The sequence below is a fragment of the Gadus morhua genome, chromosome 16, assembly GCF_902167405.1.
Source record: "Gadus morhua chromosome 16, gadMor3.0, whole genome shotgun sequence".
Classification (NCBI taxonomy): Eukaryota; Metazoa; Chordata; class Actinopteri; order Gadiformes; family Gadidae; genus Gadus; species Gadus morhua.
The window spans coordinates 25,990,430-26,054,197 of record NC_044063.1 but is presented as its reverse complement, the minus strand read 5'-3'; the positions used below and the strand labels follow the sequence as shown (position 1 = coordinate 26,054,197).

Genomic DNA, 63,768 nt, shown 5'->3' with positions numbered 1-63,768 from the left:
ATAAACAATAAAAAATGTATGTGAACAAAATGTTTTTCTATCGTTGTATTGATCGCTTGAATGATGTAAAGATCTGGAGATGCTAAGTAAAATCTGTTAAATATATTTGATGACTCCTGTGGCTCAATTGGCAAAATTATTCTTACCCTATTTATAAAACTATCTCATGAAATAGAGTGGGAGAATAAAGTAGGAGCCAAAGCCATTTTAACCCACAACGGGTATATACTTCATTCCTGTCTTTACTTTTCTTAGTATTGTCTCTTACCAAGATGCCCTCCTTTTTTCTCTTTTCCTGTTTCCTTTCCTTTCCACTTCTCTCGTTCCATCCTTCTCCTACCCTCTCTTCCTTTCTATCTCTGTCTTCCTCTGCCTCTCCCCCTTTCCCCCACCCCCAGGCACTCAGTGGCTGCGGGGGCTAGCAGGATTAGCATCTTTCAGCGGCGCGACAGCTGTGTACATCTGGCTGTGCATTGGGGCCTCTTACAACTCAATCCACACGTCGTTTGGCCCCAATGTCTGGGGGTGAGGACCGTGCCACTGCTCGCCTCATTACTGGCCGGGCCACACCTCCATCTGTCTGCTTAATATCTAAATCCCACCGCAGATTAGTAGGGAGCCAGTTGGGAGAAATTTGGAGGGGGGGAGAGGAGGCCTTTTAGAGAGAAATCCGATCCTAGAGGAAGGGCTTTATGTGTGGCTCATCAGGTTTATTAATGAGGCCCTCTCTAGGGTGGTAGGGTGGGGTGGGTGGGCATCAGTTGTGTGGGGCAGGGTGGGGGCATGGGGCGGGGTTTAGCTATAGAATGAGGTTATTTATGTGGTTCTGGGTGCTGTGGTCGTGTGTGTGTGTGTGTGTGTGTGTGTGTGTGTGTGTGTGTGTGTGTGTGTGTGTGTGTGTGTATGTGTGTGTGTGTGTGTGTGTGTGTGTGTGTGTGTGTGGGTGTGTGTGTGTGTGTGTGTGTGTGTGCGTGTGCGTGTGCGTGTGCGTGTGCGTGTGCGTGTGTGTGTGTGTGTGTGTGTGTGTGCGTGTGCGTGTGCGTGTGTGCGTGTGTGTGTGTGTGTGTGTGTGTGGGATTGGGGGAGATAAGACACTGGCTACTTGTCTGTTGCTGTTGGCAAATTAAATTCCTTCACTGACCATTGACAGTTTTTTCCTATGCATTTATATAAGTGTAAATCGATGTAACTTATTAACTTCCTCAAATTCACCACTAAATTAAAATGAGGGAGGGATGGTATCATATACATATAAAAATACTATGCACATATGGTACATCAGATATATAAAAATACTATATATAATGTATCATTCGCTCTTCAATCAATACTAAAACAATATTACATAAATACTGAAATTCGTGTCGACAATTCACTTAAAATGCAAATGCTTCTTTTTTTAAATTGTTTTTCGCAACTACAATGTATTTCCAAGAAAAGCAGTCTGAATGAACCCAATATTGCTTGAATACTCCAGCAACACTAAATTCCGCTGCAAATTCTTGTTTTTTTATAACAATTTATAATTGCTTAGTTTTCTCGTTATCAGAAACTCGTAGAACACCTTGTAAAGAAAGTAATTAACAGACCCACATCTCAAGGATAAACACAATGTGTATCTGTAAGCTTGCCAACACATACATGAGAGGGTCATTTCTGCTTCTTTACAAATGGTCAACACTTTGCCAGCTTGAAATCTGCGTTAATGCAGTTATATTATTTGGTAGCGTACCGCCATCTGGAGGGCAAATCAAGACACAGCCCTTATCCCAACAGGTTATTCATGCAACAGCGTGTGTTTAAAGTATAAAGAGCCTCATCTGATGCAAACCAATCTGCACTTCAAGAAAAGTGGTACTGGGGTTTGGTTCTCCTTTATATGAAACCAAACCCAGCACGTTTAAACAGCATAAAGTATACACCTCCAGTACCATGACATGAAATTGTGTTTATTTCTGTCCTTATCCTTAAACAATAATCTTTTTTATCTATAAATGAAGTTACATTATTTTTGCCCTTTAACTCAACGATTCCTGACTTTGTAATATAGGGTTTATGTTTCGAGAAGCTCCCACTAGCTACATTACATGAATAAATACAGAAAATACACCTCATGTTACACTTCTGTTGGCTTCATAGGACAGTGAACTTTAAATAAATTACTTTGATAGCCAAACAGTTTCCATAATTAAGTCATAACTTCATAGAAAACGGCGAACTATCCGAGCCTTCTCTCGGAGGGACGCTAAAGTGTGTTGCATAGCCACCGTCGTGCATTTTGAAGGCAGCCAGGAGGGACTACTTTTTTGTATTCTTTAGAAAACAGCTATTGTGACTTTCTTGATTTTTTTTTAATGTAGTGTGTCTATGACATTCGTTTTGCCATAATAGTAACCGTTGTATAAAAGCAAGGGCTTTTATTTTCGGCCCTCCGCTCCGCTTGCCGTCGGGCCGAACAACGCCCCTTCACAGTGGTATAATGAGCACATACTACAGCCCGTCGTGAGATAGTTAAAGGTATGAGAATTAGTATAGGCCTATGCTGTTGTATAGATTTAGGAATTAGATGTAAGATTTAGGATTTTGCCTTTAGATTTCGGACTTAGATTTAGAGATACGATTTAGATTCAGATTCAGCATTTCGATTTAAGTATTAGATTTAGATATAAAATGTGAATTTAGATTAAGGATTTAGATTGAACCTATAATTCAAATATTATATACTTGAAAAAGTGACATGGAAATTGCAGTGCATTTTGGAAGGGTGTTTATTTGCTCAATCTGGGAAAACAAAGCAAAGCTTGAGTTAAATGAAGCAGCAAAAGTTTGCAAACGGCACCACATAATGAGCCACTAGGAAAAAACATGCATAACGTGGTTCTGGTAAAGGTAGCAAGGCTGTTTTTTTCTTCCTTTTAGCCTATGCTTTTAGCCATAGATGATAATGTACTTCTTAAATTTGAGTCTCTACGATGAAAATGTATGCATTTCACCCGAGAGTTTGAACTCAATTCCCCCTTCTTGAAACCACATTTCCCAGCATGCCCTAACCTTCACGTTCAGCTCAAATTCACTTCCGGGCTACGTCAATAACAAATATGGCGGCGCTCGGGGCAGCACGGGGCTTCTTCCTAAACTATCCTCGGATTACAAATGTTCACAAAAATAAACACATTTTTAACAAGTGTTGCATTAGGCCGTTTTGTAAAGAGGCATCAGACAATAGTAAGTTCTGTGCCATTGATTAATGAATGACATGGGAAGCTTACACGTTACCCAACGCTGACCTTGTGAAGCTAGCTTGTATTCTCGAAATTGGTTTGAAAAATGACAGCAATTGAGTTAATGATATGCCGTTTTACTGTAGGAAACGTGCACTTTGTTGATGATTATAAGACAATTAGGTTTTTAGCATGGATTGGTGTTACTATGCTTAACGGATCTTTTGTTGTTCCCTGCGTGATTACAGCTTCCACAGAACACCATGCTAAACCCCAGTTCACAGACTCCCCAGTGCAAGACATCCTTACCAAGATCACAGGCCTGGATTTACAAAAAGTCTTCCGGCCTATTAAGCAAGAAGTGAAGCCTCCAGTTTATAAACTAATGACCGATTTACAACTGGAGGAGGTAAAATGCTGTTGCACCACCACACCTCAAATCTAGAACCCACCATCAAGGCTGCTGAGTACTCATTTTGTGTGTATGTCTGTTTTTAGGCGACCTATCTGGCCAAAAAACAAGCACAAAAGCTTTTGAAGATGCCCCCTGTTTTGCCAGAAAGAAAACCCATTGATGATGTTATATCGGTGGACAAAATCTTGGACGGCATGGATACCGCCAAATTAGTATTCACCGACATAACGTTCAACATCCCACACAGAGTAAGGGCATTAATTCATATCTATGTGATTATATCGGTGTGTGTCTCGCTTTCTGACTAAGGCAAATTGTTGAAAGACCCAAGTGCACTCAATTCAGTTTTTTCCCCCTTCATGCTTAATAAAATGTTCCAAATCTAGTCATGGTGCATGCTGTTTTCATCATCATCGTCCCCTTGGTTCTCCACCAGGAACGTTTCATCGTGGTCCGGGAGACTGACGGGGTCCTGAGGAAGGCCACCTGGAAGGAGAGAGACCGGCTCATCCAGGTGTACTTCCCCAAAGAGGGGCGCAAGCACACAGTACCCCTCCTCTTTAAGGAGGAAAACCTCAAGGTAGGGCTAGGCAAAGCGAAGTCTGGTCATCCCCCACAGCTTACTGGAAGCATTTCATGACCCTCAGAATAGTGTCAATTCAATCAATGGTCAGAGACTTTTACTGCAGAGTCTTTGATGACCTGTTAACCATTGATATCATGACATCATCAAGTAATCTCATTATATGACGTTCCCTCCTCCTCCTCTCCTTGGGGGTGTTCAGAGGGTGTTCACCGAGGACCGCCATGAAGATGTCTTGAACTTGTGTCTGGTTCAGTTTGAGCCTGACTCCTCCGAGTACATCAAGGTAGGAGGGATTTCATTTCTTCATGTCAAGTACACATATGCATGACAGGTGGACATGATATCCACATGTATAATAAAGAAAATACATTTAAAATTTTCATTGTTCCCTATCTCTGTGCAGACTCACACAGCTACCTACGAGGATTTGGAGAAGCATGGCAAGTATGATCTTCTGCGCTCCACAAGACACTTTGGTGGTATGGCCTGGTACCTGGTCACCATGCGCAGGGTGGACAGACTAATAGTGGACATGCTGCAGAGAGATCTGTGAGTTGGAATCAGTTTATTAAGCCTATTCAGTTTTTGTGAATTATGCATTTAGGTTACCTGTTAAATAAATATTGGCTTATAAGTCAATACTCCTAGTTCATTTTGAGTAAATTCCACATGAGTTAGAGTTATTACAATATGTTTTAAAGCACTTTAAGTTGGGGGGGGGGGGGGGGGGGGGATATTCTAGAATGTTTCTGGGTTCATCGCTAATGTCTGCATCCTGCCCCTGGGCATGCCAGGGCAAGATGCCTACCTAGAACTAAATTACATCGCTTTGCTAAAGATGTCTCCTAAGTTACTTTAAACTGATATCTAAAGGACCTGGATTCGTCATTCCGGGAAAGTATATTGATTGCCGTAAGTTTTGTTGTATTCTATAATTTAATTCGATGGATTTTAGTCACTTGATTCAGCTTATGGGTCCCTTATGTGTCCTCAGACTAGATGACGCAGTCAGCCTGGTGTCTCTCTTCAACATGGTTCATCCAAACAGTGAGTCTGCCCAGGAGGCCCGCAGCCAGCAGGCCAGTGGCACAGATCTTCTCAAGGTGAGCACAACCTTCATCAGAAATGACAACATTTCCTGGGGTGTTATATCCTGACTACTTTGTTAATAAACTCATTGTACTGAATTACATGATGTTTCAACACCGCCTTGAAAACCTTGACCAAGTCTAAAAAAAACTAGTTCGCTCTATGAAATATTGGGTTGACACTCCCATGAAATGAAAACATAATCACATTTGCTCAAAAACAGTGTTTTTATTGATACATTTGTTTACTGCTGGCTTCTTATTGCTACTGTTCTTAATGTGAGAAAAGCTACGTAAAAATACAGTTGGAAGAAGAAAAAACTATTATGTAGAATCCCGGCTTGAATGCAGGTTCTTAAGTGATGGGGGAACCTTGGAACTTTTTATCCAGGAATTGCAAAATTACTTTTGAGTTCACAAGTAGCGAGGAGAACATGATCCATGGTCTCTGCAGAGGATGGGTCAAAGAGATGCTGTCCCAGGTTCTCCCTGGGACGACGTAGAGGGCTCTACTCTAACGTGGGAACCCCGGGGCCAGACCCGGGACACGTCACGTCCTATTAGACCTGACAACTTGACTTGGCTATGAAGAAAGATCCACAGTGAAGGCATGCGTACACACGCTCCATTACCACCGTGACCTCTCTGGAGTCACGGTCCATTCTTTCCTTAACTCCAATGGGCTTTTATGGCACACAAGTGTTTTTGAAGCACATCTGCACCGCCAGCATGACTAAATGGTTGAACTGTGATCCATCCCCTCCGTACTGCAGTGGCCCTGACCTTTCGACTCCTCCTTCTTTCCAGATTTTTGCTCAGAAGGAGTCCCAGAGGTCGGGCTACATCGAGTTGGCCCTCCAGGCCCACGGACAGAACCAAGAAAGCTCAGCAGTTTCCCTGGAGCATGTTTGAAGGATACACCCCCTCCCTTGTCAATAACTGTAACCACACACACAGGCCCGTCCTTGGTAGTGCCAGACTCGCCTTGCGTTTGATTGGGACACTCCTAATCTAAAGAGAGCCAACGTAGTTGGATGTCCAGTATGTGTCTTTTTCTTTATTTTATTAAAACATAACAGCTAAACTCATCCATGGAAAGAATCTTGCTGATGTACATAACAATAAAAAAACATGTATTTATACATGGGTGTATCAGTTGTTTTTGTCTAATAACTTCACATGGATATTTTCTATGTTTGCAGACATTTATTGTCATTTTCACATTCAACTTCAAATGAAGGCACTTGTGATAATTAAAGTGTATAGCAGTGAGAGGAAGAAACAAAATGCAGCATCATGTAATTTATTACAAAGTAATTATTACAAAGTAATATGGTGGACTCTTTAGTCAAGGTGACAGTAGAAAACCTAGCATGCAGCTCGTTGGTGATTAAGCTGAGAGGTGGATTTATTCCACTCGTCAATCTGAAATGTACAAAATATTACACCCTAGGGAATACAACTTTGGTCAACAAAGAAACAATTCAAACATCCCATCCCTACCCTGAATAACAAACTGGTTCTCTCCAAATGATTCGTAATTAGTGTTGAAGACCCAGACCGGCCCCCATGTCGTTGAAGCTATGAAGGTTTATTTAAACTGGACAAGAAAATTAACAAGAAGCTAATTTGGTCGATGAGACTGGAATGACATTGAAACATTTTATGTTCAACCAAGCTTAACATAGAATCCCCTTTTTTGGTCTAACACACCGCCCCCCCACACACATACATTACACAGCATACTGCTATTCATTCAGGAAGTCGTCATCCAAGTTGAGGTCTTCGTTCTCCATGTCATCCAGGTCAAAGTTGTCCAAATCCAGATCCTCCATGCCCTGTAAAGTAGTAAAGTCATTAAAATCTGATCCAAATGACATGCAGGTAGGCACAGAGATTAATCGATCTATTCCATAATTTGATGAAAAAATGAAGCCATGTAATAATATAGTAAAACAATATTTGTCTAAGAATATAATCAACAGGTTGAGAAGTTCTTGGATTGCCACAGAAAAAATTTAACTGGTAAAGTATACTGGAGCTTAACAGAAGTTAAACCATAAAGGTCATAAGCTTCCACCAGTGTTAACTCTGCTTTTGCACTGATGGGGAAATGGACCATGACTCTGGCTGCTAGAGAGTTTAACTGGTGTTCACCTCGTCACTCATCTCCATTTCCTGGTCCTCAGCTTCTTCTGAAACCTCCTCCTTCACGAGCTCCGTCTCAGCGGGGGCTGCTGCTGGACAAGTTGTGGCTTCTGCTTTCACCAGCGGGTCTGCAAGAACTGCATCTAGGGCAGCATCTGGCTGCTTTGATACTGAAGACTCCAACGACTCCTGGAGGATTTGTTCTGGAACAGGCACATCCAACTCCGGATCGCAGGATCCGCCTAAATCTACAAGTTCCTCCACTTCAGCCGATGGCGGGGCTGAATCAAAACTGAGGAGATCTGATTCGGGTGCTTCCTCTTTTGCAGGCGCTGTGTCTCTTGCTACGGCCGCGGTTGCCGGGACTTCGGTTGCTATGAAGTCCATTGAGAGTTTCTCAGAGGAATCCTCTGAGGTCTCGACTACGGTTTCAATGGTTTCCGTTGCTACCACCGTCTCGGAGGTGACGATGGTTTCTGAGGTATGAGAAACTAGCACAGCTGTCTCAGACTCCAACGCTGTTGTTGTGGCTTCTAAAGCATGTGATTCCTCAGCTACCAGAGACATCTCCTGCATGCCCGTCTCAACTGAGGGCAAGGCATGTTCCACTGTTGTGGACTGAACTATCTCGACAAGCTCTTCTGTTACTTCTGGGGTGGGCTCTGCCACTGGTACAACAATGTCGACCAAAGGCTCCTCCCCCTGTACCTCCTCCGCCATCTCAGCTGCTGCCATGGGCCGATCATCTACGCACTCCATTAATTCCTGAAAATAAGAAACAAATGGACTTGATCATATTCAGTTCAAGTGTATGGCCGTCGATGACCGTCTACATTTTCAAGGATACATTTATTCTATTCGATCTAGGGTTTGTTTAGTGAGCAAGCTGGAGAGATCCTCGATGAGAGAGGGCAGTATTTACCTCTGGTGCAGCAGCCGCTCCTGATGGCACATACCCTGCAGACTCCTCCAGAACAGCGCGGTCCTCATTGGGCTGTATGTACCAAGATAAAGTCAGACTTAGTTTGAGCAAATAGCATAAAGCACAAGTCGGAATTATGTACATTGGAAAACAACAGTTAAATCTAATACACAGGTTCAATCATCTCTATGACATGTCAATTAAAAAAAATATATGAATGTAAAAAACCGGCCGACTACAATTCATTCATCCATCATAAATAGGATTATCACATGCAATACCGTATCGCAATTACAGATACGGTACCAAAACTCTTTTTGATAAGCATCTTTGAAGTAACAAGATTTCTTTGGGGAGGCAGAGATTTGGGTGCTGCAGATGGTCTCCTAACTGACCATGATGAGCGGGTAGTCGGCTGCAGGCCTGGCTCCGACGTGGGTCTCTTCCAGGAACTGCTCGGCCAGCAGGGCCTGCTGGAGGCCCGGGAACAGGTTGCTGTACTGGGTGGGGTCGGCCAGCGCGTCTGCCGCCTTCTGGTTCACCTTGGCCAGACTCTCCTTCCACAGCTTCACAACCCTGGCGTACCGCACACGGCCAAGCACGCATACCGTCAGACACCGACCGAGTCACTCAGAAGGCGACTCAAAAGGACACGAGTCAGAGAAAGTAAATCACAGCAGGCTGCCATTTATATCCAACATTATTACTGACTCGCCAAGTGTGAACAGACGAAAGCTGATCAAGTCAAACAGAACCCTCAGGCCTCAAATGGTTTGCTGCTCCCTCACACAACTCAGAAAAGAAGCGCACCTTGGTACGTGGCTAGGCAAATATGTTCTGGCCAGGAAGGCAGCCTCTGGCAGGCGCTTGGTTTTGACGAGGAGATCCAGGCATTTCTCCAATCTGAGTCAAAGACACACAACACAATGATATAGAGAGAAAGCCCGACGCGAACATGGGAGATATTATAGACATTTATCATACATTTTGGATTGTTTGTGTTCCTATTCGAATACTGACTTCCCCTGCAGGAAAAAGGTGAGGAAAGCCACGTTGGTCAGGCCCTTCTCCTCTGCTCCCTTGGCCAGCTTGCCAACCATGTCCGAGTTTCCAGAGGCGGTGGCCAGCAGCAGCAGCCCCCCGAAGTCTTGGGCGTGGTGGAGGCACTCCTGGGCCAAGCCAAACTGGGACTTGGCAGTCGCCAGCTCCGCCAACTGTTTCCACTTCTGCTCCGACTGCAGCGCCACCGCCCAGGACCAGAGAGGAGAGACGGCGGTCAGACAAAAGACAGGACTCACAGAAGAACCAGAGGATTCAGCCTGCATTCAGATATAAGAGATAGTGTAACACTGTGCTTGTAAAACACACACATATGATGCCATCTTGTGTATCATCTTAAAATGAATCTCTCCTAAATGTCTACACCTGTTGTAGATTTGTATTCAGGTCGGGTTCCTTTTATTATATATAGATAATAAAAGAAAACTGAAAACACCAGCGAACATTTCCGGAGAAAATGTATCAATGACCATTTCGTTTTTGAGCGTTTCAATTTTACTGTTCTACTACTGCACCACTAGAGTGCAGACCTTTCCAAGGCTGTGTGTAGTATCTCTAAGGCATGATAAAGCAGTTAATAAATTCATGAATTAATAGATTCATGGGGTTTTGATATGCAAATTGCCTTGGATGAGAAAGGATTCATTACATCCCATTGTACACACAAGGACTTAAGTGTGAGTGTGTGTGTGTGTGTGTGTGTGTGTGTGTGTGTGTGTGTGTGTGTGTGTGTGTGTGTGTGTGTGTGTGTGTGTGTGTGTGTGTGTGTGTGTGTGTGTGTGTGTGTGTGTGTGTGTGTGTGTGTGTTTCCCCCCCTTGGGTTTGTCCTGACCTCTGCCTCTGTGGCCAGTTGGTGAGCTATCGTCATCTCTCCCAGCTGCAGGGCCAGCTCGAACCTGTGTTCCGGATCAGTGGATACCGCCAAGGCCTGCTGCCTGAAGCCCTGCACGCCGCAGCGTCAAGAACAACACATCCTGTCAACACTCAACCTCTCATTTACATGTCTCCACTCTTAAATACATTCCGTTCTGTTAGAAACGGTAACGGTAGAAACCACACCAATTCCCCAAAATATGTGGATTGATGGTGATCAATCAATTAATTGTCTCAAACCTTTGGTGTGGTAATCACATTACTTTGGGTCAAAGATGTTGCCACCTAAATGCGAATCAATATTTTGTATGCCTATATCATGACATTTCCTGGCGAGGACAGCTATATGAATAAACAGGCACGGTGCCACTTATATGCCTTAAAAGAGATGCACATAACCATAAATAACAGCCACACATAACCCTCAACCTACTTTAAAAGCTACTATATTGTAATCTACAAGCTTCTGTATGTTTAATACAATCAAGAAACACAGTGAGTTTCCAGAATAACATCCGCACATGAAATTCTTATGCTCAGAGACGGCGACCCCAGCATCGGCAGCCTGTAAGCAACGGGAGAGGCGATCAACCTGAGGGTCACGGACCTGTTTCTCCAGGAAGTGGGCCACCCTGATCCTCTGCTCCTTGGGGATAGCGGGCAGCACCCGGTCAGCCATGCTGAAGTCCCTCCTCATCACAGCCGTCTGGTACTCCAGCACGGACACCAGCAGCGAGTAGCTGATCACCGTCAGGTCCTTGTCCCCCAGATACAGACGGTTGTCCTTGGGGATGTAGCCCAGCAGGTACATCATCCTGTGGCACAATGGTTCAATGATGAACATCTCCCAGCAACATTATTAACACTGGGTTAAATCAGGAAAGTAAAGACAAAATAAATGGGATGAAGTCAAGCAGAAGGACATACCATGACATCACATATTTACATTGCTAATAATAACAACAAAAAAAAAAGAAAAGTTTCATTTATGTGTTGATGATTTAGTGTGGTTATATAAGCACACACCATTTTTGAGAGGAGGTTGGGAAAGATAGGACAGCGAATGAAGTAGTAAAGACATCTTGTCACATCAAGTTTTTTTACAGCCCGGTGTTGGCCCTGATGCCCAGCCCCATCGCTAGGTATTCAGAAGTCCTTTACGCTACCACAGAAGCGACCAGAGGTTTGTATATACGCCTGTGGTTAATACCTGTCCAGGTGAGCGACCGTGACGATCTCCCCGCCCACGTAGTAGTTGAGCCGGTTGACAGAGTTGGTGTAGATGAAGCAGTCTCCCACCCAGGTCCCCGTCTTCACCACCTCCTGGATCTCCCCCAGCACCTACAGCCACAAGTACAGAGACAGAGTCAGAGAGTGGCGGGTGGATGGGAGAGGAGGTTGGAGAAAACGGCCGAGGACAGCAGCAGAAGGAAAATAGAGGTGAAAAGGAGGTAAGCTAAGGGGTTCACAGCCAAGATGTGATTTAACATCTTCTTGAAGAGCAACAAAGGGTAATCATAAGTTGACTATCGATTTCATTTGGACAGTTTTACCATCCATACATCAGTGCCATCAATGTTTAAGATATAGGCTATTCACCTCATGCTGACTATGTCTTTCTAGGAAATAGGCACTTCCTGAATGTGAAATGTGCTGAACACGCAGAATCCCAACCCGGGGTTTGTAGCGTAGCATTTATGGAAAATGTCCAAAAAAAATGCATTTTCTTGCCATTGCAACAGCTTGATGGGTTACACTAAATAATCTGGCCCATAGCTTCTTGCACAGATGCTCACTAAAACCTGAACTATGTACATTTCCCTATTAAAAGCCTTAGTGGTTTTAGCTATATTGGTTCAGATGAGCTACAAGCGTCTGAGGATAATAGCTGTTAATAGCAGTTAGAAAGTGCAGGTTTATGTTCAGAATTGCATAAACCATGCAAACGTTTTCACAAAAAACGCAATGCCAAGTCAGCTGCTGTTGGAGAACACAGCGGCTCCTCAGTGGGCCGTCCCACCTCGAAGGCGTCCTCCACGCCGTCCTCGGTCAGCCCCTGCCTGGACTCCAGGGCGGCCGACGCCTTCTCGGCCAGATAGCGCAGCACGAAGAACGACTCTTCGGTGGCGATGCACAGCAGCTCCCCGCTGTCGGACCACACGATCTGCAGGGACAGACCGGGAGCAAGCAGAGTAACCATCACACCACCGCAGTGCGCCAGAGGTCTGTGACACCGTACTAGAGCAGTGTGGATACTGTGAATGTTTAAACTTGGGTAGAGTATGTTGGTCTTTAAAAAAAAAAAAAAGTGATTTCTCTTACAGTTCAGTACAAGGTTAAACATTTGCCTTTTGGGCTCCGGAATACTACTAGTAATAACCAATATGTACAGTAATAATAATGAGAGTAGGAATGCATTGACGGACGTGTTTGGGTTGGATCTCGATGCGATGGACGAGTTCAGCGCTGTCCCAGTCAAAGAAGGCAAGGCCGCTGACGGACCTCACCCCCAGCAAGAACCCTCCATAGATACCTGCAGAGGACCACACACTCGGATGAGCAGGAGAAACACATAGGCACATGGACTGCACCAGACAATGCAGCAAACAGGCTCATGAAGGATTGATAAAAAAAAAAATTCAGCTCACCCTCAGCCCCGAAATCTGGTTTGAAGTTCTTCTTCTCCTTAAAGTTTTTGAAGATTCTGATGAGATTGTTGCTTTCTCTTATAGCATACCTGTAAAAGATAGATACAAGAACACATTTTACACAGTCTGGAAGTTACATGGAATTCAACATGGGTAGCACTTTATAATAAGAGAACATTAACAAAACATAGTTATAATTAAGCAATAGATCACGCCAGGCTGTGGTATGTGCTCATTATACCACTGTTAAGGGGCGTTGTCCGGCCCCAACGCGCAGCGGAGGGCCGGCGACCCCCTTCACAATGGTATAATGAGCACATGCCACTGACTGAAGTGATCTATTGCTTTTATACAATGGTTACTGTTATGGCGAAACGAAAGTCATAGACACACTACATTTAAAAAGAAACCAAGAAAGTCAAAATAGCCGTTTTTATTAAAGAATACAAAAAAGTAGTCCCTCCTGGCTGCCGCTATGCATCGACGGTCGCTATGCAACACACTTTAGCGTCCCTCCTAGAGAAGGCTCCGATAGAGCGGTTCGCCGGCAATTTATCCTATGGAGCAGTTCACTCGCCGTGTGCCTAAGCTTTCGTTAGTCTCTCCATCGCCTTGCTCACTCCCGGAGTAACAACATTTACACGCTCTCCATCATCCAACATATGTTTTACTTTGTAACTGTTTCTACTTCCAGGTGCGGAGTGATATGCAAACTTTCACAAAATGATCGGGCGTCATAGCAGTTGTGTATACGCTAATTATACAACAGTTGGGAACCAATCAGATCGCTGGATTTAGGTCCCCCATTGTATAAGCAATATTATATAGCCTTAGCATTTAGGGTAAAGGTTAGTGTTTAGAGTTAGTAAACCTTCGTCCCATTAAACCATTAGTAAAGACATCATTAGTAAATGTTAGAACAAAGGTTACTGTTAATTAAGTCTTAGTTATTACGGAATTAAGTATCCTGAATGTAAAGTGTAACCGTTAGATATGCATCTATGTCTGTGTGTGACGTGTGTGCGCGTGTGTGTGAGACATGGAAGACTTACTCAGAAGAGTCATGGGCCCAGACAAACTCGTGGGCGGGGCCAAAGCTCTTGTTCCTCAGGGCCATGGCGGTGTAGATGATGTACTCTCCGTCTCCACACACCACTACGAACCTGGTGGACAACAAGGAGCGGGTTTTCGGAACACCTACATTTAATTAAATGATTCAGAAATAGAACAAAAGCTTTTTATAATCAACTCGATTAAAGTTACATTTAGGCATAGTCTGCGGATGACCGAGAATCAGGATCAGGATTTTCTGCACTACATGCATTTTTGAATTTCCCATTACGTATTGTAATTACTGATCCCAAGCCCTATTGACGACAGCAATTATGAACCAGATTCATTGTTTTCACAGTGCAGACACATCTGCATCTGTGCACACATCTGTGCACACACAAACTTACCGATTTCATGCACCTTGCATTCACCTACCCACCCCCATCCATCTCTTAAGCCTATTTAAAAAACTATAAACAGAGTTGACACATATACACATATGGTATATGTTTATATATATGAAGCTATGATGTATCTATCAGTCACTCAATTCTCACTGATCCACCATATCCAAATTGATCCATCATCCGGTCTGCTCACCTCCCGTTGGGGCTGTGCTGGAGCATCTGGGGGTAGATCTCGCAGCTGCCCATGTCTTTGACTGCCAGCGACAGCCTTTCCCCATCACTGACCTCCGCATCTCCCATGGCCTTCAGGTTGGCCTGCTGCACCTCAGAGTGCCGTGCCCACATGATCTTGCCGCTGGCGTCCATGGAGATGGCCGGCTCCTCGCGGCCCATCTGACAGGGGTGGTGGGAGGGTGAGGAAAGGGGAGAGTGGAGGAATCAGGGGGGAAGAGAGAGCAGGTATGAATAACTAAAATGTAGGATTACTACATTTGTTCAAGCGACGCTGTGCTTGTGTGTTCACAGCCTTTCAAAAAGGGGCAAGCGTCGTATCTTGGCAACGGTGGATGCACAGCGTGCACAATACCTTGATGATGATGCTGCCTTCATCGTAGCCCAGAGCCACGCTGTTGGAGCCCCGCTGGCCCGTCACACACCAGGACCGCTCCATGCCGTAGTTCAGCGTGTTCTCCAGTCGGTAGGTGCTGGAGTGCCAGACCCGGACGGTGCCTTCATGGCAAAGGAAAGAAAGACATCCAATTAATATTCCATCATCTGTGCGCCCTGCAGATCACTGTGGAACACAGACACGCACCGTCCTCCGAGCCTGTCAGGATGATTGGCAGATCAGGGTGGAAGTGGACGCAGGTCACGTTCTGAGCATGGCCCTCCAAGGTTTGGACGCACGTCTTGTTCTGAAGGATGAAGAAAAACGTCACTAATTTGACGTTTTACTATTACACCAGCAAACTGATACGATAGAAGAAGTAGGACATGTCAATGCTTATGACTCCTGACTTTAATCTAACTGGGGGTTCATGCCATCTTTTTACATTTAAAGTACCAATCAATGCAGCTTAATCCAAACAAAATAGAGCGGCACATTTTTGCCGTTTACCTGATAGTCCCAGATCTTGACCAGCCGGTCGTCGGCCCCTGAGATGAGGTAGGGCTTGTCCCCTCCACTGTAGTAGTCAATACAGTTGACCCCTTTCTCGTGGCCCTCCAGGGTGAAGTTAGGAGCTTTGGACCCTAACTGCCACACCTAGAAAGACAGTGCATAGTGGATTATAATGCTGTTGAGCAAATTATTATTTTAAATAGTTTATTAAGTAAAAAATGCAATGCAATTGATTTTTATAGCTTGGTAAAATTGCTAATATTTAGTTGTTTTCCCCGTTTCTTATTGTCAAATAAAGAAAGTATAACATCTTTATGTCATAATTATGAGATAAAACAAATTAGTGATAGATTCAACATTAAGGAAAATAAAAACAACTGCAGCTTTGCTTGGTAATAGTAAGGCTTTGTGTTGACTACAAGGTATTCTCATAGGGTGTTCTTTGTGTGCATGTACTGTACCTTAATGGTCCTGTCCAGGGAGCCGCTGGCAAACTGGTTGTTGTCTTTGGGGTTGAAGACGACCTGCATGACGTAGTGGGTGTGTCCCTCAAACACCTGACTACACGTCCACTTCCTGTCCCAATCCCACAGCTTGATCGTCATGTCGTCTGAAAGGAACACACACACAAGAAACACACACAGACACACACACACACACACATCATTTGATGATCCCCCTACATGCGTTCACATGCATAGCTTTGGACAACGACCCAATGAAAATGTTCCCAGTGAAAATGCATGCTCATATTTATGCTCCCGATACCTCGCAAATATGAGCATGCGTCATGGTGCGTGCGTGCATGGCTTTTGCATACCACTGCTGGAGAGGATGTAGGGCTGTGTGGGGTGCACAGCGATGCAGCGGATGTAGTCGGCGTGGGCCTCGAACATGTGAGCCCTGGCCAGCGTGTTGTAGTTAAACACACGGATCTGCATGTCATCCTGGGAGGCGGGAGAGACAGGGATTAGGCCAAGATTGTGTTTCCCTCAACTATTTAATTGAAGAGGTCTCATTGTTGTCACCGGACACGCATATTAAGAGGTCAAGATACTAGGGGTTTAACGGTACACTCTTGTCACGGTTCGGTTCATACCTCGGTTCAGACATCACGGTTCTACCACCTCAGGCTGTACCAGCTAGTGTCATACAGTCGCTCCCCTGACCTAGCTGCAACAGCCTGAACTGTGTCATCTAAGATGTGAACAGTAAACAATAAGTACCCAACATCATCTCAAGACTCCATCCGTAACTTGTAAAAAAAATCAGTTTGCAAACTGAAATGTCTTATCTATGAAATTGCACTGAAGTACACAGAATTACAGACACTACAAGCCCGTCCCCCAATGTGTTTTCCACAAACGTGCCGTTCTTTCAGCGGGTCAAGGTGGAGGGTGGGGGTGTGGCCCTGAGCAGCTTGCGGCCACGGTACCATGCGCCCGTGTTTACAGTGGATGCATCGCAATGGCGAGGCGCACACAGCTTTTGGCCGTGTTCTGTAAATATTCTAGAACACTCTGTGTGCTCCAGCCGGCTTCCTGGAGCTCTATATCTAAGTAATATCATATTATACATGGATATCTATATCATATAATATATATTATTACGGGAAAAAGCTGTGTGCGCTTCCAGACGATATTAGGAATCTCAAACGACTGCGTCAGGTTCTCCGACGTCTCTGGTTCTTCCACTGCCACAACAATCTGAAGTAGACTGAACCACGGCATAGTGGAGAAAGGGATTGTTGCCCACGAATATTGACCGCGATTGACTCCCGCCGGAGCCCCGCAGCGGGCAGCGCCGAGGCGTTGGTGCCTCGGAAGCGGGCAGCCGGCAGCGGGCTCCGGCGGGAGACAATCGTGGACAGCCACCCCTTTCTCCTCCATGTTGCGGTTCATATACTTCAGGGAGTCAAAGCCAAAGTTCCTTTCCCCCAATTCCTTCTCAACCATGGCTGAGATAACCCCCACTAGGAGTCTCGTTGTGGAAATACCAGAGACAGAGAACCCGGCGTGTTATGCGCCATAACACGCTCGGCTACCTAGGCGCCAATCAGGGCTGCAGTTTAGTCGTCCCTGAAGAACTTGCATATCTAACATTAGTTCCGCAATACATTAATTAATTTGTACGCCAGTTTTATTTAATTGTATACCGTGTATTCTCTGTGTAAATCCATGCACCAAACCGGGACGTCCGTAACGATTCGGTTCAATACGAATACATGTATCATTACACTCTACTACTAGAACTGATCTAGAGAGATAAGGATGACTTACTGCTCCCACGACCACCCAGTGTTTCCTGGCAACAAACTTGGCCACTCTGACAGGCAGGTCGCACACCTCAAAGGTTTTCACCAGGGTCTACACGTGAACACAGAGAGACAGACACACACACACAAACACACAGAGAGTATTTATACATTATATGGATTGCAAACTAACAAAGCGTGGGAGAGTGAATGCTCAAGCAATTCATTAAGCCCAGTGCGGAACGATTGGCAGATTGAAACTGCGAATGAGTTGAGCGACTGGCTATTGGGGGTGAAGTGCTGAGCTTGATTAATTGTCCCTCTGTAGGGCTTTTAAGCGGATAGTCACCTGGTTCTCGTGATTCCACACCACCACGCTACCACTGTACAGACTGGCCACCATCCATGGCTCGGTGGGATGCAGGTCTACGCTCTTCACGCGGTCAGAACGAGCTGTCAGCTTTCTCTTGATGTCCAAGCGCAGAGGCTGTCGGAGAATCAGTGAGGGAGTGATTTAGAGGAATGCAGAGATTCACACAGTTCAACAATGTGTCAGAAAGTATTACTGAAATACTTTGACAATCTTTATCGCCAACAAAACTATTTTTTTTCTGTTGCAACATTAAATATAGCAAAACAACTATCAGAAATGTCTGGTGCTACTCCTAAAATGGTTGTTTCTATGCTTCATAATTAGGGTATTTATTTTCTACAACTACAACAGTGGACCATTTGATTTATGTTAATAAATGATATACATCCACCTTCCCCAGCAATGTAAGGTGCAACTTTTTAAGGTTTGGTTTCGATACCTCAGTCATAGGTAGGGTTATTGGATTGCAACGAGTGTTCATTACATTTCTCAGGTTCCGGGGTATGGTATGGGGGCGTGTCTGTATGGTATGGGGGCGTGTCTGTTTATACTCCTCATACCACATTATACATGACTGAGCGACTCAAGGAACTTAGTGTCCTCAACATATTATTAGTTGTCATACTGTCGCCGTGTTACATGTTTAAGGTGATCATGAAGCGAAATAATAAAATGTAGGTTTATAATGGTGATCATTCATGAATTACTTTATCGAGCCGTCACTTTTTGGAAATGATTCTCGGATGTCGGGAATGTTGACGGACATCCAGTCCAATATGTCCTATCACTTTGTAGCTGTGACGACCTTTCTTTATTTTGTTTTATATTTAGTAAAAGCATACATTAATCTCTTTCGCTCAATCATCCAGGTAAACTACAGAACTATTTTCGCTGCCCGACCAGAAGTCCGGTAATTGTGCACAGGCCTACATGAATTAACGTGCATAAAAAAAATAGTTTGATAGCTAGTTCTCTTCCAAAAAAACATATTATTGGGTTAAACATACCATGTTTCTACTTTAATCGAGCAGTGTGTGCTGATAATGCCCGGCTAGTCGTCGCCTCCGCCGGTCTGTGGAGATGAGTGGATTGTAGTTTGGCGACGTGGATCCCGATAGGCTTCCTGTGAGAGCGCTCCAACTTCCGGTCGAGCATGAGAACAGACTGTACCATAGCGCTAGCCTCTGTAGAGCTAGCCTAACATAGCCTAGCCTAGCATGCTCACTGCTAGGACACGGAAACACACATTTTACAAACTAAAAAGTACGACACGCCAGGAGGAAGGAAGCGGGCACTTTTAGAGAAGGTGTTCAAATCGGACAAGCGGTTCAGTTGTACGACCCTCATTTACATCCACATATCTTTTATTGTGAAGCCAAACGTTAAGCATGGGCGAATGGGAAGGATTTTCCAAATAAAAGCCCTCATCAATGTTTAGCGCTGGGTTGTTTGTTTTTCCGAAAAGGTTAGACTGGTATTTTGACAATTAAAATAAACATTGATTACTGAAGGCTAAATTGGATACATGACGTTTAGTGATAATATATTACTCCTGCTGGATATGTGGAAGTCAGTTGAAGAATACAAATAATAGCAAATTCCATGTGTGGAAAGTATTTTGGGTACTTTTTTCGTCCCCTACATTATACACTACATATTTCATGCATTTTAGTTTGCTTCATTCAACATACAACTGCAGAAATGGAGCTACAATTGTTTTTCACATGACAAACACTACCATATTTGTTTTGTTGCAATTCGTCTCTCGAAGGACTGCTGGATCCTAAATAAGTAAAAAAAGAAAAAAGGATTTAGTGGCATCAAGCGGTGAGGTTGCAGACTGCAACCAACTAAACTGGGATTACACAATAACTAATACCAGTTTAAGAATGTTTTATTACATTTCTGCAGAGTTAATTCCACTAGATTCCACTATACTCTGCAAAATATACCTTTAATTAGTAAAGAGGATTTTTGGCCAAATTATTTTGGAAAGTGTTTTTGCTAAAACAAGATTTGCGTAAATCCACGATTATGTAAAGGTACCTTTATTTTTGATATGGTATAGTATAATTATAATAACTTGACTAATACGATAGATTGGGTACTTTACATTTGGCAGAACAACCCAAACTGGATCAACACATTTTATCTTATAACCAAGACTATTATAATAATAATAATAATAATAAATGAAATTTATATAGCGCTTAATATGGTACTCTAAGACGCTTATTATCCAATGAGGATATGATGAATATGTCTAGGCATTTAAACTTTTCATGTATATGTTATTTCATGCATCAACTTTAATGCATATTAAGTAAAACCACCAAATACAGTTTAATACTTTTATTTAGTACTTTTATTACAATTTAATCAAAAGGGTTGTTATCAAACAATGACCATGGCTTCAGCACCAACAGAATTCCCTAATTCGTTAATCTGGGACATTTGGCCATACATCATCGTACCTTGCTTATCAATGTCCTTTCTTTGAACATTCTCTAACCTTTTGTCAGACACTGTCATCCATGTGTCATCCACATATATTTTTATTAAAAGAAGATAACATTATGGACCCTTCACGCCATGGGGGTAATCTGTCCCTGAACAAACCAAATTGATGCTTTGTCTATCTGAACCAAGCTGGAATCTCTCCCAGTGATACTGCCTTTGTGTAACCTTGGTTCCCAGGCCTGAGTACATACTGTTTGCACAGAACCGGATGAAGAGTCACGTCAGAAGACTGTATTTTTCAACACTTATCACATTCATATGGCATATAAGGCAAGACGTTGATTATAATCCTTCTAAGGGTATAGTTACATTTTCCCACAATACTTGGATTTTTTTTTTTCCGGGCCCAAGCACAAGTTATTAATATTTTTGAGTTCAGTTTTAGGGGCACAAATTGTTTCTTTACCGAAATCTACAGTTTGTTGTTGAATCAGAGTCAACATCAGTGTGTCAAAACATTTATTACAGCTATTTAAATAAAGGTTGCAACATTTAGCAAGGTCATCAAGCTGGATCTGCTGTCATCTCACTCAGTGCATATGCTCAATTGGATTGTAATAGGATTTTTGCGTTCTGCGCATGCTTGTGATTTTTTCCGGGGGCGTGAGCTGAAAGTAGGAGACGATAGTCTTGTTGTTGACGCCGTTGTAAATGCTGATTTATTTAAAAAGGTGCGAAGAAAATGGAGGAAGCCGGGGTTGTGCAAATGTATATACCCCCCCCCCCCCCCCCCCCCCCCCCCCCCCAATGTATTCGGTGCAGGTGGAAGTACACACTACGCTTTGATTTCCCCCGGTCACCTAAGGCGGAAATGAAAGTACATGGTTGTACAAGGTTGTAAAGTAGTAACTTCGGGCTGAATCTCTCAAAATTGGTCAAAATAAATGTTTTTTATTTTAATGTTTCTGGAATTGGTATCCATTATTATAAATGTTATTTTCTTCTCTTCTCTTCTTCTGCTTTACTACGTCTTTCATGCTTCTTCGTGTAGAGTCTGTAAACTTCATCTGTGGCCTGTTGCTTCAAATTTGGCCTCCAAATTCTGACCAACCTTTCCTTTTGTAAAGGTTGGTCAGGAGTATCCTATGCTAAAGGTGGGTTAAAGGTTGCATCGAGGCACCTTTCCTGAACATTTTTTTAATTCGAAGAACCTTTTCCCGAAACTGACAGCTGTCTACCGAAAACATCTTTCTCAATTGTCCCTGAGTTTGTTGTTAAAGGTGACGTAAAGAGGTCAGCTGTGGCTCTATTACATCTAGTTGAAATGTAGCCCCACTTATCCTACCAGGGTATGACATGCTTCGGCCAACAAATCGATTTTCTCACCATCATGTATACTCGGCCAATTGCAGTTGTCCGATAGAGGAGCATGGTCGAACTTTGGCTTTAATCGGATTAAGCTTTGCATGTAAATGTACTGAGTGACCAAAAAAAAGGTGAGCTATTTCCTCTGACAGCTATACTTTGAGACTGCGTGAATGTTAAATGATGCCAACTTGCAAATGAGATTTAACACAAATGGATTCCGGAAGGAAATGGCTGGTACGTTCTCCTTTACCTTCGATATAAGAAGGACAATTCTTTATTATAACAACAAAAATAACAATACAATTTAGAGTGCTCTTTACTTTAACCACAACATTCGAGCACTAATGTTTAGTTGATGTAATTGTTGTAGAACCACTTTACAAGTATGATTTATCAGCTGAAAAAGCTCATGCATATGATATCTCCAAATGAATAGATATAAATACACAATGAATGATTTGTTTCTTCATCCCTTTGTGAGCATTCAACCCAAAGGCTCACATCCACAATAGGGTTGTAATTGATCAATCTGGTCTACGCAGCTCTCAGTGGAACCTTCGGAGGCCGCCCAGCTTCATTAGGCTGTGGAAACAATACATTGATAAATATTCATCAATAATGTAGAACTTCTAATTGTCAAACTATGTCTTTAATCAGATTAAGCTGTGCATGTAAACGTACTGATATGTTTCTTCTTAAACACTTGTTTGCAGACTTTATCCAGAACATGGATTTCCTGAATGGGAAAGAAAGAACATCAAGCATCTAAAGTTGTTTTCCAAAAGTCTCATAATCGATGTTCACTCCTGCATCAAATAATGTTTTAAATTGACCAAACCAGAGAGTCAGTTTCGGCCAATAGTATCCGTCTGCGTCCTGCAAGACGGAGGCGTGACTTGTAGTAGGAGGCGTGACTTGTAGTAGGAGGCGTGTCTTGTACTTTTCTAAATCGCGGAAGTAGGAGGCGTGTCTAGAACTTTTCTAAATCGCGGAAGAGATCTGTATGCAGTGGTGCGCAGGTACATAAATGACCGCTACTTGGACCTCAAATATTAAGCCTTATATAAAAAAAATGCTCCCGACCCGCTCATTTAAAAATATGCTCTTGATTAGCTTAATCATAGCCTTACTGGCTTACGTGAAAGTGACATCCCTGAGACAAATGCATTTGCTTTCCTTACGGTTCTGGCGCTGTGTCAAGCGGCGGCCAGCGACATTTGCTCTCTCTTTTCCGCACTTTTAGCCATTTTTATTCTTTATTTTTATCGCTATTTTTTTTTTAAAAAAACATTCATTCTTGTTAATCCACTTATTTTTACTTACCGACATGATCTTAACTTCATACTTCAAGGAAGAGCTCGCATAATGTGTGAACCTTGATTTACAATACTTTTCTTACCGCGAAAAGAGAAAGATCTCGCGTGGACCGCAATTTAGAAAAGTACAAGACATACCTCCTCCTACTACAAGTTACGCCTCCTACAAGTAATGCCTACTACAAGTTACGCCTCCATCTTGCAAGACGCAGACAGACCCTACTCGTTTCGGCAGCCCCTCCTAAATAGGAAGGGGGCAAATTTGAATATTACCTCCCACTTCCCCTCCCCCCTCCAATCAGAGCATAGCATTATATAATAATATTATTATTATTATTATTATTATTATTATTATTGTATTATATTATATTATATAGATATAGGGTTAGGGTTAGGGTTAGCGATCATTGGTCAATGGGCAGCAGCTCATTTGCATTAAAGCTACAGACACCAGAAACAGCAGGGGAATAGCAGGAGGCAAGATTTTTTTTTCCTAAAAGCTATTTCCAGCAAACAACTTCAAAATCATGTTTTCTGGAACTCATGGGCCCAATCCCAAAGTGAGCCCTGAGGACTTAGGACTAAGGACTCACAAACTTAATTGATCTCAGGTGCTAAGTGAGTGAGTGTGTGAGGCCACATGGGCTCAGATAGGTATATATAGGATTGGGACAGCACTTCACTAGAACACATGTTACCTTGACAACGTTTAAGACAAAGATGTTGCCGGTTTGGGAATTCTCCTTTTGAAGTTTTTTATTTTATTTTGTAATTGCAATGAAAACAATCGGCTACAGCAATTTATTGATATTAGAAAATATAATTTTTACTTTTGAATACTTCAGTATAAAGGATGAATTGAATAATTTTGGTGATTATTGGCCTACACATACTAAGTCAGAACGGGCTACATTTGGCTGAATTATAAAAGGTATAAGTAGTAATATGAAGAGCCGTTTGGGAGCCAAAAGAGCAGGCTCTTGTTGGTGAGCTGATCCAAATGATCCAGCTCACTAAAAAAAGGCAGAAATTCCTATCTGGTCACGCATTGACAGTAGCGTCGTCTTGTTGTTTACCTTCCTAATTTCCGGATTTACCTATGGTCTCCGCGGTAAACGTCACAACGCTTTGAACTGTGGGCAATTCCCTTAGGTGAGGTCTGCACTGATGCGGACTCACGGAAAGGGCTCGGTAAGTGTGGACTCAAACCCTCACGCCCTTTGGAATTCAACATTGGGACAGCCCTAAAGCCTTAATAATTTCACAAGAACGCGCATCAAAGTCTTTGAGTCCGTGAGTCCGGACATTGGGATTGGGCCATATACTATGTTTACTTGTTGGGAAAACCATAATATGTCTCCTTTAATGATGTTTCTGTTTTTTTTATTATGTCATTGTGATTTAACATGTTTAAAGGGCCAACAACTGGCAGTCATTACAGGAAACTTCAGAAACTGATCTGAAATATATCTGTCTCTTTTTTCTGTCTTTCTCTATCTCTCACCAGGTGTAGCATATCGCCCTCGATCCAGTGTTTCCATCCACGGTTTTCCTTCTCTCCCTTCTGGACACATACCAGCTTGTCTCCATCCCAGCTCACCAGCGTCTGTACACAGACATGCACACACATGCACACACACACACACACACACACACACACACACACACACACACACACACACACACACACACACACACACAAACACACACACACACACACACACACACACACACACACACACACACACACACACACGCACACGCACACGCACACACACACACACACACACACGCACACACACACACACACACACACACACGCACACAAACACACGCAAATTCACACACACAAACGCATACACACGCATGCACGCACAGGGACATGCACACACGCACACGAGCACACACACAGAAACACACCCACACATTAAATCATTTTGGTGGTTAATAGCATCAGCCTTATAATTAGGTCTCGTTAAAACAAATGTTAAAATGTTTCGTGTGAAATAGGCCAAGTCATAAAGTTATTTAATCACGGTAATTAAGAACCTCACTTTGAATTAAAAGCCTCCTCAGTTAAGCCCCTACCACCACCCCACTATCTCCCTACCTGAATTTATGGTCACTTCTAATCAAATGTGATTCTAGACAATGCACACACTTCCGTTTATGGCATGACCTCTGATACACAGGCCACAGAGGGTGTTTGGATAAACCCTTTTTGGAGACCGTAGACGTGGTTGTAAACTTAATCACTGCCACGTTGTAAAACCTCAGTCTACACAGATGTTTTCTGTGCATTGCATACTGCATTGTATTGTCATTCTATGCATATAACCACAATTTGATGTTCTTCAGCAATCCTACACTTTACATTTTATAGTATTTAATAATTGTATTCCCATTGTCCATATTCCCTACCATCCTTAATTTCATTGTACAGAATGACCCTGTGTGATACTACGCATCTGATTAGTAAAACTCTTTGACTTGGACTTTGGACCTCAATTTTTATACGTAGGCATCATCCAATTGATGTTCTGTTTGCTTAGGTGATAAGATCTTATCAAATACATAAAACCTCAATATCAAGATCTGTAAAAGAGGGGACTCATTTAAACGCAGTGAATAGGTTAGTTCCCGTTGTGTACGGATGGTTTGCCTGGCTGTGTGTGGATAGGGGGCGCTACCTTGACCGTGCGGTTATCCAGGCCCTTGGTGTACTCGTCAAACTCCACCCCCACGGTGAAGTTCACCTCGTAGTTCCTGAAGGTGCTCTGGGTCATGGTCTCAAACACGTCTCCTTTCTGGACAATGATCTTGGTCTGCGTCAGGTGCGCAGCGATCTTCCTGGTGGCGAAGTCGATGTCTGACCAAAAAAACAACAAGCAACTCCCTTAAAAACAGACTTTAAAGTCATAATGTGTTTGTGTGTGTGAGTGTGCGTGCCATGGAGCTGTTTAAGCTGTGCTGTATCCACAACAGTGCTTTGCTGGTTTTGCCGACTGCCATGGATGACCCCGACTCAAACTAACACCCAGCACAGACGGCCCTATATTATTATTCCCCTCATGCGTTCCATTTGACAGATTAATTTACGCTTTAAAAATGACCTTGCTTCAAGTCAGAGCAGGCTCCAACTCCCTGCTTCGCCGCGTGAGAGCTGACAAAGAGAATCATATGCCCAGCCAATTTTGATATTCATTCCCCCATTTGCCCTAAAGTGAGAAAAAATCTATTTCCTTCCATGGCTCTTACGGACGAGGCCCTTTATTTATCCCGCCAAAATGATATTTTTGCACCATTTCCATAAAGACGCCATTCCCCCATTTCCACCTTGATGGAATTTATATGCGGTTGCCGAGGGTAGAGGCCCTTCAATATACAGTATTTCTTGTTTTCCTTTTTTGGGATGTGTGGGGGCATACTAAGGTGCTTTCATGAATTGCAGATAACGCCTGTGAATAATGAAAGAGCTTCCTGGTCTCTGATCAGTGACAGGCCCGAGGGGGAGAGCCCATGCCCCAGCCTCCGTTATTGCCTGATACCGGGTCAGAATCCGTCTTCCCTCTCCCCACAGATTGGAAGGATAGAATTGCAGAATAGAGGGAATCAATATTTATTTGCGGTGGTAATATGCGGCAGGCCGCTCAGAGCCGAGGTTAACCTAGCCTGACTGTTCCTCATTGAGCAGGCGATGCCGTTTAATCTCTCTCTCTCTTTCTCTCACTCTCTCTTTCTCCCCTCCAATGTTGAGTAAATGACATCTCTTTTTCTATCTCCCTCTTTCACACGCATGTCTTCACAGCACCCCTCTGGCGGTGTGCTAACCATACAGCCTCAGTTTTACATTAGCTTGCTTACACCAGCACTCCTATTCTCATGACTGTTGACCGCAAACCCAGACCTCTTCAGTATTTGGTATCTTTCTCCGTCCCTCCTCCTCTTTCATCTGGCCTATGTCCCTGCCATTGTCCATTAGAAAGGGATTTGGGGAAAGAAGGAGCTTACCCATTGCCTTCATGACGTCTTCAAATTTGTCATTGCTCACCATCTCCCAGGTTCCATTGTAGTCTGCAGGCATTCTGGCGTCTGTGTGGTGCGTTACTGGACTACGGAAAGGAGTTTCACACACTGAGAAAAATCCGGCCAAGGGTCCTACCCTTTATATGCTCGCTCTGTGTGTGGTTATGTGTGTGTGTGTTTGAGCATAGTACAAAGGGCTGGGTTTTCCTGATAACTCACTCAGAAGAAAACTGTTAATGGGCGTCTGTGTGTGCAGTTTAGCTGTGCGCATGTATGATTATTAGTTATGCAAGAAGAAGAGCCCCTGTATGACTATTGCATGCCAGAGTATTGTGTGTGTGTGCGTGCGTGCGTTTGTGTGTGTGTGTGTGTATCTGCACTTGTACACCCTTTCTATTTTCTTCCATTTGGGCATCTGCCATTCAATGTGCACTTAAGAATTCCAACATTCTCTCAACCATCTGTGTCTCATTAATAATCGTTGTGCACGAGCATGGAGCTCTCCCTTCCTAAGGCCAGCCGTCCCTGTTTGACCCCGGCACGGAACATTGTAGACCCGTTTGTGTTGAAGTAGTTAAATTGTACAGTACAGCTGTTAGAATGTGGGTGTGCAATAACAATATTATTATCTCTTCTGAGCCCAAGGACAATGATCACCAGCCTTAAACTCAGTGCCTCTGCTTTCAAAATGACAAATACACAGATAAATACATAGGCGCACCTGCCAAGACCCACATGAACACACCACCACACAGGATTACCTAACCAAACACATACCTGGATACCACAAACTCTAGCTCAAAGTTGGGTTGTTTAATTGAAGATATATAGATTCATTGTTGTCTTGTGACAATTTGTTAAAATAACATTAATTTCTCTTCATTGGTGGTCTTGCCATTGATTAGTGTTGGCTGGGGGGCTGACAATACCATTCGTTATAATTACCTCCGATAATGTTTTGATGAATAATCATGTTGTCAATATTATATTATATATATATAGATACATAATATACATAGGCCTAGATATATATATTGTTGCTGTCAAGCGATTAAATTATTTAATTGTGATTAATCACATTAATGTCATAGTTAACTCACGATTACACATTTTTTTCTATTCTAAATATCCCTTGATTTCGTGATGCTAGCCTTTTAATGAGATCAGAGAGTGTTGAGAAGGACAGTAAGAAGAGAGACCCGCAGTGAATTCAACCCGGTCCACTTGACATCGGGTAGGTGCATGACAGTGGTAGGCCTACCGTCAAACTTCAATAGCCCAGGCTTTTATTTGTGACAATCACTGAACTTTCGAACGAAACTCTTGCTCAGCAACGATGGGAAATACTATAACATTTATTATTTAACTAGTATGAATATTCCTACCGTGCGTAGGCCTATACACATTACCAGGCTAGCGAATAAAGCCTACACACACACACACACACACACACACACACACACACACACACACACACACACACACACACACACACACACACACACACACACACACACACACACACACACACACACACACACACACACACTCACACACACACACACACGTGGCGGAGTGGTAATCGGGAGAGTCGGGAGAATTCGGGGCTGTCGGGCTGATTACTGCGGGATAACAATATTGTGTTTATAAAAGTTCCTTGCAGCGCCGTCCGGCAGCCTGAGATGTGCGCCCGCAACCTCTCACTCACTCAACAGACGCAACACTCACAAACTTTCAACAGTTTTGAACATTGAACTCTCTGCAGGCTCGAACAGAGTGACACAAACACACACACACTTTGAAGGAGTTTTTCACCCGCTCCGTATCCTTGCTTGCCCCTACAAGTTCGTGCGGAGTGCTTGTTGTTTTGTTTCTGGTGTAGATCCGGTGTGGTGTTGTAGTTTTTCTAACGTGACTAGTTGTTGCTAGACAGCAGGTGAAAAAACTACAACGTTAGCCAAGCCAAAAGAGCGTTAATCGTGAGATAAAAAAATTAACACCGTTAAAATTGATTTGCTTTAACGCCGTTAATAACGCGTTAAACTGACAGCACTAATATATATATATATATGCCATATTATAAATATGGCAAATGCCCATCAAAAGTAAGCAGCACTGAATCAAATGTTTATGCATTTACTTAGTTTGTATGGCAAGCATCCAAGCGATAAGTATTAATTTCATAATGATTTGGAAAAACCCTTTTTGGTTCCTGCACCTCTGAAACTGTAATCTGCAATTGATTGGAGAATATACTTGAGATGACTTTTAGCTACCTGTAATAATATTTTATCAAAAAACAACTATATATCTTATCAAATAAAAAAAAAGTCTTATGTGTTCGTTGTCTCGTCCCTTCTCATTGTACAAAATCCACATCCAAATATAGAGTTAATAAATCAATGTTGCAACTGCAGAGTACAAAAGGACGGCACTCATGTGATTATCATCACAGATATGTCCACACATGCTAGACTTTATCAGATGCCTACTATGTACCTCAGTGTCATTGATTGAACTTTGAGCTTTGTCAAGATTGCAAAGATGAAGGCACTCTCTGAGGATAGCTTATATTGCTTTCAACGTTCTATTAAATACATAGGCTAAAACTTATATTGGCCCAGGAATAGATATGGATCTTTTGAAGAGCAATATCATAACTGATTTGGTTATTTTTAATGTCATGGCTTTACTCAAAATGTAAGCCCAGCTGTTTTGACTCACTGATATTTATTAGATATTCTACACTAGATACTTATAGATTGATGATTATTTTCTTAGAAAAGTGTGGTAGCCAGTCCACTGAGGTTTTTCTCTTTGACCTCTACCCAAAAAACAATGCCCAGACCCACAGGGCAAAGCTCTTTGAATGTACAGTACCAACACAAACCAATGTGTTGGTACATTACAAAATGTACAGCGAGATGTACAGTTCCTATTTTCACCACACAGGGGCAGTGTTGTACCATTAAAAAGTTGTTTCTCACTGTGCCCTTTCACTTTGTGCAAAACAAAATAACACACATTATGCTGTGATCAAAGCAGAGGTGACACACAGCCATCTGCTGATGTAAGACCATATTTGCTCCAGGTGTTTTTGTTCAGTATAGATTCATGGTGCTGTTAACTGAAGTTACAGAAGCAAGATAAATATATCCAGCCCCCTTCAAATATCCTGTGACATTTACACAAAAGAAAAGTCCCTGACTTGTGCATGTGTGAGCGGATGGCTAGTTTACATATGCAAATTAGGCTTGGGTTAGACTTAATAATACATGACACGATATAATTCCCGAGTCTGCCTCCTACACGGCAAATGGTGTTTCCTTTGCCTTCTAACCTTGAGCGTGTATCGACAAAAGTACGGAGAAGAAAGAAAGAGATGAAGAAAGAGCGAGGTCGGGCGGTTTAGAGACTGACTGTGTTTAAAATTTTCTATAGTTGATATATAAATATATAAAGTATAGTGACTGAAGGCGGGAAGGTTGCTGTTCTGGTGCAGCTGTGGCAACAGCTCAGTCACAGAACACCTCATAAAGAACCGGCCCTTAACCCACGGCGACACAGCGGTAACTAGGTCTGGCATGTTGTCGATCGGACGCTGCTTCTGCTACGTAGATACTGATGCAATGTTTCTTCCAGAAGTTTCATGCTATTACTAAGATGGTGCTCTGCAGTAGCTACTCAGCGACTACTATTTACAGAATGCATTGAGTTACCTGACACATACATTCATCACATTAAAATGTACTGCATACCGTTACAAATTCCTAGTCAGTAAGTGAGCAGAGAGCTGCAATGTTTACAGTAGAAGCGACTGTTTTTTGAAGTGGTTGGAGAATGTATTCTCCTGTGCGGTGAGTATGTTTTTTATTATTGCTCTTTATACACAGAAAAGGAATTCTCTTTAACTTTATCTAAATCTATTGCTTCTGCCTGTTGGGAAGAAGAAGAAGAATAATAGGAAGGAGGGGAGAATTGGGTATTTTCTGTTTATTTGTATTCTAGGCCTAAATTCATGTGTTTTATGCAGGCTGCCTAACGTTTGCACATACTGCATGCTCAATCATTTTTATACCATATATGAGAGGAAGTGACTGGGTGGGTCCTTCCTTTTACATGGCTTTCATCAGTGTACCTTCATGGACCCTTGCTATCTACTGCTACTGAGTTTACCGTATTACTTTGTTCACGGAGACTAGAATGCAAATGGCAGGTCTTTCTGTATATTATTGTTTATGCTTCAATTTGCTGGTTGATAATCTCTGCCCAGCTGCGGATGTTTCGAATGAGTTCTGCAGTCACATGTTTTCCTCATGCCTGCACCTTGTGTTCAAACCATTCAACCCTTTAACAAGATTATGTTTTGCACCCGCACAATGCTCTCATCTGCCCCTTCCTCTTCCTCTCCACTCGAGCTATCGAACGTTCACCTTATCTGCGTAATTGCGGGAGACAAATGCTTGTGCAAAAGAAGCTTGTTGTGGTGGTCAACAAAGAGTGAATTAGCAATGTGTTTTCCCTGTCTTCCTATTGCCTCAGTGCCAGTAAAGGTGTCTTGCTGCGCTCGCTTTGAAGTCCCCGGGATAATTGAAAGGGCCTCGGTGTTCACGCACAATTGAATAGTCTTGCTTTCATCCTTGAACGCGAGATACGTGTTTTTTTGACGCTAAAACATGCACAAGCACGTAGGAGAGGTCCATGCACAAATTACGTGACTTGTTCACGCTCTTTTACATGGGATTATAATTCTCTGCAGAAAGGGGCTTTGCAATTGGCAGTCAATTTGAATTTGTGTGTTCCATACAGCCACGATGATAGGCTGTCCATCACAAAGCAAACAAAGAAAGCTGAATGGGTTGGTAGTTTGCAATCTTTTAGGTTATGGGTTGGTAGTTTGCAATCTTTTAGGTTAAAAGTAACTATTCAGTTACTTTTCAATGCTTGTTACAAAACATCTATACACTTAAAGTACTGCATCCAGGATTCAATCGACACTTGGAATCATACTGTCTAAAAATTTGGTAACATTTTGTGAGAGGACGTGATGTCAAAACTAATTTTTGGTAAAGTAGATAATTTAGTTTGGTTTTGTATAAGTAGCATTACAAATATAATCAATCTCGCTTTTGTGTAGTTGCAATTCGTTATTGTTTTTTTGTCATCAAGCCACACACTAGCAACAGCTTGCTGAGTTGCTGGTGTTGTCCCTGGTCCATGTTTAGCCTCACTCCCCCTACTGCACCTTCCACCATGCTCCCACACCCAAAAAAGCCCAAGTGCATTCTGTGAGTCCAGAAAAGTGACCACTCTTCCTGCTTAACATTTTCTTCATAATTTCCATGTCCCGCTCCACCCTGCCTCAGGAAGTTGTTACGGCGGGGGGAAAAAAAGACCTAACAAGAGAAGTTGACGATGTTAAATATTTTATGTTTTCCCTCTTGGAAATTCCGTGCAACCGGATTGAGATCTTCTTTTCTCTTCTTCAGCAGGAAAACATTAGCCAGTGTGGAACTGACTGGTGCATCCCGGAATGTTGTGCTCATCTCTCTTCCTTTTTTTCCTGGTCCTCTCCACTCTGTTCAGAAATAGGCATGTATTCTAATGCATAATACATAAAGGCCCTGCTTTGGAGCAAGGCCGGGAAGGCTTTTCCTGGGGGAGGGTTGAGATTTGCACTCCAGGGTTGGGAACCAACATTGCGGGGCCGGCAGGTGTGTGTGTGGGAGGGAGGGCTCATTGGAAGCACACGGTGGTGTGGGACACTGCAAGGTGGTCACTTGTACCCACAAGTGAAATCTTGCTTGTGCTTGCTGATTAGTGGCGCAAATACGCCTGAGTTTGGGTATTAACCTCATTAATTAAACCTTAACACTGCATGCATGCTTTTCATCTGCTCCACCTCCTCCTCTTCCTCCTCCTCCTCCTCTCCAAGGACCAACGGCACCAGATAATTCTGAACGAAGCCCTGAATGACCTTTGGCTCCTTAAGGCTGCCCTACATACACGTTATTAATTACCTGCGTGTCTTGAAAACAAAACCCCCAAAAATAACCAGCCTGTTTTGCAATTTGCCTATTTCACCAGTCCTCAGTGCATCACTGTTCCATGTGTGAAACAGTGTTGTGTACCTTTCAAGAGGAAATAGACATTTTGGGGCAGGCCAGTGTTATTGTGAAAGAGAAACAGAGAGAGAGAGAGAGAGCGAGAGAAAGAGACACCAACACAGATTGGGAGAGCGGGGGAAAGGGAGCAGTTGTTGAAACAGACTCTCATGTCCAGGCTCAGCGATCGCCAGCAGGAGCCGAGCCGAAGCATCTGGGCCGAGCCCGGGGTCCTTTCAGCACTCGCCACCAGCCCCTCTAAGGCAGGAAGTAAGCAAGGACTTCCTGCTGTTCAGAAAGTTGCAGGGAGGGGAGAGGGGGGGTGTTAGTGTCCGTTTTGCCCTTCTTTCTTAGATGCCCCTTTTTGGACCAAATACATAAATGTAAATCTTTCATCAAAGGCAAAGGCAGATATTCAAATTTGTAAACGAGCGCAGCATCGGGTGCCTGGGGTGCAGTCGTGATTTGCTCCCTACATCTGAGGTACGCGTGTGGTTTCATGTCTTGGCAGGGAGGTAAAGGATGCCCTCTTTTGATTCCCCCAGACAAAGCCCCCCAAAGTGTCTCTGTGCGTGCCTGCTTTCGGGGGTTTCGTGTGAATCCCAATCATGAATGCGTCTCTTTAGAGTAAGGTCAGGGAGAGGAGGATGGATTTCTTACTGCAGGCTCATGGCAGAAACGCCTTAGATGGCACTGCAATTACAACCATGATGCAGGGAAAAACCTGCCGTCTGAAAAAATCTTTTACGTATACACGGTATAGAACGTAACCAACCGTGTAACATTTACTTCTGAATCTGCCCCAACGAGCTCTTCCAGGCTAAAACCGGATGTTAAAAGACAATGGAATACAACGGGTAATGTTTCGCCCGTGTTTTCTCTTATTCACCGGGGGTGGTGATGGGATGTTTGGGGTGGATGGCTGAGCCTATCAGCAATTTAGATGGGTAGAAAATGAGCAGTGGGCTGGAAAGGCCCATTTCCCCTCCCTAGTCCAAACCCCTCGTAAGACAATCCTCCTTATTGCCGGCGTCGTCGCGGCCATCAACTCATCACAGCTGCTTGTATATGCGGCGCGGTGCGCGTCTCGAAGGACCTGCCATGTTGTACTCGATAAGCAGCGCTATCCTCTCCTGTGCGACATAGGGAGGAGGGAGCTAATGGGGACCATCTTCGTGTACTGGAATGAGGGCATGGCTTCATCTCCTCCATTGCACGGGGCAGACTGCTCCCGTGGAGCGCACACAAAGCAGCGGTGATCGCTGGTCATCATGAGGTCAATGGCGAGCAGTCGCGTGTTAATGATTATTGACCGTAACGGTGTGTGTGTGTGTGTGTAGGTGGATCCATGGGGATGCGGTGTGCGGCGTTCATTGTTCATGCGTTAATTCCCACTCAAACCGGGGCTTATGGCGTTAGCAGGTGTGCAGTAGAGTCGTTTCGGTCAAGATAATTGAATGTGTAAGTCATTTATTTGTTCTTTTTTTCCTTTTGCATTAAGAGAATATTCCCCCCCAAAAAATTTTACAAAAGTGTGTGTTGAAACACTCGACTCTGCTGCTATTTCCAGTTTTTCTGTGCTCCATGTTTCCACTGAATCTCTGAGGCTCGTTATGGACCCTGTTGAATAATTAATCCTGATTCTATTTAAGATCGGGACAAGGACAAATTAAATGGGGACATGCTGGACAATATGCCCCCCCCCCCCCGCGCTGCTACACCATATTTTCCCTTCCCACCCTGATCGTATCACTCTTTCTCGGGACTAGTGCATTCCGTTATTCACCCCTTTCTCTCCTCATCGTATCTGTCTTTTTTTGGGTCTAGTGCAGTCCGTTATTCACCCCTTTCTCTCCTCATCGTATCACTCTTTATCGTGTCTAGTGCAGTCTGTTATTCACCCCTTTCTATCCTCATCGTATCACTCTTTATCGTGTCTAGTGCAGTCTGTTATTCACCCCTTTCTCTCCTGATCGTATCACTCATTAACGGGAATCGTATAGTCCGTTATTAACCCTTTTCTCTCCACCCCTCTCACCAAATCCAATGGCGATATGTCCTTACTTTTAGTTCTCAGTGCTATTTTAGGAAGAGGAATTCTTGCTGCAATCCGGGTGGAGTTTGGGTTGGGTAAAGGTTGTCTAGAAAAGAGGTGTTATCCCGTACGGATGCAGCCTCTTGTGGCCAGCGCAGCAGGCATTGATTTCATTTCTCTTGCTCCTGAATGTTCCTCTCATCTCATAACTGAATATATTATTGATGCATTACAACACAGGATCAAATGGTACAAATATTAGCCATAGCTGCGTTATGTGTATCTTTTTGCAGGTGTTTATTTGATTTGCACGTCTTTTGCAGGTAGGGATGCCTTCCATTACCTAGCCATATGCACAAATCCAGTCCATTACTGGAATAACGTAAATGCATGCAAGGGAGGGGACTTAGCACATCATCTAGGCCTATTATTTGGATTTTGATCCAATCATGTTTCACCTTGGTTCAAGGCAGGTATTAAACGGCTTTTATTCGGAGGATGTATTGTTTTTCATTTGCCCGTTTAATGTCATCGTATACCACATTGTATCTGAGCGTGGACTTACAGGCGCAATCCTATAAACTGCAATCTAAGAGCCGAACTCGACGCTTGGCGCAGTTCTCAGCAACGTTTAATCAATTGTGGGCGGCATCACACACCTAGTCAAGCATGAGATGGTATTACTGCTCTCTGACTGTTTATAAGGCATGACCCCAATTCTTTTATAGACCAATAACCGTAAAGCAATTCATTGTGCATAGCCATTATATAGCTTGTTTCCTTGCATAAGTCTACAGAGCTCGCTTGCTGAAAAAACCTTGAGCATCATTGGTTATTTGCAAGTGCAAGACATTGCAAAGTCTGATAAAAACAAATCTACACATAATCTCTGACTGCGGGTAGCAGAGCCCTTATACACCTCTCCCAGCTGACGCCCAGATTGTATCTCTCGCCACAGCGCGAGAGATATAATGATCGAGAAGATGAGTTTAATGAGTGACGTGCAATCTTCTCCTCTGGTCCCTATTTTAGCACCATTCGTCGTCACTGCCGCACCACACCGCTCTTATCATCAAGACGTAGAGATAGAGCCTGGCGAAGCAGATGATGTCTAGCAGTACTGCTCCCCAAGGTGGATTCTCTGTGCAGCACACAGAAGATCCATACCAAGCCTGCTCGGCCTCTCTCTGTTCAGGCTCTGCTGGTTCCGGCGCCTAATGAAGATGTCCCTTGGGAGAGAAGACCCCCACACCTCTCCGTCACAGGCCCTGCAGTTAGGATGTCAGAGGGGAACTGTCCTCTGCACGTACAAATGCATGTCGGGAATAGGCGAGACTGGTTCCATTCAATTAGGGCCCTCAGTCAGACAACGGGCTCCACTATTCTGTGTTCGGAGAGATGGGTGCATGTATGTGCGTGCGGTGTGGCTGTGTGCCTGTGTGGGTTTTTCCCGCCTCTTTCTTTGCTACCATTTGATCAGGCCCTCTATAGATGGAGCTCTCTGTGCCTCTGTGAACCATGTCAGCTTTCACTACCTGCTCTACCTGCTCCGCTGTCAGAGTGATTAGCACAACCGCTGCTAGGGACTACACTACCCAGCGGCCTTGGCTCCCCAGTGACTCGACCTGATTGGCTCCCGACTCATGGGAGCGAAAAAGAAAACCATGGGAACAATCTCTCTCTCTGCCTGCAGTCGATGATGCTCCCTAAATTCTCCACGACAAACAGCTGAAAGATTTAAATGAAAGATGTTATCCCTCAACAAAACAAGAGAGAAAGACAGAGTGAGAGAGAGAGAGCGAGAGCGAGAGAGAGAGAGAGAGAGAGAAAGAGAGAGAGAGAGAGAGAGAGAGAGAGATCTGGATGTGATTTCTCTTGGACCTTCGTACCTTGTATCTTGTATCATGACGTGTCAACTGTTTTTCCGAGTTTACCAGCCTGCCGGTGCCTACCAGATAACATCTATATGTGATAACCTTGAAGAACCGAGCATTGGTCTGATTTAACAGGCGATAGGCGATAGATAAAGAATGCCAACTGAGAAGCCAAATCAAGCTGCCTTTTGTTCAGCTTTCTGAATGTGTCTTTGGACCCGTCCCTAAAGTGCTTTATTTATAGGTATGTAGGCATGCAGACCAAGGCTGCAAAATGGCTCTTAACAGCCCCGCTGCCACCGCCGTCGGGACCCCTTCCTCCATTTGGGTTTTGTTTACCTATGAATATTTAGGGCTCTGCAAATGTCGTGAACAAACAGCCGCATATGGTCAGACCTGTATAGATCGCTGTTGGGGCGGGGGAGGGGGGCAATTTTTGCCCGTTAATGAAAGTACTGTAATGAAATCAGAAGGACGGCACAAAAAAAAGGAGGAAGGAACGAGAGAGTGAGGGGAGAGAGCAGTAAGGGCGTCGAGCCGGGCAAGGGAGGGAAGGAATTAAGGGCGCGGGGGAGAGGGAGTTGTTGATAGCGCAAGGCCAGGGGTGCATCAGAGACGGTGGCCGGGCGGCACATGTATAATTGACAACCTAAGCCTCAGCTCTGCGGGGTTTAGGACATTCTCGCTCCGTAATCCACTTTTCCCGGGTGACGTGGGAGTCAGGCGGAGGGGAAGGGAGGGGCGGGGAGGGGAGTTGAGGAGGCTGGCTGCCATGAATAGAAACAGCAGAGATGAGCATATGTCTGGCAATCTGCGAATCTGAAGAGCAGCTCTGACACTGCAGACTCAACACATTTCTCTCTCTCTCTCTCTCTCTCTTGCTCTCTCTCTCTCTTTCTCTGGCTATCTGTCTCTCTCTCTCTTTCTCTTTCTAGCTATACGTCCCTCGACCCTCTCTTGCCCTCAATATCGCTCTATCTCTCTCCCAATGGTCCACTTTGGCTGCTGAGCACATCCTTCCAACATTGGTGTAAGCAGTGGTGGTGTGGGCCGCAGAGAGACACACAGCTTGATAACTGCATTTGTGTCAGCGTTGCGGGCGAAAGAATGGGTGTTGATGTGATTGACAACGACGAAGGAAGAGAAAGAAAGATGGGGAGGAATTAGTCAGAGTTGAAAAGCGTCTGTGGGGGATCGGTTCAGCTGATTTACCGTGGGATGTGCTTTCTCCACTGGATGCCTGAGAGAGAGATTATGTACTTAGAGGTGTGTGTGTGTGTGTGTGTGTGTGTGTGTGTGTGTGTGTGTGTGTGTGTGTGTGTGTGTGTGTGTGTGTGTGTGTGTGTGCGTGTGTGTGTGTTTGCGTGTCTGTGTGTGTGTGCGTGTGTGTGTATGTGCTTGTGGGATATTTGTAGGCCTATGTGTCAACTTTATAAGGCAATAACTCAATAGGTCCTTTTTCTTTGCTTTTCTACCTGGCAGGAATAGAGTTTGCTCAAAGGTCAATTTTGGTTTTGTTTCACTTGGCAGGAAAATAGTCTGCTCAAAGCCAGTCAAGTCAAGATCCTATTGTTTCTGCTGGTTATCACAGTTGGACGTTGTAAAACGCCCCTGCATGCTCAAGTCAGCATTGACAGTTTAATTCTGAATATGCTGATGAGTCATCTAATGCCCTGCTCATCAGCGTATTGCAAAACAACGACTTTAAGGAAATGTAATAACGTAATATCATGTTATTATATATTTTTATACTTTGGTGTACTGTAAAATACTACTACTTTGATCTTGGAACCAAAAATGTCGCCTCATGAGAACATCCTGATCTGGCCTGTTTCTCTTGGCAGATTAGTCTGGTCTTGAGCCTCTCATGAAAATGCCAAAAGGGTAGGACCAATCAGCTTAAAGGGGAGGGAGTTATGGTTCATGGACACCAAGGAGTCACACAGTGTGCAGCATTTCCATACAAGGCCCAGGCGCCAAGAAAGTATTCCAATCAGAAACATTTTATCAGAAAAACACCAAAAAGCGATGTTAAAAGAGGAAAATAACCTTTTCCACGGCGGGCTTTGCTCAGAGGAGAAGATGACTTCGACTTCTGAGGAACATCAGCATGAATCAAGAGATCAAAAGCGTCACGTAGCACTTTATTCAGATTGGCTGGAGCTTCATTACTAGGCATATCATTTTTATTCCAGTAAATAGAGTACATCTCAACAACGGCATGGCGTCGATTACGCCGGGGACGCCGGGGACGCGTCCCCACCAGATTTCGTCATGAATCATTTTGTACCCACCACTTAAAAAAAAAAATATATATATATAGTATATATATATATATATATCGAGTTTAATTATTATGGATTATTACACGGGTCTTCTCAATGCCGTGGAACGTTCCTTTCACTTGCATGGGCTCTTCACAACTTCGTTTGCTTGTGATAGCTAGACATAAATTGACCGCTGTCAAGGAAAACAAAGGATCTTTTGCCTATAATGACGTCTTTGGTATCACTCCTCAAGAGGTCCGGTAACTTTTCAACCCCAGCGTCTTCGGTTGCAAAGCGACGTCAACGTCTTTGGCGGACTATTTCTCTGCTGATCAACACTACGAATGATGGTAACAAATAAATTGTAACAAGCGACACCATGTGAAGTAATTTTTTCGTTTTGGCAAGTAGCCGTGTAATAAGCGGGATAATATATAGAACGTCGCCGGTCGAATTTAAGCCCCTTCAGTGGGAAGCAATGGGAGCTATATGTTGCCCGGGTCCTATGTTCCCCGGGTCCTATGTTCCCCTCTTTGTATGAGACTGGGGAACATAGGACCCTTTTTTAAAAAAAGGGTCTTTATTGGGGTCTATATTATATTGGTATATACTATCATATAAAGTGCTCCGGGAGTCGCAAACGGTAACAATCACTTTCTCCTCCATGCTGCAGTTCACCCCGGACTGCACTGCACTGAGTTGGCCGGTTGAACGCTGATTGGCTGTTACGTTACACATGTCACTCAGTGGCCAGGCTGTTGAACGCCGATTGGCTGTCATCACGCGAATGTCGCGTCAAAGTTTAAATATCTTTAAAGATTGATAGATTGCGGGGAACATAGGACCCTTTTCCCAGAAAAGGGTTCTATGTTCCCCGCTTTTCCCCAAAAGGCTCCTATGCTCCCCGGTATGTATGGCTACAGGGGAACATAGGACCCTTTTTGGGAAAAACGGGGATCATAGAACCCGGGGAACATAGGGATGACCCCGAAGCAATTACCCTCGCTGCGCGTCGGTGTCCGGTTCGCCCTGTCGGGGCTTATTTTCCCGATAATGACCGGCATTCTATACATTATCCCTTACTTATTACACGGCTCTTCTCAATGCTGTAGACTACATTCTTATTCGGTTGCTAAGCGGCGTCAACGACTTTGGCGAATTATTTCTCTGCTGATCAACGCTACGAATGATAACAAATACATTGGAAAAAGACACACTGTGTGAAGTTATTTTTTCGATTTGGCAAGTAGCCATTACTAATAATACCAATACTCTTTGGCTGGGATTATGAGGCATCAGGCAATCAAGTCATTTTAGCCTGAATACATAGGTAAGAAGCACCAGAGCAGGTTGCTAGTACCATGGACAGTATTAGAACGATAACCTGTTGAACTAAATGGATTTGTGGTAGGCTACACCACGGGATGCATCTGCAGACCACTGCCACATAAATAAAGGTAAGACCCGATATTTATAAAAAAAAAATTGTTTGGTTCCGGTTTCCGACCGACCCTGTCAATTTATGTGCGACCCAAATTATTTTATAATTTAATTATAAAATTATAATTTTTTTTTTTTTTTTTTTATGTAATTACGTTTTGGTACAGCACCTCTATAATTACGTTTTGGTACAGCACCTCTTCATTCTGTACAAGGATGAGCGAATTTTCTCGTTTTTAAATGAAAACAACCTACCTATCATTCGCTGCCGCTGGAAAAAATAAAATAAAAAATAAAATAAATTCCCTACCTACCCATGACCTCAACTGACAACCAACAGGAACCAAACTTTTTTTTTTTTCAGGCCTTGCTTAAGATTTGCTCGTGCTGTGGCGAGGTCTTTTGTGTTTTTTGCACTCAAGTGGTCGGCTGTTTTAACTTGCAATTGATAGTCGGTGGAGTCAGTCTCTTGTTGACACAAAGTGACTTTTGGTCATTCTTGAATTCTGGAATAATTGAGGGGGGGAGTTCCTGAGTTTTGGTCAGAATGCCTGATGTAGGCTAGTTTTGATGGAATGCGTGTTGTGAATTGAGAACAGCCAGCTCCTGATGTGATACAGCGTTCAGCTGTGCAACAAATATTTCTTTCTTTTTCAATCTTGACGATTTTTGTAGTGCTGTGTGTAGCCACACCTTGGCCCTTCTGAACTTAAACACGCAGTTAAATTCCTTTCCTAGCTCCTCTTGTTTATGTTGTTTTCTTAGCCATATCATGTCACGTTGTCAACATTGGATACATGGAGCAGAACATAGTGGGTAATATGTCCGATGCTTTTTGAAAACGTTTTCTTCATAAAACGTGCCAGACAGATTTTGTATACATTTTATTCCTTAGTAATTAGCTACATGGTTATGCCGTCTTTCAGAAACTTTCATTACCGGCACTAAAGAGAGAAAAAGGAGTGCATCCTCATTGTACGCAGCACTTCTAAAAATGCACTTCCGAATGCGCCTCTGACCCAGCACATTTCAAACCAAACTGACGCCAATGGGCATGGGCTATAATGCGTAACCTTGGTACCAAAAGAAAGATAACACCTGTGAGATTGGTCTGCAGGTGAAATAATCAATGTGGATGCTCCTTGGTTAGAGTGATTAAAGCTAGAACACAGTGGAAGATGGCATTTCCTGCCTTAGTCATGTTTTAGAGTGAAAACCACCTGCTCCAGTATCAGTCGGTAGCAACTATAGGGCTATCATGATATCATAGCAACTGTAAAGACAGAGATCGCATTTAGATTAAAAAATAGCATTGCATCGTTGAGGACGATCTCTAGTGGCGTGGAGGTAAAATGCGCAAATCACACGTGTTCGATTTGTAAACACACCGGGCGGCACTTGCCTGATTACGGCACGTGTATGGCGACACATTCGTGCCATAATTCACTAATGTGATAAAAGATGCATTCGGGCGTATTATATTATTCCACACGCGTAGATATAACCTGCGAGCGCGCAAATGATCTCTGCGCGCGCGCAAATTACCTCTGCGCGCGCAAAACAGCCTCTCGCGCGCGCAAATTACCTCAGCGCGCGCAAAACAGCCTCTCGCGAAAGATGTTTTTACGCTCGCTCAAATTTAATTTTGGCACTATGGGGGAGGGAATCAAGGCAGGGCGGGCTTTCCTATAATTGGCCGTTTCTGAAGCGCGATATTTGATTGACAGCCCTCCTCAGCCCTCCTCTCATTCAATTCTGAATTGTTCAGTAAATGGCTGAAACGATAGTTATGTATTGTAACTCCAGATTCTATGAGTATAGGCGCAGCCTTTTAAGTGTCGGCCTCATTGTCCTTTAAATAGCTGAAGAAAAGCTGTTTATTGGGAGCAGAACGTCCGCCGGCGCCCGACTATATCTGCGAAATGCGGACGTCGTTGAGGCACGCCGCACGCGGACTTAATTGAGGCCCACGCTGTTGGTGGTCGGGGATTACACATTTTTCAGTGCTACGGCTCACGCCTAGGGATAACCCAATAGCAATAGCCTTAAAAGGCTGTGCCTATATACTCATAGAATCTAGAGTTACAATACGTAACTATCGTTTCAGCCATTTACTGTACAATTCAGAATTGAATGAGAGGAAGGCTGAGGAGGGCTGTCAATCAAATATCGCGCTTCAGAAACGGCCAATCATAGGAAAGCCCGCCCTGCCTTGGTTCCCTCCCCCATAGTGCCAAAATAAAATTCGAGCGAGCGTAAAAACATCTTTCGCGAGAGGCTGTTACGCGCGAGAGGCTGTTTTGCGCGCGCTGAGGTAATTTGCGCACGCGAGAGGCTGTTTTGCGCGCACAGAGGTCATTTGCGCGCGCGCAGAGATCATTTGTGCACTCGCAGTTAATATCTACGCGTGTGGAATAATATAATACGCCCGAATGCATCTTTTATCACATTAGTGAATTATGGCACTAATGTGTCGCCATACACGTGAGGTGAGTGAGCACGGGTGAGGCTATAAAGGTCCGCGATTTCCGGCCGGGCTATTAAGGGTTTGTGCATTGGAGGACACAAGAGCACGCATTGGTATGTAATTTATATTTTGAACTAAGGTGTAGTTTGCACAATGCGTATGTTTCTGGCAGTTTTTCCCGTTTGTCATGTCTTCCATGTGACAGCGCATGGGACGGCGCAGACGTCCTTAGTGACGTCTTGGGCACGTTTGGTGGAGGCGCACATGGTGAAAATGTTTGTGGAAGACCATTGTTATTTTACAACACAGTGATATTAGCTATCATAGTGATATTGTAATTAGATATATTTGTTTATGATATTTAACCGATTTACTTGGATTTGTTTATGATATCTAACAGATATTTGGATTTGATTTAAATGTTTGATCAGGCATTTTGATTTATTTGAGAACTAACTTGATTTAATTTGTCTTTATCAATAGGTTTTCAACCTAATCCGAATCCGAATCACACAACGGAATGTTTGTTGTTCATGTTCTAAACGATTCATGTTCAATAAAATCAAGGAGAAGGATTTGAGCTGTCCTGTGTCCTCTGTCTAACAGTGCCATTTCAAGTTGGGCAAGCACAAATGAAAACATCACCCAGATAACTTGAGAGCAACCAATATGCTAGACGTGATAGTCTCATTTCACGTTAAACAGATGAGACTCCCTGTCCCTATCTGTCTTTAACACACACACACACACACACACACACACACACACACACACACACACACACACACACACACACACACACACACACAAAAGCAAATTTTTTTGCAAAAAAAAAGAGAATAAAAGAGTGAAGCTGCTAATGCGATGTCCCCTGTGCATGCCTCTGTGTGTCTAACTTCTTCATGGCCTTATCCGCCAGCCGTGGCACCCCTGGGAGTGCATGTGAAAGATAGAGCAACAAGGAGCATGGCCGGGGATATTAACTAGAATCCTCTGTGCCTTTCCCCCGCCTGCTCTAATTCAATTGTCTTCCCTGGTCTCCGTCTATCCATCTCTATCTTCAGCCACCTTACCCCCATTCCTAAATCCCTCCGTCCACCCCCTGCTGCCCTCAAACCCCAGCCACCCACCCAACTGTTGGGAATCACTTTTCTCCTCTCTCTGCTCTCCTCCTTTCGTGTCATCTCAGCCGCCTCTGTCCCCCTTGCTCCCTTTAATCACCTACTCCCTCCTCCTACAACCCCGCTCCTCCTCCTCTTCATCCAACCCCGCTCCTCTTCCCCACCCTCCTCCTCAAACACCGCTCCTCTTCATCCTCCTCCTCCTCCTCCTCCTCCAACACACTCCTCTTCCTCCTCCTCCTCCTCCTCCTCCTCCTCCAACACACTCCTCTTCCTCCTCCGCCACCACTCCTTTTCCTCCTCCAACACCGCTCCTCTTCATCCTCCTCCTCCTCCTCCTCCTCCTCCAACATCGCTCCTCTTCCTCCTCCTCCTCTTCCTCCTCCTGCTCCAACACTTCGTTGAAGTTCTGGATATTTCCTGCTGTTTGTCCTTGTCTGCCTTCGCTCCTGCTCCCTCTCTAACCCCCCCTCCCCTTACTCTATCTTTCTCTCTCACTCTCATTCTCTCTCTCCCTCTGTCTCCCACTCCCAGTCTCTTTGTCTTTCTCTCTCTCTCCTACAGTCCCCATCGCTATCTCCTGCATGGTTTCTTTTGTGCTTTTCTCTGGAATCAGACATATGTCAATCCTACCCATGTGGCTTGCTATCCATTGCCTCCCGTCTTATTGTGCTCTCTCTCTCTCTCTCTCTCTCTCTCTCTCTCTCTCTCTCTCTCTCTCTCTCTCTCTCTCTCTCTCTCTCTCTCTCTCTCTCTCTCTCTCTCCATACCTTTCTGCTCAAAAAGTCTCAGTGTTTATCGCTTGTCCCCAGGGATTCAACAAAGCTAAACACTTTGGTGCAAATGCATCGGACAGTGCCTCGCTCATAATTATACGCTGTGTGTGTAGACAAACCATAGCTTTCTGCATGGGTTCCTCTGTCTGTTGTTCGTCCTAATTCTGTCTTGGTTTCCAGCTTTATGCATGTTTCGGTGGGTTTCCTACCAGAGTGACTGGCTGTGTATAAACATACTAATTATTTCACTGATAGCAATATGAACCACCCACTGATAGAAAATCCACGAGGCAGCAGTTAAGTGTGATTGTGTGTGCATGCACACACACACAGGAACATACATACACATGTTACGTATTTTAAGCACATAAGCTGCCCCCACATGGCCACTAGGAAGCAGGATTGAACACACAAGCTGCATTACCCTCACATAGCCACTAGGAAGCAGAATCGAACACATAAGCTGCAATAACTACAGCCACAAATGGCAGCACCTTTACTGTGTGTTCACACCAAATGCGAAATTTGTCGCCCGTTCGCGTTGTCGCCGAAGTTTTGTCACGCCACACATAATCTGTCGCTGTGCAAGTTTTGTCGAATTTGTCGCGCCGCAACAAGATAACCACCATTGCATGTCTTTACCTTTTGTGGAAGAGGGAGAGACGTCGGAGGGACCGACGCAGTATATTCATTATATTGTAATGACCACGGAAGAGGCAGTGAATGAAGTATTGAATAGACAGATTTATTAGATAGGCCTACCTAATAAACCGTTGGAACACACAAGACCGGAAACATAGCAACGCCGTAAACAAACCCCGAGAAGCCCAATCCCTACGAGAGCTCCCCGTGCTACTGCCATCCGGAGGCGCACAGAGCTTTTTGCCGTGATATTATATATACAAATATTATATTATATACTATTATATTACATAAAGAGCTCCGGGAGTCGCAAACGGCAACATTCACTTTCTCCTCCATGCTGCAGTTCACCCCGGACTGCACTGCACTGAGTTTGATGGTTGAACGCTGATTGGCTGTTACGTTACACATGTGACTCAGTGGCCACGCTGTTGAACGTTGATTGGCTGTCATCACTCGAATTTCGCGTCAAAGTTTAAATATTTCTACTCAAATACGCGTCTATACGTTCACTTTGTATGGGATCCTGTCACCCCGTCGCGTTTGGTGTGAACGCACAGTTAGACAGGTGAAGAGGGTGGAGCCAATACGTCACACAGGCCACGCCTACTTCACATAGGCCACGCCTACTTCACATAGGCCACGCCCATTTGACCCTAACCAGCGCGGGAGTGAGATTGGAGGGCAGAGACACAGTGGTGGATTTAATGATTCGTTTCCGTGACCCAGTTTGCCTGAGTCAGTTCGCCAAGAGGAGTCGTTCGCGAATCGTTCGTTCGTTCAGTCGAGTTTCCAGTAGCACTGAGTCTGACTGACTCAGCTGAGAACCCACCAACACAAGCAACCTCCACCTCCTTGCTGGCATTGCCCCTGATATTAGACGGAAAGTTACCAGCCGAGTCGAGAAAACAAAATCTGCAATCGATGAACGCCATCTCCTCCATGGATGCCACCCTCCGGCCCAACGGCTAAAGTCAAGAAGAAGCTTTCTCAGCCATGTCCAGCCCCTAACAAAGTCTCGGGAAGAAACCAGAATCCAACTCTGGATGGAAAAACTTGAGAATGACCCAACTCCAACTGGCATGGGAATACCCCCCACTGAAAAACTACCCCCTGGTAAAGAAGCATCATGGACCCAATGGAAAACAATAAACCGCCTCAGAACAAGAACAGGACGATCCAAAGATGCTCTGGTCAGATGGGGCTACAAGACTGGCCCAACCACCTGTGAATGTGGAGAAGCAGACCACACAATGGAGCACTGCCTTGTCTGCACTCTACTACCCAACCCCTGCAGTCCAAAAGACCTTGCAGTTTTCAACAACAATGCAAAGGACTGTGTAATGTAATGGGAAACTGTCATATAAACGCTTCAGTGAAACGAAAAGAAGAAGCTGAGAACCGTGCAATGGCTTGCATTCCAGGATGTGATTTACCGCTATCGGAAACCAGGCTGAACGAACAAACGATTCGCGAACGACTCCTCCCAGTTCAGTCCAGTTTCCGGTAGCACTGAGTCTGACTGACTCAGCTGAGGGAGTATATACTTATACTCCAGGGATTATTAATGTTGTTTTTGATGGTGTGTTTTTCTGGAACGAGTATTCGAATATTCGCTCGGAAAAACCAACGAGTATTCAAAGCCTGAAAAAGGGCATTCGGGCCGGCCCTAGACACAATGTTGGATTTGCTAGTTTCACACATTTATTAACACCCATCAAACCCTCCCACCCCCACCAGTTGGTTGGTCTGAGTTGAAATCTGTCCGAACTCTAACTTCCAGTCGAGTCTTGATGCGTCGGACCGTCAAGCTGCTCTGGCAGCTCTGATAAACTTACAGGAGTCTTGGCACGAAATGTACAGGATATATATAGTATTACTGAACAGAGAAGCATCTCTAATTATGTCTTGGTTTTCCTGGCGCAGATAAGAGTAGAAGGAAGATTCTACGCATGCGCTTAGACATGGCGGTGTTGTGTGATAGTGTATCCCAGCACCACCTAGCCGCCTGGCTGCACACCCAATCATGGCGTGCATTCCATGATACACCATTCGATTCACCAGAAACTCGACTGAACTGGGAGGCGTCGTTCGCAAATCGTTTGTTCGTTCAGCCTGGTTTCCGGTAGCAGTAAATCGCATCATGGAATGCACGCCATTGCACGGTTCTCAGCTGAGTCAGTCAGTGGGAACACAGGACAGAACTCACCACAAACTAAAATGATCCGACAAGGAACAAAGGAAAGACAAGGGTTTAAATACCAAACACACACACACAGGGCAAGCAACGAGAAACAGCTGAGACATTAGGGAGGGAGCAGTAATCACACAGGAGGGAAACCTGACATGGGGAGAAACAAGACCGATACCAAAGTAAACCAGGTAACACACCAAAACAAGACAAGGAAACAGACAGTCCATGACAGTATCCCCCCCTCAAGGGTCGACTACCAAGCAACCCACGACATGCAAAAAAAAGTCAAATCCAAATAGGGTGGGTGGAGGGGAGCCAGGAGGGACCAAAAATTTTTTTATGGAGGCCTGCAATCCTGGAGGCCTGCAACGGCGAAGACCCACAGGTGGCCGGCATCGGCGAAGACGAAGGCGAGGTAGAGGGCGGGCCCCTTCTGGAAGCTCTGGAAGGTTTGGAAGGCGGAACCCCTCGGGAAGGCAAGGTAGAGGGTGGGCCCCTTCTGGAAGATTTAGAAGGCGGCACCCCTCTGGAAGTCAAGGTAGGGTTCAGGAACCGGACAGGGCTCAGGACCGGAGTCAGCTCAGGGGCTGGAGAGAAATGTTGAACCGGATGGCACTCGACACTCAACACCCCCACTCTGATAGTCCATAAGGCACCCTCCAACTCGGGCCTTGAAGCGACAGCGCTGCACGTACACCCCAACACAGCCTCCAACAAAAAAAACGTCTGCTGGGTCCAATGATGGTCGGATCATTCTGTCACGGTTAGCGGGTGGCAGGCAGGCAGGTAGGACCCAAACGCAGACAGTTTGAGTAAAAGGATAATTTATTAACTCAAAAAGGCAAGGAACACGGGTGAAGCGGGTAACACAGGGAACACAGGTAACACACAGGACAGAACTCACCACAAACTAAAATGATCCGACAAGCAACAAATGAAAGACAAGGGCTTCAATACCAAACACACACAGGGCAAGCAACGAGTAACAGCTGAGACACATTAGGGAGGGAGCAGTAATCACACAGGAGGGAAACCTGACATGGGGAGAAACAAGACAGATACCAAAGTAAAACAGGTAACACACCAAAACAAGACAAGGAAACAGATCATGACAGTCAAACTCAGTGGAGTAAATGCTACCGGAAACTCGTTTGTGCGTTCAGTCGTGTTTCCGGTGAATCGAATGGTGAACGAGACGAACGAGATAAACAAACCGGTTCGGTTCGTTCGTCCTAAAGACTCGTTCATTCGAACCGGTTTGCGAACGAACGAGCCAACACTACGACATAGGCGGACCCGCAGAGAGGCTCGGGCCTAAGCCCCGGGGCTCGAAGTAGCTCTTCGATATTTCTCTCCACACTTGTTTGATACAATTCCCTCCCTTTTGCTTCATAGTTACCATACCGAAATACTTTAACAAATAAAGTGAGAAAAGCGATCCGGATTGGACTACTTTCTTCAAAAAACGCGACACACACATGCACACACACACAAACACACACACACACACACACACACACACACACACACACACACACACACACACACACACACACACACACACACACACATACGCACACATGGTTTACAAGTGCTGCTTAGCAATGAGCAGCAAGTCAACACAATCTTTGTGTTGAAGAGCAACCAGGTACTCAAAAAGAGTGGCAAAATAGATAACTTTTCACATTTTCGAGGAGAATAGGCTCTCTTAATATAAAATATTGTATTTATCATCCCCCCCTCCCCTCCAGGACATTTTTTAACTATTTTTGCAATGACTTTGATTGACTGGAATTGCTAGTTTCTAAAAGACGCATTCGCCGTCACAAAGCCCTTACTCCCAAAGCACAGCATTTATAACTTTGTACAGAAAGGAATGAATTGTGTTTTTTTACCTCCCTTCGAACCAGGTTTTTGTGATTGGCAGAGAGTGGTTGTTTGTGTGACTATTTGGTCCCATGACACTTTAAGTGTTTTTTTAATGGATGAAGATTAGGTGATGAACAGAATTCCAATGGGACCTGTCATTTATTATTTTAAAGCCGACACTTTGTATGGGATCAGTGTGTCAATACGACGGGCTGGATTTGCTCTTAATCCTTTCAACCTTTGAATGTAAAAGGTGACTCTCCAAACTTTATTCGTTATTAAACTCTTACAAAATTTGTAATACAAATGGTGCAGGTCAAACATGATTAAACTTATTTAGCAATTTATACCAGCATTGACTGCTACTAAGGTTCTAAGTGGTGTGCAGTTTCTGGAAAACTGTCCAATCACGGGGTAAGTGCAGGTTTCACCATTGATATGAAAGAACAGTTCTCTCCTGCAATTAAAAACTACGGGGCACTTGTGAAAATGTTTGCTCTCAGATTCTGCTCTACATATAACACAAGTTATTTCTCAGAAGCAAAATAATGTAGGAATGACTTTCCAGGATTATAGGTTAAAACACTACTAAAGTAGCATCAGGCTCAACGCTCTCCCAGAATTCCATGGGGTACGTAATTAAAACAGGCCCAGTACCCGTGGTAGAGTCATAGCTGCTGTGGGTATTCGATGATTTCTCTTCTCCTAAAGCATGGCTCGGTCAATTTCCCCTGTTTGTGAAGTATTTCACAAGTACCGCGCCTGTTTGTTTTGCCTGGCGGCAAGTGTTTGGCTGTACCTCGTTCTCCTCTGTTAAATCTGTTCCTTCTTTACGTTGACAGCTTTATTACAGCGGCCCCACTCATTTGCATAGGTAATCAGCACATATTTCCACCGCCTGCTCAAATCGAAGATGGCAGCCACTAATTGGATGAAAAAACAGGAACAAAGGAAAAAAAGTGTGATGCCGTTTTTCCGGGGCTTTTATTTTGTGTGTGAGATTCACACCAGTGTTTCGGTTAAATTAACTTCTTGCGTTTTATATATTTATAAGTTCCAGACGATATAAAGGCAGGTTAATTGCCTCGGCTCTGCTGGCTAATGGCGATGCCGTAGCCTAGAAGAGTGTCTGAAGTATACCATTATGCAGAAACTCAAAAATCTGCAAGGTTCATGACGTTAGCGGCTCGGGAGAGTTATCGACATGTGGAGCAATTCTTAGAAGATTATACACAGAGTTTGGGCCATCACGTGACTGGGGACGAGAACAGAGGGAGTCGATGCATTGTGAAGTCTACATGGTTGCCGCTGTGCTGCATTTAGCATATACCAGCGTCACACATGCACTCACACAGAACCACCAGACAGTAGGAAGAGCTTTCTCAACTCAAACCAGCAGCTGTAGCTAGCAAGAGCGCGTGCCATCTCGCTCATGCACACACACCATCACACCCACGCAAGCTCACATTTTGCCCTGTGGGGGCTACACAAGTGTGGCATTGGAGCTCCTGCCGGTGAGGAAATGGACATTTTAATGAAGTCGGCCCAGCAGTGGACGGCGGTGTCCCTCTTTGCCATGGCGAGAGAATAGCACTTTACCCCATGCTGCCCAACAATGGACCAGTGATTTCATTAGAGATGGATGGGGAGAAAATGGATGTTCAGGAACGGCCCAGCCACCTGGCTGCGCTCTCACTCTCCATTACCTCGTGGCCCCCACTCCCCCGGCCCCACCTCATGGCCCCTCGCTCACACTGTGACCAGTGTGTGGAAGTGAATGCCAAATCAGTCCACTGACCTCGCTGTATTGTTGTAGCCGCGGCTAAATCACCCTCCTTCCGAGCTATGGAAATCTCTCTCTTTCTCGCCCTCTCGCTTGCTTTCTCTCCACCTCTATTTTGTACCTTCACTCTCTCTTCCTCCAGATCTAAAGGTCAGTCAGTGTTGGGATTTTTCTCTCTGCATAATTTACTTTTTTGGTCTATTATTGCTACTATTGCTGCTGTTATTCCAGTACATGCAGGGCGGTGTATTTACACATGATTTTAATAGCATTATTATTATTATTAATTGCATTATTAAGAAAGAAACATTTGTATTGGATGATGGATGTTATTGATACACACACACACACACACACACACACACACACACACACACACACACACACACACACACACACACACACACACACACACACACAGACAAACACACAGACACACACACACACACACTAACACACACACACACACACACACACACACACACACACACACACACACACACACACACACACACACACACACACACACACACACACACACACACACACAGTAACAGATTGACAGGCAGTAAGTAAGTAAGGGGATTAATTTGGATTACACAGTACAAACGTTGGAGCATGTGAGGGACCGGCAGAGGTTTCTCTTTGTTTGCAGCAAACAAACATCTAGACCACAACAAACACGCCATGATCGAAGAAGCACCTCACCACATTTTTTTCCCCCCCGTCCACTACTGTCTGTCCTTCTTTCTCCCAGACAAGCATTCTAAAGCAAGGTAGTAGCTGTGGGAAAGATAATGTGAGCGCTCAAGATTTCAACATATGTGTGGAAACTGTATAAGAAAATAGCAAAATAACTCCTAGGGCCCTATTTTAACGGTCTGAAATGCAAGTGAGAAGCGCCAAACGCAAGTAGCTTTGTGGGCGGTTCTATGGCGATGTTGCTATTTTACCGGCGGATAAATGACTCTTGCGCCCGACGCAAATCTAAAAAGGGTTGGTCTGAAGTATAGCCTAATTACCCGTTGGTGTGGTTTGGGTGTAACGTGCAATACACCAATGACAGTGCCATCTCCAATCCCCTTTAAGATCCATGAGCGCATTCATCTGACAAGTTGATATTTTGACGGCGCATTTGCAGTCTCCGATGAGACTGCAAATGCGCATGACCACATGAATTTCAAACTTCAAATGGCTCAGTTTATGGCCAAATAATATGGCCTAATTCACACAGTAAATAGCGTTTTCTTCCACAACTTCAGAAATACTTCAGAGTCCTCAAATAAATTTTGGCAAAGAAAACTTAACACACAAATGATATGCGGTAACTGTGGTTCTATTCAATGATATACGCAATACATTAACAAACATTGTTGCTTACCAGTATTGTATGCATTAACATTATCGACTTGTGTTCCTAATATCCATGTGTCCCCCCGTTAATATACATTGCCATGGACTGTATTATGCGTCAGGTGTTTAGTTTGCGTGTGTTTAAAAAGATGGACACGCACACGCGCGCCCGCATTCATTAATTATTTTGCACATACATACACACACGCATTCATTCATTCTTTTTAACACTCACTCTCGGTAGAAAAATGTTATCTCACGATCAAATACTCATCAATCCTAAAAGTAAAGGGCTTGTACACGATGTCTGTAACAACAAAATATGTGTTTGATCTACGGTGTAATGGCCGTTTCTGTTTTTTGTTAAGCTCACTTCGACCCGTGATTTGTATACGCCTACCTAGGCACAGGCGCAGGTGATTTTAGGTCACGCCCACCGCTCTAGCATAGTTGGAAAGTAATGTCGGGCGGCGTGGCATGGTTTGGGCAAGATAAAAAGATTTTACCACACACCTAATACAAGCATTTTGGATTATGGAAATAGAAAACATTTGTTAGAACTTCATGCAAAGAAGACCATTGGAATAAACAGAACTCTATTTTGGAAACTTGTGTTTGTGCGTAAACTTGAAGCCGAATCCACGTCACCCACGGCCTTTAGTTTGGAACATTGGAAAATGGAAAAAAGGCCGTTACATTAAGTAAAATCTTTCTTTCGTTTGGACATCGAACTTGGAAGATATCGAATTGAATTGGATTATCTGTTGGAACGTTTCTGTTGGATTACTGGAATTTGGAAGCCGAAACGAGAAGACGTGAGTAACAGCTGACTGACTAACAGCTGACTCTGAAGCAACCCGCAACGTCGGGGTGGACCCGCTTGAGCTGCAGTTTAAAGACTTAAAAGAAGACAAAGCAAAGACTCTTTAGTTTGAAAACATTCTTTGGATTTTTGCGGAAACAAACCTAGTTGGAACATTATGCAGCAGGAGCAGGAAGATTTGGGAAAGGAAAGGGAAGTTTTAAGTTTAATTAAGAAGCGAAGTGGAAAACTCGGCGCTCTCACACGAAAGCGGAATGAAATTCACACTTTGATCGATAATGGAGAGAATACCACCGTCATTGAAGAACACATGAAAGTTTACAATCGTTTCCTGGAGGAGTTTATGGACGTACAAGTGGCTGTGCAAAGCTTATTGAACGAGGACGAGAGAGAATCTGACCACACCGACTGGTATGAACCCAAATTGATAAGCTGCAGAGAATTTATTGATGACATAGAAACGTGGCTAAAACAAGACGCCTCGCAGGATGCCGCTAATAATGTAAGCGCCGTGGAAAATGTGTCTCACGCTGCATCTCGTAAAAGCTATGACGTAGAGCCCCACGATAGCGTCTCACAGACCGCAAAACCCGCACGCCCCAGTAGCAAAGCAGCTGCGAGCAAGTCCTCTAGTTCATCCTCTGCCAGTAGAAAAAGTAAAACCCTTTCAGAGATGGCAATTCAGGCCGAGCTGGAGCGCGTAACCCTGCTAAAGCAGGCTGACGCGTTACAAGAAAAACACGCGCTTGAACTTGAAGAAGCCCAATTAAACGCAGTAATGAAAGCCAAAAGAGAAACGCTGTCCGTTAAAACTAATTTGGCCATCGCAAAGGCGAAGTCACAGGTGTTTAAAGAACAAGAAGAAACACAAAAATCGAAAAGTCTAGCGTCCTCTGGAGCCTCTACACCCACACAATTCATATCGCCCCAAAGAGCTATGAAACAGACAAAAATGTCACCGGCTCCCGTTCCGTTGTCTACCGTTGGACCTACTACGTCAGTCGCCCCCCCCATATATGCAAAAAGCAAAGCAAAAACACGTCATCTACAGCAAAGTGCAGACAGTAATAATGACCAACCCGATTTAGCTGAAGCAATGCGCAGGCAAAATGAGATTACTGCAATGCTGATTAAGCAGCAGAGACAGTCACTTTTACCACCCATACAAGTACCAGTTTTTGATGGTGATCCCCTGCAATTCAGATCCTTTATCAAAGCATTTGAACAAGGCATTGAGAGCAAGACAGATGATATGCAGGTTAAGCTTTATTATTTAGAGCAATTCACATCTGGGCAGCCCAGAAAGCTGGTGCAGAGCTGCATGCATATGAGCCCACAAACTGCATTCGGAGAGGCTAAAAAGCAGTTGGAGTGGAACTTCGGAAGCAAAGTGAAAGTTACAGCTGCATTTCTGAACAAGGCATTGGATTGTCCAGCCCTGAAAGCAGATGACGGCGTAGGTGTAGCATTAAGATCATACACATTTTTCCTAAGAACCAGTTATAACACAACGGAGGACGCCGGATATTTGGACGAAATGGAAAACTCCTCACACATGAAGGTGTTCGTCTCCAAGCTGCCGTTCAGGATGCGTGAGTCCTGGAGGATGAAAGTGTGCAGCATCAGAGAGGAGCAAAAACGGAGAGTGAAATTCAAAGACCTACTGGACTTCCTGGAAAGGCAAGTGAGAGCTGCAATGGACCCCGTCTTCTGTGAAATTCAAAATACAAGAGCAAAAGCCACAACACCACCAACCCCCAAGTCAATTGGAAAAGCCAAAGGCAGCAGCTTCGCCACCTCTGTTGCTCAGGTGCCCCTCCAGAGTGACACGCCCAACGCTGGAAATGCAGGCAAAATTCAGTGCTTGTTTTGCAATGACGGCCACATACTTGACAAGTGCACAACATTCAAAAAGAAACCAAACAAAGACAAAATTACGTTTTTACAGAGCAAAGGCGTGTGCTTTGGATGCTTAGTACAAGGTCACTTAAGCAGGAACTGTCAAGAAAGGCTGACATGCCGCACCTGCAGTAAGAATCATCCAACAGTTCTGCACATCGAACCAAAACCTCAGAACACCCCAGCCGACCATGAAACACAAACGGTCTCCAACGCACTTGTGTCCTTGGACTCTGAAGGTGATACTGGGGTCGGTTCTAAAGAATGCTCGCTGTCTGTTCTACCTGTCAAAGTCAGACTAAACAAAAGCACAAAAGTAATCGAAACATACGCTTTCTTGGACCCAGGCAGCTCAGCTACATTCTGTACCGAGTCATTAATGACTCAGCTGAACGCACCTGGACAAAAAATGGACATACTGCTGAAGATGATGGGGCAGGAGAAGTATGTGAGTAGTCATAAGATCTCTGGCTTGGAAGTAGCTGCCTTAAATGACAACAAATTCTTGAGACTGCCAGATGTGTACACTCAAAAGTCAATCCCTGTCACGAAAGACAACATACCCAAAGAAGAAGACCTTAAAAAATGGCCTTACTTACAAGAAGTGGAACTGACGCCCATCAATGCAAGTATTGGACTGCTGATTGATGCAAACGCACCTAAAGCACTGGAACCATGGAAAATAGTCAACAGTGAAGGTAATGGACCCTACGCTGTCCAGACTCGTCTTGGATGGGTCATCAACGGCCCACTTGGACAAGAAGATAGCGACGACAGCGATACAGCTTCCGTACAGGTGAATCGCATCTCATTAGGAAAATTGGAAGAAATGTTGATTAAGCAGTATAATCAAGATTTTGTCGAACAGCACTGTGACGAACACGCTGAATTGTCTGTGGAGGACAAACAGTTTATGGAAATACTGTCAAGTGTGAGCTCCATTTACGACCCACTAGGGTTCTTAAGCCCGGTGATACTCCCCGCAAAGCAGATTCTGCAGCAGCTGTGCAAGTTGAAGCTGGCGTGGGATGAGGCAATACCACCAGAGATGGCACAAACATGGCAAAGGTGGGTGGATGATTTGATTCTGTTACACTCATTCAGTGTCAGAAGATGCTTCACACCTAGTGAATTTGGAAATGTAGAAATGGCACAGCTGCATCACTTTTGTGATGCCAGCGAAGTTGGATTCGGTGCCGTATCATACTTACGGCTAACTAACAGCGAGAAGGAAGTGTGTGTTGCTTTTGTTACAGGCAAAGCAAGGGTGGCTCCACTCAAGCACGTCACCATACCTCGCCTGGAACTGGCTGCAGCAGTCGTTGCTGTGCGCCTGGACAAGTTGCTGTCAAAACAGTTGGAGCTCAACCTCAGTGAGTCAGTCTTTTGGTCCGACAGCATGACCGTCCTAAAATACATCGCAAACACCACCACTCGCTTTAAGACCTATGTAGCCAATAGAGTTTCCATCATAAGCTCACTGTCTAATGTCGGTCAGTGGAGACATGTTGGCTCTAAGATGAATCCTGCAGACGCAGCTTCGCGAGGCATGAAAGTTGGAGCCTTCCTGAAGTCCTCAACCTGGATCACTGGTCCTGACTTTCTCGGAAAAACCGAGCGTGAGTGGCCAGCAAGCGTGGACAAAGCATCGCTGCATCCGGACGCTGACCCAGAAGTGAGAGAGGAGGTCCTTTCCTTCGCCGCACAGGCGGAAGAAGTATGTCCCACCACTAAACTGTTGCTGCACTTCTCTAGCTGGACAAGGCTCAAGAGAGCCGTGGCATGGATTATGAAACTGAAAGAAAAGCTAAGGCTAAAGATAAAAGAAAATGCACAATGTGGAGATCAAACTCCTGTCAAACAGGTAAAGAAAACAAACTACTTACCACTCACAGTCGATGACCTGCTCTTAGCAGAGGAGGCAATAGTGCGCTTTGTGCAAAAGAAACATTACTCCAGCGAATTGGCTGCACTGAAATCAGGTGGTGTAAAGAAATCCAGTCAACTGTACAAACTTGACCCCATTGCCATTGATGATGTATTGAGAGTTGGTGGTAGGCTGAGCAGGTCCGCTCTACCTGTGGAAACAAAACACCCTGCAATACTACCAAAAGAAAGTCACGTCTCAAAGCTCATTCTTCAACATGTACACAATAAAGTTGGTCACAGGGGAAGAAATCATATGCTCTCAACCCTACGACGACAGTACTGGATTCCTCATGCAAATGCAGCAGCCAGAAAGATCATCAGTGAGTGTGTGATATGCCTAAAGCAGCGCCAAAGACCAGGTGAGCAGAAAATGTCTGACCTGCCTGTTGACAGAGTCACAGCTGATGCCCCACCATTCACACATGTGGGCCTAGATTATTTTGGGCCAATAGAAGTTAAGAAAGGCAGAAGCCTAGTTAAAAGATATGGAGCACTTTTTACTTGCCTAACCTGTCGCGCAGTACACCTGGAGGTGGCGCATTCCGTCAATACAGATTCCTGTATAAACGCCATCAGGAGGTTTATCTGCCGCAGAGGCCAAGTCAAAGAAATCCGGACGGATAATGGAACTAACTTCGTCAGCACAAACCGTGAGTTGAAACAAGCCATTGCAGAGTTGAATCACAGCAAAATTCAGAAAAGCTTGATGCAGGATGGAATTAAATGGACATTTAACCCCCCATATGGAGCCCACCATGGTGGCGTATGGGAACGCTTGGTGCAGGACGTAAAAGGATTGCTGCGTTCTGTAACTAACCAACAAGCCCTAGACGATGAAGCCCTGCAGACAGTCTTCCGTGAAGCGGAGGCCATACTGAACGACCGTCCAATCACCACCTCCTCTGGCGATCCCAATGACATCGAGGCCTTGACTCCAAACCACCTTCTTCAGCTGAAAGGTAAACCCATCTTGCCACCAGGTTTATTCAAGAAGGATGACCTGTACGCTCGGAGACGCTGGAGGCAAGTGCAATACATCGCCGACCTCTTCTGGAAGAGGTGGACGACCGAGTACCTCCCTCAACTGCAAGAGCGGCAGAAGTGGAACAAAGTTCACAGAAACTTCACAGTTGGTGACATCGTGCTCGTGGTGGAAGAGTCCGCACCCAGAGGTGCGTGGCCCATTGGGCGCATCACCGACACCATGGCAGACTCCAAAGGGTGCGTTCGACGGGTCCGTGTCAAGACACAGACCAACGAGTTGGAAAAGCCCATCACCAAGATCTGCCTCCTGGTGGGGGTAGTTTAAGGGGCAACAGTGAATGTTCGCCTCCAACGGAGTCATGTTCTTGAACCTCTGACTCTACACATCTACAGATGCTCACTTACTGATTTAGTCCGTGATGCAATAGGCGTCACAACCTTTATGCTGAAAACATGCACACAGTCCATAAGCACACAGAACACATGCACACAGACCATTGCATACACTTGAAGCCTTTTTTTTCCCTTTCAAGAAGAAGAATTTTTGTTGTTTACGGACCGAAAACCATTCGTAAATGCACTTGAGTATGAACTTTAATAACAATGCAAAAAAAAACACAAAAAAGAAAAAAAAAGGGAAAGCAAATAGCATTGAATTGTATGTAAGCTTACATTTTTCACCGTACTTGTAATGGCCATTCACTTGTATATATTGTATATAGATTTATAATTACTTGTTGTTCAAGAATTAGGGGCCGGAATGTAATGGCCGTTTCTGTTTTTTGTTAAGCTCACTTCGACCCGTGATTTGTATATGCCTACCTAGGCACAGGCGCAGGTGATTTTAGGTCACGCCCACCGCTCTAGCATAGTTGGAAAGTAATGTCGGGCGGCGTGGCATGGTTTGGGCAAGATAAAAAGATTTTACCACACACCTAATACAAGCAATAAGAGCGTCACTCGATTCTTCTTTTTTGATACAAACGTTAATTCTAAACAGCATTTTACACAGTAGCCTATAATAGGAAATGCTCAAAGGTAAATCAACATAATTAAACACCGACTAACCTTTTATGGGGAGAGAAGCAACGGTGGTGGAACTTACTAAATGCCCTATCCGTCTGAAAAATGCTAATTAAATCAAATCAAATGTATTTATTAAGCACATTTAATAACAAGGTGAGAGGGGGGGAAATCTTATGTTTTATTTATGTTTTTGTTGTAATGCACACAGTTTTTTTTTTTTTCTGCAGTATGAAGTAAACGATGAACTAATGCCTGTACGTGAAGTGTGTTTGTGATTGCAGTGACTTGGCTGCATTTACATGCAACCTAAGAGTAATTGTAGTGGGTCAAGGAGCCGATTTTATCAGGGCACCAATTTGGGGCAATCCGCCAATGTCACTTTGCCTACGTTTGATGTGATGCTGAAGCCCGCTGCCCAATCTGGAACGAGAGCGCAGAGCCGGCAGTAGGCCTATTGCGCATCTGAAACGGCAGCAGCCTGTAGTTCCAGTGGAAGCACGGCATGCCTCGGGAAGAGGCACCCGTCAGCAACCTGCTTTTAATTTGTCATCCTCATATCTGTATCATGTCACAAACCCAGCACCACGACGCACCCAAAGACAACGGCGTAGGCCACGTTAATCGGCTCCTCTTTCATAGTTCTGCAGAAAGTAACAACCGTGAGCGGGGAAACAGCTTATTTCCTGAACAGGAAATGAGCTGTGTGAACAGAGGTCAGGTTGCATGATTTGTAGCTGCCTGAACCACAAAAAGGACACCAAGATTGTTAACGGAACTTAATTTATATCAAATGATGATCATTCTGTGCGGAATAGTGCTGGCTCTGCATGCTCGTTGCTCTCTTGTTATGCCACCATAGAGGCATATCAACCGTTTTGCTCCAGCCACTTAACGTGCATCCGGTGTCACAAAAAGAATACCCCCAATCCGAGTGATCGATGACGGTATAAACGTTAAGTTTTAGGCTTGGGCATGTTTCCGCATGTGAACGACTTCATGCCTGTCTACGCTTCAAACTTGTGCATGTTGCAGAAAATGTGCAACAGCGCCCCCTAGGGTCACACTATTATAGGCTACTGTGTAAAATGTTTAGAATTAACGTTTGTATCAAGAAAGAAAGAACCAGCAAGTGACACTCTTATTCCCGCTCTCCTTGCTTGACCGCGATCTAGCATCTAGGATCGATTTCTCTTCCTTGGGTCCCCGGATGTTAACACTGAATTTTCTGACATTTAATTTTGAAGCTGAATTTGACATGTTGAATTTGGGGACGTTCAAAATATTTACGGTGAATTTTTTAACATTGAATATTTATTTTGAATTTTTTAACATTGAAAATAAAAGCTGAATTTGATTTATTGAGTTAAATTCAGAGGCATAAAATCCAGATACGTTATTTCAATGCATACATTTTCAGTGCTTAGAATTCAATGGCTTTTTATTTTTAAAATCTGATGGCACAGATTAACTTCCATTGAAGAGAACGCTCTGCGCCAGTTGCAAACTAGAAACGACGCATGCGTCGGTGTAGAAAGTCAATTGCGCTGGATGCATGATAGGGCCCCTTGTGTCTTGCATCATCACAACGAGTCATATCTCAATTCAATCCAACCTTTTCCGTTAGGAAGTCAGAGGCAAGCAAAACAAGAAGTCATGTACTTTGCCGCGATCACAGCCAATTTGTTTTCAGTCCCTCAACACGTTCAATGAGAAGTATTTTTGGAAGGAGTGCGTGCGATTGACGGGAGATAACGCAGTGAGCAAATCAAGGGGAAATAACACTGTGGTTGTTCTCAAGCTCATCACTTGGTGTGAACTAATTTACTTTTGTGGTTTAATTTAAGGTAAGATAACTTATATTGTGTATTTTTATCCAATTTCAATGATAAAACAACTACAATATTGCAGTGTGCAGGGTATATTGGATCCTATGTGCATTAGTGCTAAATGTGAGTGCATCCCAATATTGAGCTTTAACTGGGGTTAAGCTATCCTACTTTTGTGTATTTTGTGATAGGCCTTAAGCCTGCGAGCTAGCTCAAAGATTTACACATAGAAACTATGTGTGGACATAGTGTGGAATCAAAGATCTTTCTCATCTGTATTATAGATCTTTTCCCGGAAGCTGATTATAAAGTTATGAAACACATATTTAAGTCTAGATATACCTTGATCCAAGATAAATAAATAAAGATAAGGAAATATGTTAATATGATGTAGTTTAGCGCTTTGTAACCTTTACCAAAACATGTAATCCTGTTCTTGTTAGAAATGATTGATCAGCCAGGTATAAAGAGGGGTCATCAACAACAGGTCATCATTGCCACTTTTATCCTTAACCCAACTGTACAACTGCTTGGCCATTTACTTTGTGTTTGAACATTTACAATTGTTTGTGTGGCCCTAACAAAGCAATGTTTAAAAATGCTAATGTATTTTCAGAATGATCATCATTTGATATAAATTAAGTTCCGTTAACAATCTTGGTGTCCTTTTTGTGGTTCAGGCAGCTACAAATCATGCAACCTGACCTCTGTTCACACAGCTCATTTCCTGTTCAGGAAATAAGCTGTTTCCCCGCTCACGGTTGTTACTTTCTGCAGAACTATGAAAGAGGAGCCGATTAACGTGGCCTACGCCGTTGTCTTTGGGTGCGTCGTGGTGCTGGGTTTGCCGCTCAACGCTGTGTCCCTGTGGATCCTGATACAACGCCACCGGCTCAAGTCTCCCAGCGCTGTCTTCATGATCAACCTGGCCTTGGCCGACCTGCTGCTGGTGCTGTCCCTGCCAATGAGAGTCCATTTCTATTCAACAGGCACCTGGTCCCTCGGGGTTTTTGCTTGCACCTCGATGACCATGCTGTTTCGTAACAACATCCGTGCCAGCGCCATCTTCATCACCTTCATCGGTGTGGACCGACTGCTGGCTGTGGTGTTCCCTCTGAGGTCCAGGCACCTGCGCAACACCACCAACAGCTGGAGGGCATGTGGCTTGATTTGGATCTTCCTAATGGCTGTAAACACCCCAGAGGCTGTATATTTTTCAAGAAACATGTACGACAACAATCAAAATACTACCTGCTTTGTTTTCCCCGCCAACTGGACGCAGCAAAAGACAAGCATTTATATACAGGCTTGCTTCGTCTTAACTCTGCTGTCAGTCAATATGTTCTCAACTTCCATGGTGTCCTGGAAATTGCATCAGCTCAGTACATCTGGACAGATGATCGACAACAAGATCAATGTTATGCTTATCTTTGCGATGAACCTTGTAATGTTTGTCATATTTTTCTTGCCTTTTACAGTGGCAATGATAGTTGGTAATGTTACCACCATCTATACAACAAGGTGTCTTGCAAGCTTGAACTGCTGCTTTGATCCTCTGTTGTATTACTTTTCTTTGGATTCCTTCTGGAAGAAGGAAGATAATTCGGGGTCTTCCTCAGTTAAATTGCAGGTGAGCAAAAGTGACTTGCGGGCAGGGGAGACAAGTGGCATGAAATGAACTATTTTGACAGATGATATATGTATCTTTTTCAGTTGTTATTGTATATTGCATTAGAATGTGCTTGCTAGATTCCATGAGAAATGTATTTTAATTAAAAAAATTGCTTTGATGCTGCAACTTTGATGTTAGAAAGTAGCCTTACGCAAGCAATTAGATTATGTTCGATTTTCATGCCTATATGTGCTTTTATACTTGAATGATGATAGTGGCTTGAAATGACTGGACATAATTCAAATGTAATGTTTTTCAGTAGGCATCTTACATAAAGTTAGTGTTAAGGTAATGGTTTGCGTCCCCTAGTTGAATGATAATAAATAAGCAGAGATGGCATGGCACCT

At 44.1% G+C, this 63,768-nt stretch overlaps 4 protein-coding genes across 5 annotated transcripts in view; 2 read left to right on the top strand and 2 right to left on the bottom strand.

The window, feature by feature from the left end:
- Positions 1-3,079: 3,079 nt before the first annotated feature.
- On the top strand, positions 3,080-6,452 carry mrps22 (mitochondrial ribosomal protein S22). The gene is made up of 8 exons (XM_030381030.1): positions 3,080-3,225; positions 3,470-3,630; positions 3,720-3,884; positions 4,073-4,216; positions 4,422-4,505; positions 4,626-4,771; positions 5,217-5,325; positions 6,118-6,452. Exons 1-8 carry the CDS (start codon positions 3,099-3,101, stop codon positions 6,220-6,222), a joined length of 1,041 nt encoding a protein of 346 aa, XP_030236890.1. The 5' UTR covers positions 3,080-3,098; the 3' UTR covers positions 6,223-6,452.
- Positions 6,453-6,597: 145 nt separating this feature from the next.
- Positions 6,598-19,522, bottom strand: LOC115561201 (COPI coat complex subunit beta 2). The gene is made up of 22 exons (XM_030381029.1): positions 19,175-19,522; positions 18,144-18,281; positions 17,820-17,906; positions 16,361-16,487; positions 16,002-16,150; positions 15,538-15,684; positions 15,235-15,334; positions 15,007-15,149; positions 14,614-14,813; positions 14,013-14,123; positions 12,961-13,049; positions 12,739-12,845; positions 12,333-12,476; positions 11,523-11,653; positions 10,920-11,127; positions 10,272-10,382; positions 9,401-9,615; positions 9,191-9,283; positions 8,776-8,956; positions 8,381-8,452; positions 7,468-8,223; positions 6,598-7,148 (listed from the first exon to the last, which is right to left on the bottom strand). The coding sequence occupies exons 1-22, from the start codon at positions 19,175-19,177 to the stop codon at positions 7,059-7,061; spliced, it is 3,402 nt and encodes a 1,133-aa protein (XP_030236889.1). The 5' UTR covers positions 19,178-19,522; the 3' UTR covers positions 6,598-7,058.
- A 2,708-nt stretch (positions 19,523-22,230) lies between these two features.
- LOC115561204 (retinol-binding protein 2) lies at positions 22,231-27,551 on the bottom strand. 2 transcript variants are annotated; one of them, XM_030381031.1, is made up of 5 exons: positions 27,323-27,551; positions 26,002-26,180; positions 24,816-24,917; positions 22,677-22,731; positions 22,231-22,577 (listed from the first exon to the last, which is right to left on the bottom strand). In XM_030381031.1, the coding sequence occupies exons 1-5, from the start codon at positions 27,393-27,395 to the stop codon at positions 22,573-22,575; spliced, it is 414 nt and encodes a 137-aa protein (XP_030236891.1). In that variant the 5' UTR covers positions 27,396-27,551; the 3' UTR covers positions 22,231-22,572. The 2 variants fall into 2 exon arrangements, with proteins under 2 accessions (XP_030236891.1, XP_030236892.1); XM_030381032.1 differs by having other exon boundaries at positions 26,068-26,180.
- A 33,935-nt stretch (positions 27,552-61,486) lies between these two features.
- Positions 61,487-63,768, top strand: part of LOC115561714 (lysophosphatidic acid receptor 6) — a 2,621-nt gene continuing 339 nt past the window's right edge. Inside the window, exons 1-2 of the mRNA XM_030381920.1 lie at positions 61,487-61,767; positions 62,527-63,768. The exon at positions 62,527-63,768 is cut by the window's right edge and continues 339 nt beyond it. Coding sequence (XP_030237780.1) covers positions 62,531-63,427 — 897 coding nt within the window. The 5' untranslated portion in view covers positions 61,487-61,767; positions 62,527-62,530 and the 3' untranslated portion in view covers positions 63,428-63,768. The remainder of the gene's footprint in view (positions 61,768-62,526) is intronic.

What these genes read in the sequence shown, in the direction of transcription:
- LOC115561204 (XM_030381031.1), bottom strand. Translation starts at nt 27,395, where the DNA reads ATGCCTGCAGACTACAATGGAACCTGGGAGATGGTGAGCAATGACAAA. An exon ending in TGGATAACCGCACGGTCAAG is followed by an intron (nt 24,918 to 26,001) that starts GTAGCGCCCCCT and finishes GTCTGTGTACAG; the next exon opens with ACGCTGGTGAGCTGGGATGG. An exon ending in AGGGCGATATGCTACACCTG is followed by an intron (nt 22,732 to 24,815) that starts GTGAGAGATAGA and finishes TTTCCCATTCAG; the next exon opens with GAAATCCATGTTCTGGATAA.
- LOC115561201 (XM_030381029.1), bottom strand. An exon ending in CCCTGGACAGGACCATTAAG is followed by an intron (nt 15,685 to 16,001) that starts GTACAGTACATG and finishes CTGTCTTTCTAG; the next exon opens with GTGTGGCAGTTAGGGTCCAA. An exon ending in ACCTTTTTCCTGCAGGGGAA is followed by an intron (nt 9,284 to 9,400) that starts GTCAGTATTCGA and finishes TCTTTGACTCAG; the next exon opens with ATTGGAGAAATGCCTGGATC.
- mrps22 (XM_030381030.1), top strand. Translation starts at nt 3,099, where the DNA reads ATGGCGGCGCTCGGGGCAGCACGGGGCTTCTTCCTAAACTATCCTCGG. An exon ending in TTAAGGAGGAAAACCTCAAG is followed by an intron (nt 4,217 to 4,421) that starts GTAGGGCTAGGC and finishes GGGGGTGTTCAG; the next exon opens with AGGGTGTTCACCGAGGACCG. An exon ending in ACTCCTCCGAGTACATCAAG is followed by an intron (nt 4,506 to 4,625) that starts GTAGGAGGGATT and finishes ATCTCTGTGCAG; the next exon opens with ACTCACACAGCTACCTACGA.